This window comes from Gopherus evgoodei, chromosome 1 (assembly GCF_007399415.2).
Source record: "Gopherus evgoodei ecotype Sinaloan lineage chromosome 1, rGopEvg1_v1.p, whole genome shotgun sequence".
In the NCBI taxonomy this organism is placed as follows: Eukaryota; Metazoa; Chordata; order Testudines; family Testudinidae; genus Gopherus; species Gopherus evgoodei.
In genome coordinates, this window is record NC_044322.1 from 314,446,593 (window position 1) to 314,518,681 (window position 72,089).

A 72,089-nucleotide genomic window follows, 5' to 3' on the forward strand; every position below is an offset into this window, starting at 1 on the left:
TTCCTACACAGAAAACTTAACATTATTTATGTTTAGATTTTAATGTGAGTTGGGTGTCCAATTCCCTTAGGCACCTTTGAATATCTTAGCCTTAAAGTATTTCTGTGCTTAGGAATTAAAGGAACACTTCTTGCAAGCAGCTAGGTGCACAGTCCGAGCAGCCCTTTGATAAGAAGCTGGTAATTAAACAGTACAGGTAAACAAAATGATTATATGAAGCAGTTAGTGGTTCACTAGACATTCAATGGTTTTAGCTTTAAGGTCCCAGCTCATTTCACCCTAGAAACCTGCCCTCTTTTCTGTTATGTTAATGAACAAAAGTGTCAAAAAAGGAAGGAGTTTGACATGGCTTTACAGGCTAGTTTTGCAGAGGGACTGAGCAAGAGAGCAGATTATTTTGCTACTTCTTTAGAATCACTAGTAACTTTTCCATTTTGCAAAGTATTTTTTGCACGATGTCTGAGTTAATGCAATAATTTTAATGAAAAGGAAACTTAAACCTTTCAGCACATTTGTTGGCAGCTTCCCAGCAGTTCTTATCAAACACTGTTATAATAATTCCTTGATTATGTTGAACATTGTATCCTCCAGTGACTTGGTAGTCTTAGCCTTAGATATTGTCCTGCTATAAATAAGAGAGTGAATCTATTTCATTGTTTGGGCTATAAAAAGGAAAGAATACCACCCGCCAGTGATGAACTGTGTGGGACTTATGTCTGCCCCTGTGAACACAGTCAGCCTCTGGGTCCTATGATGAACAAACCTTGTCTTGCACTTTCTTTTAGAGAGAGTAAGTCTGCAGTCCCTTCCCTTGCGAAGATAGTCTTGAAAATGAAAACTTGTGTAAATCATCCACTAGGATTAAATGGAATGAGCAGATAGGCTCTATTTCTGCAGCAAGAGCATGAGGAGAGTGACCAAAAGGTCCCCTCACACACACTTTTGATGTAAATGGGCAGTTGAGTTTGGAGTGGTACCCAAAGTATCATCTTGTTAATCCTTCCCAAATCCCTGTCCAAAGTTGTATGAACATGGAAGATGAGATCTGATAATGCTTGAGAGACTTGGAGTGGGTAACAAAACAAATTGGTGGATAGAAAGCTGGCTAGATTGTCGAGCTCAATGGGTAGTGATCAACGGCTCAGTGTTTAGTTGACAGCCAGTATCAAGCGAAGTGCCCCAGGAGACAGTCCTGGGACTGATTTTGTTCAACATCTTTATTAATGATCTGGATGATGAGATTAATTGCACCCTCATCAAGTTCACAGATGAGACTAAACTAGGGGGGAGAGGGAGATACCCTGGAGGGTAGGGTTAGGGTCCAGAGTGACCTAGACAAATTAGAGGATTGGGCCAAAAGAAATTTGATGAGGTTCAACAAAGACAAATGCAGAGTCCTGAACTTAGGATGGAAGAATCCCACGCACTGCTACAGGCTGAGGACCACCTGGCTAACCAGCAGTTCTGCAGAAAAGGACCTGGGGATTACAGTGGACGAGAAGCTGGATATGAGTCAACAGTATGCCCTTGTTGCCAAGAAGGCCAATGTCATATTGGGAGGTATTAGTAGGACCGTTGCCAGCAGATCGAGGGAAGTGATTATTCCCCTCTATTCGGCACTGGTGAGGCAACACCTGGAGTATTGCATCCAGTTTTGGTCCCCCCACTACAGAGAGATGTGGACACATTGGAGGGAGTCCAGCAGAGGACCACAAAAATTATCAGGGGGCTGGGGCACTTGACTTATGAGGAGATGCTGAGGGAACTGGGTGTGTTTTATCTGCAAAAGAGAAGAGTGGTGGAGGGGAGACTGATAGGAGCCTTCAACTACCTGAGGCGGGGGTTCCAGAGAGGATGGATCTTGGCTGTTCTCAGTGGTGGCATGTCATAAACAGATAGCTAAGGGTTAATGTCTCTTTCACCTGGAGCACCTGACCAGAGGACCAATCAGGAAACCGGATTTTTTCAACTTTGGGTGGAGGGAATTGTGTGTCTGGGGTTTTTGTTTTCTGTCTGCCTGTTTTTCTCTGAGCTTTGGAGGAGTAGTTTCTACTTTCTAGTCTTCTGTTTCTAAGTGTAAGGACAAAGAGATCAGATAGTAAGTTATATGGTTTCTTTTCTTTGGTATTTGCATGAATATAAGTGCTGGAGTGCTTTGATTTGTATTCTTTTTGAATAAGGCTGTTTATTCAATATTCTTTTAAGCAATTGACCCTGTATTGTATCATCTTAATACAGAGAGACCATTTGTATTTTTTCTTTCTTTTTTATATAAAGCTTTCTTTTAAGACCTGTTGGAGTTTTTCTTTACTTCAGGGAAATTGAGTCTGTACTCACCAGGGAATTGGTGGGAGGAAGAAATCAGGGGAGATCGGTGTGTGTTGAATTGGCTAGCCTGATTTTGCATTCCCTCTGGGGGAATAGGAAAGTCCTTTTTGTTCCAGGACCGGGAACGGAGAGGGGGAGTCACTCTGTTTGGATTCACAGAGCTTGTGTCTGTGTATCTCTCCAGGAGCACCTGGAGGGGGGGGAAGGAAAAAGGATTATTTCCCTTTGTTGTGAGACTCAAGGGATTTGGGTCTTGGGGTCCCCAGGGAAGGTTTTTCAGTGGGACCAGAGTGCCCCAAAACACTCTAATTTTTTGGGTGGTGGCAGCAGATACCAGGTCCAAGCTGGTGACTAAGCTTGGAGGTTTTCATGCTAACCCCCATATTTTGGACGCTAAGGTCCAAATCTGGGACTAAGGTTATGTCATGGTGTAGCAGCGGTTGGGAGATAGACAGAATCCAGAAGCCAGTAGGAATATTATATTTTTCTTTTCTCTGCTAAGGGCTTTTTAGCACAGAGAGAAACAGTTGGTTTTAAAAGGGAACCAGAGAGAATTTTTTTTTCTGCTCTCTCTGGCAGTTTGTGGCTTGCATGTTAAGCAAGAAGTGGTTAAGGGCTATCACGAGTCTTTTGTCACACAATAGCACTCCCATTGAGAGTCATACCAGCACTATATAAATGCAAATAAAGTGGTTTTTCAGGTTTACTTAACATTGAAGATTAGCTAAAGGCACTGTTGCTAGGCAGACTTCAGGAGGCAACAGAGCCTGCAGTTCAGAAGAGAAACACCAGAGGGCACCCCAACACAAGAAAACAGGAACCATGTCTACCAAGACAAAAATGGAGGCTGAAGAACACATCAGAGAAGCTAAACACAGGCGACAGCTGGAAATAAAACAAAAAGAGATGGAGATGAAAGAAAGAGAAGAACAGATCAGACAGGCAGCCTACCAAAGAGAACAGGCAGCCAAAGAGGCACCACACAAAAGAAAACTAGAAGAAGAAGAGGTGGCCTACCGAAGGAAACAAGCAGAAGAAGAGTTGGCCCACAGAAGGAAGCAAGAAGAAGAAGAGGTGGCCCACCGCCGAGAAATGGAAAAACAACAAAAAGAAATGGAAAAACAACAAAAAGAGAATGAAGAGAAGGAAAAACAGAGAAAACATGAACTGGACTTGGCAAAGGCTGGGCTGCATGTGCCAGCCAACCCTAACAACCCGGCGCCAATTATTGCTCCACAGCACAGGAAATTTCCCACCTACAAGGCAGGTGATGACACCGAGGCCTTCTTGGAAAATTTTGAAAGAGCCTGTCTTGGGTACAGCATCCCCGAAGACCAGTACATGGTAGAATTAAGGCCACAACTCAGTGGACCTTTAGCAGAGGTGGCAGCTGAAATGCCTAAGCAGCAAATGAATGACTATAAACTTTTTCAAACCAAGGCCAGATACAGGATGGGGATAACCCCAGATCATGCCCGTCGGCGCTTCAGAACCCAAAAGTGGAAACCAGAGGTGTCATTTCCCAAACACGCCTACTACATTGCAAAAACTATGAGGCCTGGATAACAGGAAACAACATTCAAACCTTGGAAGAACTGAACCTCCTCATACAAATGGAGCAGTTCTTGGATGGTGTTCCTGAAGACATCACACGGTACATACAAGATGGAAAACCCAAAGATATCGCTGAGGCGGGGGAGATTGGAGCCAAATGGATGGAACTGGCAGAAAGCAAGAAAGCTACTATCAAGGGGAACGATTACCCCAGGGGGCACACAGACCATAAACTCTACAACCGAGGACAGCCAAAGACCCCACATACCACCCAAGTAAAGCCACAGACACCCTACCCTTCCACCGCACCACTCTCCAGTAACTCACCTCGGCCCAGTGACCCATCAGATGGAAGATGCTTTAAGTGTAATGAACTGGGACATATCAAGGCCAACTGTCCAAAGAACACCATGCGAGTGCAATTCATTACACCACCATCACCCCAAAGATCCCCAGGCCCGGATGCCTCTCAAATACCCTTGGAGCGAAGGGAAAATTTGAGAGTGGGTGGAAAGAAGGTTACTGCGTGGAGAGACACGGGGGCACAAGTGTCAGCTATCCACCAATCCTTCGTAGACCCCAAATTCATCAACCCAAAGGCCAAAGTTACAATTTACCCCTTCATGTCACAAGCTGTAGACTTGCCTACAGCTGAACTGCCTGTCCAGTACAAAGGCTGGTCAGGAATGTGGACTTTTGCAGTCTATGACAATTATCCTATCCCCATGCTACTGGGGGAAGACTTGGCCAACCAGGTGAGGCGGGCCAAGAGAGTGGGAATGGTTACACGTAGCCAAACCAGGCAAGCTTCCAGACCCATTCCTGTTCCTGAGCCGTCCACAGAGGCCCCGTCTGTGTTACCTGAGACCCAGACAGAGGTAGTGGACCCGGATTCCATGCCTACCACTGAAACAGCCACAGCATCTCCAGTCCCAGGACCGGAACTGGAACAGCAACCAGCACCAGCAAGTGCAACCACATCTTCAAACTCAACGCCAGAGGGCGCCAGCGAGCCAGCAGAAGCACAAGACAACCATACCCAAAAGGCTCAACCAGAGCCTGAAATACCCTCAGGTGCACCAGCGGGGAGCGGTTCACCAGCAACGGAAACAACCCCATCACCTACATCGCTTCCAGAGGGACCAAGCCCAAGTCCACAGTCTGAGGAAGAACTGGTGACCCCAGCCTCAAGGGAACAGTTCCAGGCTGAGCAGGAAGCAGATGACAGCCTTCAGAAAGCATGGGCGGCGGCACGGAGCGCCCCACCGCCTCTCAGCTCTTCTAATCGATCCCGGTTTGTTATAGACCAAGGACTTTTATACAAGGAAATTATTTCTGGTGGACACCGGGAAGAATGGCAGCCGCAAAAACAGTTGGTGGTTCCAACTAAGTACCGGGGGAAGCTCTTAAGCTTAGCCCATGATCATCCCAGTGGCCATGCTGGGGTGAACAGAACCAAGGACCGGTTGGGGAAGTCCTTCCACTGGGAGGGGATGGGCAAGGATGTTGCCAAGTATGTCCGGTCTTGTGAGGTATGCCAAAGAGTGGGTAAGCCTCAAGACCAGGTCAAGACCCCTCTCCAGCCACTCCCCATAATTGAGGTCCCATTTCAGCGAGTAGCTGTGGATATTCTGGGCCCTTTCCCAAAAAAGACGCCCAGAGGAAAGCAGTACGTACTGACTTTAGTGGACTTTGCTACCCGATGGCCAGAAGCAGTAGCTCTAGGCAACACCAGGGCTAACACTGTGTGCCTGGCCCTAACAGACATCTTTGCCAGGGTAGGTTGGCCCTCTGACATCCTTACAGATTCAGGGTCTAATTTCCTGGCAGGGACCATGGAAAAACTGTGGGAAACTCATGGGGTGAATCACTTGGTTGCCACCCCGTACCACCATCAAACCAATGGCCTGGTGGAAAGGTTCAATGGAACTTTGGGGGCCATGATACGAAAATTCATCAACGAATTCTCCAATAATTGGGACCTAGTGTTGCAGCAGTTGCTGTTTGCCTACAGAGCTGTACCACATCCCAGTTTAGGGTTTTCACCATTGGAACTTGTGTATGGTCACGAGGTTAAGGGGCCATTACAGTTGGTGAAGCAGCAATGGGAGGGGTTTACGCCTTCTCCAGGAACTAACATTCTGGACTTTGTAAGCAACCTACAAAGCACCCTCCAACACTCTTTAGCCCTTGCTAGAGAGAACCTAAAGGATGCTCAGAAAGAGCAAAAGGCCTGGTATGACAGACATGCCAGAGAACGTTCTTTCAGGGTAGGAGACCAGGTTATGGTCTTGAAGGCGCAACAGGCCCATAAGATGGAAGCATCATGGGAAGGGCCATTCACGGTCCAAGAGCGCCTGGGAACTGTAAACTACCTCATAGCATTTCCCAATTCCTCACTAAAGCCTAAAGTGTACCATGTTAATTCTCTCAAGCCTTTCTATTGCAGAGATTTACAGGTTTGTCAGTTTACAGTCCAGGGAGATGATGCTGAGTGGCCTGACGGTGTCTACTACGACGGGAAAAAAGACGGTGACGTGGAAGAGGTGAACCTCTCAACCACCCTGGAACGTCTGCAGCGGCAACAAATTAAGGAGCTGTGCACTAGCTTCGCCCCATTGTTCTCAGCCACCCCAGGACGGACTGAACGGGCATACCACTCCATTGATACAGGTAATGCTCACCCAATCAGAACCCCACCCTACCGGGTGTCTCCTCATGCCCAAGCTGCTATAGAACGGGAGATCCAGAACATGCTACAGATGGGTATAATCCGCTCATCTACCAGTGCATGGGCATCTCCAGTGGTTCTGGTACCCAAACCAGATGGGGAAATACGCTTTTGCGTGGACTACCGTAAGCTAAATGCGGTAACTCGTCCGGACAACTATCCAATGCCACGCACCGATGAGCTATTGGAGAAGTTGGGACGTGCCCAGTTCATCTCTACAATAGACTTAACCAAGGGGTACTGGCAAGTACCGCTAGATGAACCTGCCAAGGAGAGGTCAGCATTCGTCACCCATGCGGGGGTGTATGAATTCAATGTCCTTCCTTTCGGCCTTCGAAATGCACCCGCCACCTTCCAGAGGCTGGTAGATGGTCTACTAGCTGGACTGGGAGAATTTGCAGTTGCCTACCTCGATGATGTGGCCATTTTTTCAGACTCCTGGCCCGAACACCTACTACACCTGGAAAAGGTCTTTCAGCGCATCAGGCAGGCAGGACTAACTGTTAAGGCCAAAAAGTGTCAAATAGGCCAAAACAGAGTGACTTACCTGGGGCACCAGGTGGGTCGAGGAACCATAAACCCCCTACAGGCCAAGGTGGATGCTATCCAAAAGTGGCCTGTCCCAAGGTCAAAGAAACAGGTCCAATCCTTCTTAGGCTTGGCCGGATACTACAGGCGATTTGTACCACACTACAGCCAAATCGCTGCCCCATTGACCAACCTAACCAAAAAGACCCAGCCAAATGCCGTTAAGTGGACTGATGAGTGTCAAAAAGCCTTTACCCAGCTTAAGGCAACGCTCATGTCTGACCCTGTGCTCAGGGCCCCGGACTTTGATAAGCCATTCCTAGTAACCACGGATGCATCTGAGCGTGGTATAGGAGCAGTGCTCATGCAGGAAGCAACAGATCACAACTTCCATCCTGTCGTGTTTCTCAGCAAGAAACTGTCTCAGAGGGAAAGTCACTGGTCAGTCAGTGAAAAGGAATGCTATGCCATTGTGTACGCCCTGGAAAAGCTACGCCCATATGTTTGGGGACGGCGGTTCAAACTACAAACTGACCATGCTGCACTAAAGTGGCTTCATACTGCCAAGGGGAACAACAAGAAACTTCTTCCTTGGAGTTTAGCTCTCCAAGATTTTGATTTTGAAATTCAACACATCACAGGAGCTTCTAACAAAGTTGCTGATGCACTCTCCCATGAGAGTTTCCCAGAATCCAGTAGTTAAAAAGTGTTCTTAAAATGTAAAAGTCTGTTAGTTATATACTTAGTAGTATATGTAAAGGTGCATGTGTTGTATTAATCTGTTTATTTTCAAGTTCTAGAAGTAAATCGCCGCCAGTGAGCTTCCCCACTGTCTGCAATTTGGGGGGCGTGTCATAAACAGATAGCTAAGGGTTAATGTCTCTTTCACCTGGAGCACCTGACCAGAGGACCAATCAGGAAACCGGATTTTTTCAACTTTGGGTGGAGGGAATTGTGTGTCTGGGGTTTTTGTTTTCTGTCTGCCTGTTTTTCTCTGAGCTTTGGAGGAGTAGTTTCTACTTTCTAGTCTTCTGTTTCTAAGTGTAAGGACAAAGAGATCAGATAGTAAGTTATATAGTTTCTTTTCTTTGGTATTTGCATGAATATAAGTGCTGGAGTGCTTTGATTTGTATTCTTTTTGAATAAGGCTGTTTATTCAATATTCTTTTAAGCAATTGACCCTGTATTGTATCATCTTAATACAGAGAGACCATTTGTATTTTTCTTTCTTTTTTATATAAAGCTTTCTTTTAAGACCTGTTGGAGTTTTTCTTTACTTCAGGGAAATTGAGTCTGTACTCACCAGGGAATTGGTGGGAGGAAGAAATCAGGGGAGATCGGTGTGTGTTGAATTGGCTAGCCTGATTTTGCATTCCCTCTGGGGGAATAGGAAAGTCCTTTTTGTTCCAGGACCGGGAACGGAGAGGGGGAGTCACTCTGTTTGGATTCACAGAGCTTGTGTCTGTGTATCTCTCCAGGAGCACCTGGAGGGGGGGAGGGAAAAAGGATTATTTCCCTTTGTTGTGAGACTCAAGGGATTTGGGTCTTGGGGTCCCCAGGGAAGGTTTTTCAGTGGGACCAGAGTGCCCCAAAACACTCTAATTTTTTGGGTGGTGGCAGCAGGTACCAGGTCCAAGCTGGTGACTAAGCTTGGAAGTTTTCATGCTAACCCCCATATTTTGGACGCTAAGGTCCAAATCTGGGACTAAGGTTATGTCATGGCAGATGACAGCCATGGTCTCAAGTTGCAGTGAGGGAGGTCTAAGTTGGATATTAGGAAACACTATTTCACTAGGAGGGTGGTGAAGCACTGGAATGGGTTACCTAGGGATGTGGTGGAATCTCCATCCTTAGAGGTTTTTAAGGCCCAGCTTGACAAAGCCTTGGCTGGGATGATTTAGTTGGTGTTGGTCCTGCTTTGAGCATGGGATTGGACTAGATGACCTCCTGAGGTCTCTTCCAACCCTAATCTTCTATTATTCTATGAAATTCTCATGGCTCTCCCCAAAATGCAAAAATGCGTGGCTCTTGTTACAAAGGTCATTTGTCTAGGAGGATGGGACGGAGCCAGGTCCTACTCACTCAGGCTTCAGTGCAGTGGATGCATCCACTACTGCAGAGACTTCATCACCAAAGGAGACTCATTCCCCACTCATATAACCACCCATCATATAACCAGAGGCCACTGGATGACTTGCCTGCTGTCATTCCAGGACACCAGTCTGGTCCATCACTGCTTCTGGGAGGAACAGGTGTCCTGCTAAGTTACATCATGTCAGAACATGTGGTAGTTAGCATGATGTTAAACATGACTTAGTTCTCAGTATAGAAATTGATTGCTTAATGTAACATCGTGTCAATTGGTCCTATTTGACGTGAAGATCCACCATAGGGTTAACCGCAACTAACCTTTGACATGATGTTAAAGACAACAGTCCTTGTAAATTCTGAGCTACAGATCTTCAGCTGTAAATTAGTTTAATCCTATTGACTTCAGTGGAAATATGCCAGTTAACACCAGCTGAGGAGCTGGCCTGAGTGTTTAAGTCATGTTAGTTAAACACTATATGTAATATACTCAATGTAATTTTCCAGTGTAGACAAACTCTAACTGAGAGCAGAATATAGCCTTGTATGTTTATACAAAATATAATTTTATCTACCCAATTACTGCAGCAAGCTGCATGTGAGTATTCTTGAGAGTTCAACAGCCTTGAAAACTGGTCTCATATGAATGTTCAAGGAATTTCTTTGATTAATTGTTGGGGATAATTGAACCACTTAAAAAAAGACTATGCTGAACCAGCTTGCTCCCCCATTTCCGAATGTTCAGAAGTATTTAGTTTAGTCTTTTATGGGTATTTTTAGATTTCCAGACTTGTTTTGCATAGGCACAAGTTAGTAGCCTTTAAGAAGTCAACATATGCCTGTGTGTGTGTCTCCTCTGGTGTCTTCCCCTCCTTGTAGGCCCCTTAGAGTTTTCCATTTTACAGTGAAGATTCTTTTTTCTAGCACATCCTTGTAGAGGTCACTGGATGTGATTCTTATTTACAATAAGGCCCCTTGACACAGTTTCAACAAGTAGTAAGTTAATGTGCACTAGGGAACTGATCTTGCTGCCATTGAAGTGAAAAAACTATTGTTTTCAAGGGTGTAAATCAGATCTTTTCATTTTTATGGTGTTTCAGTCTGAAATTCAAACAAACTCAGAGGCTGCAAGCTCTCAAACTAAAACAGATATAAATATTTTCAGAGATCAGCAGAGGCCTAGAATGAGGAGTTCCACATAGTAAACAGATACCAGCAAGGTTTGCAGCTTTAGTCATTGCACTAAGCACAAGCCTGATGATTTTCTCATTTTGTTTGGTAGAAATGGACATTGGGATAATCTGCCAATCAAAACTAAAAGGCCTCTGACTTCCTTAAAGCTCAGGTTGTGAGAGGGACACATTTACAGAATGCACCAAAGAATGAGAAGGCTATGGGCTCAAAACACCTTTAATCTTCATCCCTCAGGAGCTGTTTACCCTACCATAAGCATCTATTGAAACTTTGAAACAAATCTTTGATTTTTTTTATTTTTTTGAAAGTAAGTTCTTGCAGAATTTTTATTTCTGAACAGAAAAGGGATGAGTAAAGTAGTTTAAAATGCATATTAAATCATTAAATATCGTATGTAAGGCTTTTTAGAATAAAAGTGGGAAGAGGGAATTAAAGGGTAATCCCTGACATACGCTGCAATGGAAACAAAACATACAGCCTTTTTCAAGCTTCAATTTCTCTAACAAGGCACCATAATTAAGTCCTTCAAGACTTCCAGGACTGCAGTCTATTGGGTGTTGCCATCTGCCACTTGCTGAACTATTTCAATAGAAGTACTATGAGAAAGCCCTTTCTCTCAGTATTTCATTAATTTGCAACATGATGGTACTAGGAGATATTCCTCTGGGCAGGCCTTTTTAATTTACAAAGATTTAAAATCAGTTGCATACATAACAATTTTCTATGATGCCTTTAATTTGGGACCACATCATTGTGGGTTTTCATGCTTGTAAAATCCCTCACTAAGTCTGGGCCAGAGTCAGATTTATTTCCCCCAAAAAACCCAATTATTGAAACATGAACTGTGATTTTAAACATCTCACAGGAACTTTAGACCCAACGACAAAGTCCCACCCTGGCCTTTATTCTCACCATACAAAGTTCCCTGCTGTTCCTTAGCTTTGCCTTTCCTCTGGGCACTGTTCTTTTATAGCACTGTTCTCCTGCTTTAGTGAGCTCGGCCCCAGATCTCCTTCCTGACTGCCCCAAGGCCCTAATGCTTCTTGTCCCTGTGGACACTGGCATTCCTTCCCTTTGGACTCTGGATTGCTTCCCCTCCTGCCTGTATGTACACTGGGCTCTCTTCCCTACTCCTGCAGTGTGGAGGTGGGGTGGGTGTGACATAGACCTCTGGGAAGATTTATTTTATCTACTCCTAATCCCATTATGGATTATTCATGTAGTTTGTTCAACAGAGTGGAGACAGGGATGGATTGAAGCTATCTCTGCTACCAGATGCCCCTAGTCCAGCTCCCATTCATCTTTTCACCCAGGCCAGCAACTGTTTTTCCCCCCTGTGGTTCTGCATACTCAAGGCAGAGAACACAGAGATCATGAAGGAGGACACTAGTTTTGGAAGTGAAAGTGAAGCCCAGAGGCAATATTTTAGGCTACCACAGCAGTCTCTGGTGACTATAGTAGGCCAGAATTTGAGTTTATAACAGCTTTCTTCACACATCAAGAAATAGAATTGGGCTCTAGGAGTGCAAAGTGGAAAGAAGCTCTGCGGAGACATCAAACTCATTCCTCATAGGATCCCGCACCATATTAAGACTGGATGCAGCAAACTAATATTGTATTATATTTCTCCTTCCATTCAGAATTTCATAACATGCTTAGCGCAACTACAGCATTTGCTTATATGGGAAAGCAATATTAGGACAGTCCTTATGTATTTTTATGCGCTACCTTGCACATATAGTTTTGCTACCTTGTCCCTTTTTCCTTCTCATTCCCTGAACATACTTTTGTCATTTAATTCCTTTCTCTCCTGCTCCCTTTGGCGTGCTGCCTAACTGTCTCATTCTTTCCTCCCATAGATATTCCTCTATAAACAGTGGCTTCTCCTAGTGGCTTGGAGGTTCAGTCCCACAGGTGGCTCCAGACACTAAGAATAGCTCCATTTCCTTCCTTTGTCTATGTATCAGTCACACATAACATCAGAACGGCAATACTGGGTCAGACCAATGGTTCCTCTAGCCCAGTATCCAACAGTGGCCAATTCCAGGTGCTTCAGAGGAAATGATGAGAAGAGGGTAATTACGGAGTGATCCATCCCTTGTCATTAACTCCCAGCATCTAACCGACAGAGGCTTAGGGACATCCAGAGCATAGGATTGCTGATACCCTTATTATCTATCTGCATCTGAAAAGCATTTCCATTAATTTCTGGAAACCCACCTGATGCTGACAACTACAGTACAGCCCTGCTAACAATCTTCTAATTGTTTCTAAACATTGTGCTCAGTAAGAGCCATTTACTGTACCTGATTCACAGACATTCTCATCTATGAAAATGCCATCAATATACAGCCCCTGAGAAACTTAAAAGAGGTGAAGCTGTGTATTGGTTAAAGTAATATTACTTATGCTTCTGCGTAAATTTTATCTGTGACCATTGCCTTGCATGCATCCAGTAGACTTTGAGAGTTTTATCTTGTTGTTTTTGTAATCTTCAGTGGCATTGGGATGCTTAATGAAGACTTCAGGAACATATTTTTTAAATTCTAACGAATGTCATAGAAGCAAGATATGACATCCAACAGCTTCTTGATATTTATCACTTTGTACAATTCAGACAAACAAGTGTAGCTGGACAAAAAAGAAATTGTAAGCTGAAGTTAGAAGAATGATTTTAAAGGTAATGTTATAACACATCAAATCAATTGCAATGGTGAGGCAGAAAAGAAGACAAGATGCATCTCAGAATTTGGAATAGAGCTAGACAAGTAGTGCACAAACATTATCTGTGAATATTAATTTAAGTTTAAAAGTCAGATAAATTTTGAATCAAAGTCACATGTTTTCATATCTTTGTCATATGCGCTTCCAAAGCAAACAAGTTCACTTCACATTCTCTTCATCTGAATGTGACTCAGATTCAAGGTCTGAATAATAAACACTACTGGGAGGTTACTAGCCTGTTTACCTCAAATTTATTAGCATATACAGTACGTCAATTATTTACCATGTTTCTCTTGTGGTCAGATATCTGCTGATGTTCCTAACTTAAAATATCCCAAACTAATATAAACTAGCATCTTGTGGTTATCTGTCACCAGTTCAGTCCTTACAGCATTCTATCTTGTGATGTCTTATGATCTCGAGTTATTCCTGGTTAGCTGCTAAAACTATGATTTTTTGGTGTGTTATGCCTTGATTAGTTTAGCTAAGCTATTCTTTTACAGGCCTGTCGTTCAATTTCATTGCATTACTCCCTTGTCTTATATCTATGCCCTACCTAGCAAATATCTATACCTATAGGCTGCAGGAGGAATGTTCACTGAAAGAGTGACATTGAAGTTTGTACGGTACTTGTAGCCATTGTGGTCCCATGACATTAGAAAGACAAGGAGGATGAGGTAGTATCTTTTATTGAACCAACTTCTGCTGGTGCAAGAGGCAAGCTTTCAAGCTTCTGAAGAGCTCTGTGTAAGCTTGTCTCATTCACCAACAGAAAGCAATGCAAAAATATATATATTACGTCTCCACTTTGTCTCTCTGCATTTTAAGTGGCTATTACAGAATTTGAAATTTGAATTTGTAATTGTGAATATTCACAGTAGAAATCTGAATCTAAGAGTTATTGTCATCTAATTAAAGAACCATATGACCTATATGGCCAATCAAACAGTAGCCAATTGTCCATATTGAATAACTAAAGCATGCATCTGACGAAGTGGGCATTCACCCACAAAAGCTCATGCTCCAATACATTTGTTAGTCTATAAGGTGCCACAGGACTCTTTGTCGCTTTTTACAGATCCAGACTAACACGGCTACCCCTCTGATACCCAAAGCAGTATTGTTCAGTAAACAATTCAGGAAATGATTAATCTACAAGCTGAAATATTTTTCTAGCTATGAGTCCAATCCCACAGTCCCTACACAAACTAACCACTACTAAATGAGCTGCAGAGAACTATTTTGGGAGTGTTCAAAGAAGGTGAGAAAAATGTGTGAGGAGCTCTTCACAGTCTGCTGTGGGAAATGCCTTTTTCGGTTTCACAAGCAGGTGGCATGTAGGAGATCAACACCTTTTCGCTAGTCAAGAAACAGCCAAGTCAAAGAAACCTGCCAAGGCTCAGTAGAGCATCTCAGTGGCATTAAGGCGCAGCCATGCCCAAAGAGACATGCAAGTCACCTGACCCCTACAGAAGGGGAGCCAAGTCGAAGTTGTGCAGTGGACCCTAGGACACATGATCATATTATGAAGATATGCGTAATTTACTATATGTAGTATCACATTCTATGCTTTGAGAGCAAGGATGATTGAGTGGTTAGGGTGTCAACCTAGAACTCAGGAGATCTAAGTTCAGTTCCCTGTTCTGCCACAGACTTTCCTGTATGACCTGGGGGATGTCACTTAATGCTAGATTTTTAAAGGATTTCAGGTTTTGTTCAGTTGATCATGCATAACCCATAGGCGGTCTGTTATACAGTAGAATTTTCAGTCCAGAGTTAGTTGTCTCCATGCCACAGTGGCTCCCTGTACAGTGCCTGGGGATACTTAAGCACTTAAGATATGGATTTTCAGATGCTTACCAGCTGACTGGAGAGCCAACTAACTAGCCAAGAGTGAAATGCCAAGGACAGTGGTGAGGAGAGAGGAGAGGTCTAAATGGCTGACCTGAGGTGCCAGACTTACAGGTCAGAGATAGGTGCCTCCCTCCATTCAGGAAGCTCTTCTGGAGCTAGGCACCTAAGCAGCTAGTCTGGCTTAGGTATCCTATGTAGCTGAAACTGTCTGTCTCTGGCTCTCTGTTTCCTGCTCAGACTCAATACCTCTCTCACATCACCCCAGCTGTCTTTTGTGTAAATGCAGCGCTGCCCACCTGCCCTCCCACATAATGGTGGCCTGCATCTGGCCCTTTCTTGTGAGGTCTGGCAGATATTCTTGGAGCACATGTACAGGATCAGCCCCTGCAGGAGAGGTAGGCATTCCCCAGGCTAATTTGAAAATTCTGCTTTGAGGACTCTGAGCAGCTTGTTGACTGGGGGCTGTTTCAGGGCTTAGGTGGGTTTGAAATCATAACTGGTGGAAATGTATGCACCTAAGGGACTTAGGCACCATGAGCAGAGGGACAGGCTTAGGCAGCATCTGATTTGCTGCTTTGAAAATGTCAATGGCACCTACATAGTGGACTTAGGCACCTGTCTGTCTGTGTAGGTGCCTAAATTCCTTTAAAATTCTGGCCCTTTATCTCTCTGTGCCTCAGTGGCCCATCTGTAAGATGAGATAAAAGCACTTCCATATTTCATGTGGTTATTATGAGGATAAATAAATTAAAGATTGTGACCATATAAATATATAAGATAAAAGGCAGAGGTTTGATTGTGGAAGGAAGGTAGCATCAGTCAATATATTGATATGTCTGTCTGTTTCTGAAAATAAAGTGAAAGACTCTCTCACTCCTCAGTATACCTTGTATTTTCTCCTAAAGGAGGATAAAAGTAAATTTTCTAATACAGTTTTGTTTTATTTTCCTAGAAGTTCAACTTGTTAGAAGCACTCAGTTACTTTTTAGTAATGTTATGTGTTAAAGTAATTGCATTATTGGTAATGCATTACTGATATAAATGACACATTTATAATATATAACAAGTAAACTTGTCAGTCTTTTTTAGAATTTCCTATTCTCTCATATGTGACAAGATTCAATAATAACTTTGCATTTAAACTACACAAGTAATTTATTTATACCAATTCTGATTATTCCCTACTTCATCTTCAAAGTTCTCCAATAATGCACACAACACTACTGTGAAGCAGGTAAAGAAGTGGTGTTAATCCCATCTGTAAAATGGGAAAATAGAGACAGAGAGACTAAGGGCCAGATTATGAAAGGTATTTAGGCACCTAATTCCCACTGAAATCAATGGGAGTTAGATATCTAAATACCTTTCAAAATCTGACCCTGGGTGACTTGCCCAAAGTTGCAGAGTAACCACTCTGCCTAATGAATTATGAAGCCCTCAGCCAGATCTTTTCAGTGACAGTACCTGTTGCACTTCTTGAAATGTATCATTGATCATTTACTCTGCTTTACATTTTGGTAAGATTTTGCTATTAAGTAGAGTGACATGAACTCATTGTGCTTGATTTCCTATGCACTAGGCAAGCTGGGAAAAAAGTGAGAATAGATTTCCATCTGGGGAGCCCAACCCTGTGGGTAGGAGGTGATGTGGAGGTAGGAAGAGAAAAGAATCCCAATACAAGGCAGACAGAACAGAATCCACCACTGGAGCCCAATCACCTATCCAGAGTCTTTGGGAGAAAGAAGAGAATCCTAGGAACAGGAAAAGAAGAGACTTTCATCAAAATAAGTCCGCTCCCAGGCAAATGGGAGAACAAGGGGTGATGAGACCCATGTACATATAGGAGTCCAATCCCAGGCAAAAAGAAATAGTACATCCAATCCCTTAGACTTTGGCTTCTTCCCACCCTCAAAATCCCAGCAGTCATTTTAGGCATCTGGTTATTCTCTAAAAAAGCACCATATTTTTTGGAGTTTAATATGCCTACCCTACACACACCCACATCATATATCATGTGAAAGCTTATTTTATGTATGTTTAAGTACGGCATGGTGTGGAGCAGTCAAGTGGTGCTGTGAACTGGTAGATCAGGAGAAACATGGTACCCAAAATGGCATTCAAAAATGAGAGAGTGTCATTTTTGAATGGTTCCAGAAACACTGCGACATGACTATGACTACAGTTTTTACTGTTTAAGTTCATTTTCACACTTAATGTGGTGTTTATTGATCAGAGCTAGAAAATGACAATGTCTTAAAAGATTTGTATTGGTTTTGCATAGTGTTTTTTCAGAAATGATTAAGCTTTTAGCATGTGGCAAAAATAGTGATAAATTAACATGGCAATATGCTAGCACGAAATATTTTCACACTGCATATTCTTAATTGTCAAAGTGTCTCACAGTGATATAATAGTCTTTTATATTTTCAATGGAAATTTGTTGACCAGCTCAGTCTCACACTGAAGGTTGTACAAGGAGCTGCAGATTGTGTGCACATACTGCACAGTGGGTTGATATAAATGTATGTGAATTTCTAATGTAATGCTTTTCTATTTGTAAACTTTTATACATTGAGTATAGCATCTAGACTGCCTGATAGAAGGTTTTAATTAATAATTGCCTATGCATGTAGTACTTGTTTGAAATATTCTGGAAGATAGCTTTTTAATTCAGTGACGCTGATGTCCAGGTCAGTATCAGTGTTAGAGATAACAATACACAGCTTCTTATTATGTATCAGAGGGGTAGCCATGGTAGTCTGGATCTGTAAAAGCAGCAAAGAGTCCTGTGGCACCTTATAGACTAACAGACGTATTGGAGCATGAGCTTTTGTGGTGAACATGCATCCTACGAAGTGGGTATTCACCCATGAAAGCTCATGCTCCAATACGTCTGTCAGTCTATAAGGTGCCACAGGACTCTTTGTTGCTTCTTTTTATGAATATGCAAAAGCCATGGGACAGAGAAGTAGTCTAACAATATGTAGATAGATGTTACATCTCTTACAAACCATGTCATCAACAATATGACAAGTCCATTTTGACACTTAATCATATTGTGAGGTGCTTATAAACATATCAGCTAGATTGCCTGTATCATCATCTGTACAAGAGTCTCTACTGAAAATAGCAGATGTTGGTGAAGAACAAATAGAGAAATTTATGACTGGTGAATTTGATTCTGATGGGTCATTTAGCTTCTTCATCCCAGTCAAGAAATCTGGCATCTAAACATTTGCTGACATGGCCAAGAAGTTCAAATTTAAGTCTGGCAAGGAAGGGACAATCACAGCTGATATATTTAGTTGGGGAATGGTCCTGCTTTAAGCAGGAGGTTGGACTAGATGTCCTCCTGAGGTCCCTTGCAATCCTGATATTCTATGATTCTATTATATCAGTCCAGAAACTGTCTTGTACAGAGCCCTGTTCTTAGCAAGATGCAGAGATGGTGTTTCAGTGGCAATTGTTGTTAGTCACCCACATAGGGCCTGTGCCTATGTCTGTCTTCCATGCTGATGGAACAATTAAAGGAATTAGGCCATAATCTGAAAAGAATAAAGCTGAAAGAATCCGTGAGCTACAAGGAAACATGCAACAAGGAACATGCAACAAGGAAACTACAGTATGCATCAGAGATGCCATGGCTGTCATACAAATGATGACTGGAGACAAATGCCACACATTCAATAAATTGGCTGCTGAGTACTTGAGGCGGGTCCTTTGACAAAGCTAATTCTATAATCAAAGTCATTTGGGCAAATATGACAACAGAATCTACGTTTGGATGCAAAGCATACCAGGTGATCAGTAGATGCCCTGTGCCTCCAAGGAAAAAATAAAGGTGGCATCCAACAAGCAATCACTTGCAAAATTCCTCTGTGAATATATGGTTCAAAATGTACCTGAGTATAGGAGCACATCCAGTGCAAACACTCTTTGCTACAGGCTTTTCCAATGGTGAAATAGCAAAGTCCATCATCAGTAGAGGTGATGAAGAAGCCCTAAACTTGTACAGTACTCAAGAGCAGCAGACATAAGGTTGTTTCTGCATGCTGTAAGTGTCAGTGTGGCTTTTAGGACTCAATGTCAAAGTAACCATAGTAATTAGGTCACCTGAAACAGATGTTTTGGTCCTTGCTGTTCACTACTTAAAATGGAACACACAGATAACATGTGGATTGAAGCAGGCACCATTACCAGTGCAACTGACAAGTGTCGCTTCATACCTGTGCATGCAATTGGTGATACATATACTCCTGACTTCTGCACCTTACTTCCTGCTGTACAGGCATTAACAGGATGTGACTCTGTGTCATCCCTATTTGGTATTGGGAAAAATCTGTGTTTAGTGTTGTCCAAACAAAGGGAGCTTACCTCTTCAGAGATCTTGTCAAATTGTGACAGAATGATGGACAAGAAAATTGCATGCATCAAGAAAATTGTTAGCAGTGCTGTATGACTAGAGTAAGAAAAAAAAGGAGATGCACAGAGACCTGAGTTGCTTAATCTAACCATCAAAAAGGACAAGTTACTGGTCAAACTCCTACTGTGTGAGGACTGTTTTGAAGAATATGTCAAAAAAGCATCATGGCAAACAAAGATTAGGATGTCTTCTCACGTAGGTAAACCAGATATTGGATCACCATCGTAACACAAATGGAAAAATGTGGACAATGAACTACCTCCTGTATTCTTCAATAGCCCAATAGCATCTGAGTGTCTACAAAACCTTATTTGTGCCTGTACCACTGCACAACCAGCTGTATCAGTAGTCAGAACAATCTTCCCTGGACAGAACTGTGTATATGTCAAGGCAATGAAATCTGTGGTAACCCCACACACTCTCAACAGAGATCATAATGATGAACAAGATGATGATAATGAGGCTGACTAGAAATATTACTAGTGCTATTATATTTCAATGATACCGTACAAATGTATTGTTAGATTTTGTTTTACCCATTAGATTGTTGTTGTGAAGCTTTGAGGTCACAAAGCAATCCAGTTTTATGTCTTGAAATACTACATAGTCATTAAACCAACATAAACTAATGCAAATGTTTCAAAACGGTCATTCTGATGTGTTGATGTTGTCATTGTTTATCTCTGTTTCTATGGTAATAGCACCACTTGAAAACTCCATATCATATCTCATCTTAAAGTAGACATAATATGCTTTCAAATTATGTATGATGTACATGTGTGTAGAGAGGATAAATTAAGATGACCATATAATTGGTGTATGATGCTCATCAACTTGTGACCAAAACCTCCAAAGGCCCTGACTTCCTGAAACATAATACCCCCTCTACCAAGGTCCCAGGTCATCCCTATATGTCTTAATATAACACCTTTTGGTTGTGTGTTATTCCGCACCAAATGTTACAGCTATTTGTGTAAATATACTACATTGCAGACATCAAACACATTGGCCTTTATGTGTTTTGAAGTATTTTCCTCTTCTATGGTGCTTGGAAAATCAAGCGTATAAATATTTTTCATGTGTTTCCAAGAGGTTTCCTGGTCCTGACAGGGATAATGGAATGGCCTTACAGGTCAACCTCATTCTCACCCACAGTTTAGAATCCCTGAAAGCCCAAGATAATAAGAAAAAGAGAAATAGAACTCTTTAATCCTCCAGTATCATAAAGAAACCACAGTCTCATGTTCAGACATAACTAGGTCATTTTCTTCCAAAAGAAAGATAGGTTGACATTACTGTACCTCCCAAAATAAGACCACAGCTTTATTCACTGCCCTTTGCCTTGTTATTTCCAAGCACAAGGCCAAAAGGTGACGAAAACTGCATAGCAATGTTCTGTTCAGGGGAGTTAAGGAACCTACTAAAAAGGCCTGATAACCATTTTGTCTATTTCAAATGCAAATAGTCTATTTTGAGGTAATGTTAAAGTTGTAACATAACTTCCCCAATTTAAGAAAATTAAAACTAGGTCTGCAAATTCTGTCCTTAATGTACCAATACCACATACCAAGACAGCAGGGCAAATTCTGCCTTAACTCATACCCATGCAATCTCCCTGAAGTCAGGACCAAGGACAGCCCACAACACCACTTAGATTGGTTCCTCCATAGGGATGGCTTGCTTATGCTAAGAAGCCGAAGGCCCTTTGAAAATTTTGTAGAATCCATTCTGAGATCTAGCAGGTCTTTAATCTGATGTGGGAAAAGCAGGAGTATTAGCCATTGGCAGAGACTACTTCCCTGCATCTTCTATGCCAGGGGTCAGCAATCTTTCAGAAGTGGTGTGCCGAGTCTTCATTTATTCATTCTAATTTAAGGTTTTACATGCCAGTAATACATTTTAACATTTTTAGAAGGTCTCTTTTTATAAGTCTAGAATATATAACTAAACTATTGTTGTATGTAAAGTAAATAAGGTTTTAAAAATGTTTAAGAAGCTTCATTTAAAATTAAATTAAAAAGCAGAGGCCCCTCTACCGGTAGCCAGGACCCGGGAAGTGTGAGTGCTGCTGAAAATCAGCTCCGTGTCAAGGTTGCCTACCCCTGTTCTATACAGATCTATATAAGTGTGTATCTAACTTAAATCTGTCAAGGCAAAGGCATTCCAGGAAAAATAGCTCTCTCTTTGGTAAGCTCCATTGTGTATGCTATACATTTTTGTATACTACAGTGAACATTGTGAAGATGCAAGATTATTTACATACCTATATGAAACAGAAAATTTTGTTATAAGTATATACAAATAGAGGGAGGGAAAATATTGTAACAATAGCTAAAAATACACTTCTGTTTCTCCAATGTCACATACTGAGCCATTCAAATTATTAGTAATTAAGAAACACTGGGTCCAAACCTCAGTTAGTGTTTGGCTATAGCTTATCCGTGCGGGACAAAGAAGTGAAGTAATCAAAGTTTACTCATAAGCACATTTTAGTCATGGGCATTTTTAGTAAAAGTCATGGACAGGTCACAGGCCGTAAACAAAAATTCACAGGTTAACTAGTGCCATTGTCAACAGCTGAAGTTCTGGTCCATTGAATAATAAATATTGCTAATAAATCCCCATGCACTCATCTGAAAATATATCCATTAAAGTTTTATGGTATAATGCAAAGGGGCCACTAAAAGCTTACTGAAACTAAAGATTCATATCATGAGAAGTGAAATAGATAGCGAGCAATGATATGAACAGTGTGACTTGAAGCTTATTGTCACAGAAGAGGCAGCACGATATGAGCTACTTCTATGTCTACAAAATTCAGTTACTGTTTGGATATGATCAATTATTGCCAAACAGCCTGCCAAGTCTATTTGCTCTGCTGGCACAAATATAGCAGTTTCTTCAGAAAGGATAGCATGTGTTTCTGGGGCAAAGAGAGAATTAAAAAAGCAAACAAAACATTGAGAAATGCTATTGAAACATGATAAGTTCACTTTGATCCAGAGAAGCCCGTAATTTTGCAGTGTAAAGCCTCTAAGTGTGGCAAGGGAAATACTGTCACAAAGAATCCCAGATGGAACTGAAAAGCTGATCAGCTGTGCTTCACAGACACTTAACAGCACCTGCTGAAAAAATGACTTGCAGCTGGTCAGTGGAAAAATGTCACCAATATTGCCATCGCTATTGCTGCAATTTACATAGACAACAAACTTCATCTGAGTCTTTTCAACTAAACCAAAGGATATATGCCAACTGCCTGTAGAAAAAAGGCAATGATGTGTACTGATGCTTGTAGAGTCTGAATAGAGAAGCAGGCCAGGGCTGCAAACCTACTTGCTTATGCAAATATCTTTAATCATTTACTGTTAATTGACATAAAGTAACAGCTATCTGATAGGGAAATAATATAGAAGAATCATTTAGAAATCTTTCAGTGACTGATTGTCAACTAACTATTGGATAGTGGAAGATTAATTATCTCTGCATAATGATGACCTTGTTAAGGGAAAAATAGACTAAGGAAATATAAGCCATTATAAAGCCCAAATAAGGATGGTCAAATAAAGGTTTCTGTTGCAGTACAGTTATATCATTGTGTTGTCTTGAGAACATAGAAGGGAAAGGATAACTTTCAGAAGATATATCCTGGAGCATCTTGGCCAAATGTGCACTGCATTTCATTTTAGTAACCTCACATGTTACCTCTAACAGCACTCCTTCATATTTTAAACAGGCATCTTGCTAATGGATCCATAGGAAAATTGTACACTAACCAAATACAAAGTTATCTGATGACTCTTCTCCTCCTAAGTCAAATCTATGGCATGTGAACTTCCAAAACAGTTGATAGCGTCAAATATAACTTGGAACATGGAAGAAAATTATTACTCACATAATGAACTTCTGCACATAGTGTTGCAAAAGTGAGTTCAGATACCATGAAGTTGTTTGTAGATAAAAGGGATATTTTAGCAAGACCCTGTAAATTCCTCTCCATGAACTATCTCCCATTTTCTTTTTTATACCACCTCCATAACTCACTGTTCTTCCAGCCACTGAGAATAATGGATGGCAATGTGTTTGGAGCCCAAACTGAACTTCAGATACAGAATCACTTGTGAACTAGTTGTTTTATGTCTGCACAAGGCAGAGTACACCGGTCTAGTGCTCTCAACCTCCTCGAGTATAGGTGCAAGTGACAATAGAAGAATCCAAATTTGTATTCCTGCTGGCAAAACTTTTCATTGCCATTAAAATTCTACACTGGTCTTTGCACCAGTTAAAAAAAAAATACTGGCTTGTAAATCTAGAAAGTGCTGTATAAACCACAATATCCAGGTCATAACTTTAATTTTGTCCATTGTTATCATTGTTTCAATAGGTTAATTGCACCCATATGAGGCAATAAAGTAAAATAATGTTCTAACGGAGCCATTGTTATTGTGAATATAATGTTTCATAGAATCACAGTCCATTATACAATCTTACAAGCATAACATAATAAATATATCTCTACTGAACACACATATACATGTAGGCAGTAGTACCTCTCAGGAGAGTGTGCCTACCAACATATCAAGAGGGTACAAAAGTTGTCACTCTTTCAATTATATTCATGTAATGGCAATATCATACTCATTATCATTCGAGGAAAGGTAAGTTTTTCAGAAATTATGTTACATGGTAAATACATCAGCCAAAAATGTGAAGAGTAACAGCAATACACCTTAAAACATGTAGGTAGTAGACTTTTTCAACTGCTACCTTTTTCTATAGCTTGGGCTATAGCAGATCTTTATATTTTCTGAATTTTCATTTGAGTAATAACTGATTACAAGTATATAAAGATTCTCAGACAATGTATGTTACTGATATACAGGACCGGCGCTAGTGTTTTTAGCACCCTAGGCGCACCGCCATTTCGCCGCCCCGCACTCTGGTCCCGCAGCTCCGGTGGACCTGCCGCAGTTGTGCCTGCAGGAGGTCCACTGGAGCCGCGGGAGCAGCAGACCATCCGCAGGAATGCCTGTGGCAGCTCCGCTGGAGCCGTGGGACCAGGGGACCTTCCACAGGCATGACTATGGCAGGTCCACCGGATCTGCCTGCGGTGTCCCCCCAGCAAAATGCCACCCCCCAATAATCCTGGCACCCTAGGCGATTGCCTAGGCCTCCTAAATGGAAGCGCCAGCCCTGCTGATATAATGCAAAGTAACTTTATTAATACAGCATATGATTACAGGAACTTCAGCTGTCACTGGAGAAAAATGAGCTTGATTTCTAAGATATTACACCTCTACCTCGATATAACGCTGTCCTTGGGAGCCAAAAAATCTTACTGCATTATAGGTGAAACTGTATTATATTGAACTTGCTTTGATCCACCGGAGTGCACAGCCCTCACCCCCCCCGCCCCGGAGCACTGCTTTACCGTGTTATATCCAAATTCGTGTTATATCGGGTGGCATTATATTGAGGTAGCGGTGTATTTTTAAAATTAGTTATTATTAGGTATTGTTAATCATAGTAGCAGTACTACAAAATATTTACAGTACTACCCAAAATGTGCTGGGCACTGCTTTACCACAAAAGAAGGCATGAACTTGGTCCCAAAGAGCTCACATTCTAAAAGCCAAACCAGATAAGAGGTATGGCAAGAATACACCTTAGCTTAACCAAGAGATTTTCAATTAGCTAAAGCTCAAGAAAGAGTCCTACAAATAGAAAGGCAAAGGCACAACACAAAATTAAACTAGCTAGAGACATAAAGGGTAACAAGAAAGCATTCTGTGAATACATTAGAAGCAAAAGGAAGACTAAGGATGGGGTACGCCTGTTACTCAGTGTGGGGGGGAGGAAGAGGGAGAACAATAACATAAAATGTGGAAAAGGCAGAAGTATTAAATAACTTTTTTTGCTCCAGTTTTCACCAAGAAGGTTGGTAGTGATTGGACGTCTAACATAGTGAATGCCAGTGAAAATGAGATAGGATCAGAGGCTGAAAAAGGGAAAGAACAAATTAAAAATTGCTTAGACAAGTTAGATGTCCTCAGGTCACCAGGGCCTGATGAAATACATCCTAGAGTACTCAAAGAGTTGACTAAGGAGATATTTGAGCTATTAGCGATTATCATTGAGAAGTCATGGAAGATGAGTGAGAGTCCAGATATAGTGCCAATCCATAAAAAAGGGAATGAGGACAATCCAGGGAATTACAAACCAGTCAGCTTAACTTCAGTACCTGGAAACATAATGGAGAAAATAATTAAGCAATCAGTCTGCAAACACCTAGAAAATAATAAGATGGTAAGTACCCATCAGCACGGATTTGTCAAGAACAAATCATGTCAAACCAGCCTAATAGCTCTATTTGACAGGGTAACAAGCCCAAACTGAACATCAGATACAGAATCACTTGTGAACAAGCCCAAACTGCTTCCCCCCATCGTGGATTGAGGGGAAGCAGTAGATGTGGTATATCTTCACTTTAGTAAGGCTTTTGATACTCTCTAGCATGACCTCATAAACAAACTACAGAAATACAATCTAGCTACTATAAGATGGAGAATAGTTTTAAGTGGTTCACAGTCAAGCTGGAAGGGCATATCAAGTGGGGTTCTGCAGGGATCAGTTGTGGATCCGGTTCTGTTCAATGTTTTCGTCAATGATTTAGATAATGGCATAGAGAGTACACTTATAAAGTTTGCAGACAATACTAACCTGGGAGATATTGCAAGTGCTTTGGAGGATGAGATTAAAATTCAAAATGATCTAGACAAACTGGATAAATGGTCTGAGGTAAATAGGATGAAATTTAATATGGATAAATGCAAACTATTGTACTTAGCCACTCTCCCACTGAGCACAAGTGGCATCTTTTCAATTTCTTGGCGGCTTTTTAATTTTTACTCATCCAGCAGCGCTCTGGGTCTTTGGCGGCACTTCAGCAGCGGGCCCTTCACTCACTCCGGGCCTGCCACTCTTCACTCACTGAAATGCCACCGAAGATCAGTGGAGAAAATTAAGGTCCTGCCACCAAGGTACTGCCAAAGACCCGGAGCGCTGCCCCATCAGTAAAAGTGCTGCTGGGTGAGTAAAAGTACCGCAGTGGGTGGCGCCTTTTTTTGTGATCGCTCCCTTTGTTCCTTCCACCTGGCTATGCCACTGGGTCATAGTGGATCACAAGCTAAATATGACTCAACTTCATAACACTGTGGCAAAAAAAGCAAGCATCATTCTATGATGTATTAGCAGGAGTGTTGTAAGGAAAACATGATAAGTAATTCTTCCACTCTACTCTGCACTGATTAGGCCTCAACTAGAATATTGTATCTAGTTCGCACCTCATTTCAGAAAAGAGGTGGACAGACTGGAGAAAGTCCAGAGAAGAGCAACAAAAATAATTGAAAGTCTAGAAAACATGACCTATGAGAGAAGATTGAAAAAATTGAGATTGTTTAGTCTGGAGAAGAGAAGACTGAAAGGGGACATGATAACAGTTTTTAAGTACATAAAAGTTTGTTAGAAGGAGGAGAGAGAAAAATTGTTCTTCTTAACCTCTGAGAATAGGACAAGAAGCAATGGATTTAAATTGAAGCAAGGGCGGTTTAGGTTGGACATTAGGAAAAACTTCCTAACTCTCAGGGTGGTTAAGCACTGGAATAAATTGTCTAGGGAGGTTGTATATCATTGGAGATTTTTAAGAGCACATTAGACAAACGCCTTTCAGGGATGGTCTAAATCAGTGATGGGCAACTTGTGCCCTGCGGGACACACACATCCCATCAGGATAATCTGCTGGAAGGACGCCAGGCAGTTTGTTTATATTGACTATCTGCAGGCATGGCTGCCCACAGCTCCCAGTGGCCGTGGTTTGCCATTCTCAGCCAACGGGAGCTGCTGGAAACAGCAGCCAGCACATCCCTGAGGCCTGCATCACTTCCCACAGCTCTCATTGTCTGGGAATGGCAAACTGCGGCCACTGGAAGCTGCCGGCGGCCATGCCTGCGGACTGTTAATGTAAACAAATTGCCTGGTGGCGGATTACCCTGACAGGTTGCCTGCGACCCGCAGACTGCAGATTGCTCACCACTGGTCTAGATGATATTTAGTTCTACCATGAATGTAGGGGAATGGGCTAAATGACCTTTCAAGGTCCCTTCGAGTCCTACAATTTTATTAAATAAACAGAGACATGAAGGGAATAGGAAAGAGACATAACAAGTGAGTAAGGTGGCCAGATGATGACTGGGCATATCCTGAAAATACGGAGTTCTAATGACATAGTTCAATATATATATTTGTCCTTTTGGGAGAAAAGAGAAACAGTTAGTTGAGATGGGCTGGAGCTTCTGTTGTTAAAATCCAATTCTGCTTCCTTGAAGACAAAACAAGACAAACACACCAGATGGGAGAGAAAAGAACAGCAAAGATACAAAATGAAGCTTTTGCCTCTGGTGCTGACTCTCATTTTCAGCCTCGCTGCTGGAGAAACAGAGGCACAGCAACATGGTCTTCCCAGCCAATCCAATACCTGGCAAACTTGAACCACCCCTCAGGATATTTAAGGCATTGTTTTTAGCTGCCTCTCTAGTTACAAGCTTTCAGCAGTGCTACCAAAGGTGGAATTGGCCTGGCCAGCTAAGCCAGACTGTTATTAAACAGAAGACAAAAGGAGAACTATAGGAAAGAAAAAAATAAAGATGGAAAAGGACACTTGAGAAGATGGGGAGCAGCAGGAACCCAAGTCTCACATTTCAGGTGATGTTCTGGAATTAGCGAAAGCTGGTGGAAGGGGTTATGTTATCTGGGTCCTCTCTGGCCCAGTCAGGTCAAGATGCTTGACATGATCTGGATGATGAAGGCCCAATGGTGTCCTGGCAGATGCTGGGGCCCCAGGAGATGGAGGGTGTGACAGATGTGATGCTAAAGCTCAGACTTCTTAGTCACCCTGTCTGTACCATTTTGATCCTGTTCCCAAATCCCTTTATAAATACACCAAAAGGGGGTGATGGGTAGAATAGCTCATCTCACCATTATTTTGTACCAGTTAAACCTGATTTCTGATACACCAGCTTTGGACCATTAACTTCTGATTTCATTCTCCTCTTGTTTACTGGTCATGATCCTAACACAGTCCTTGAGTGGTGCCAGGACACACTTTTGTTTGGCCTAATTTAGGCTTTCTATCTCCCCTGTGTACATTTTTTCTAACTAATTTTATATAATAGTTTAATCTTCATTTTTTGTTACCTTGGAAATCTTAGAGTACAGGACTTAATAGGCAGCAGATTTAAAACAAACAAAAGGAAATATTTCTTCACAGAACGCATAGTCAACCTGTGGAACTCCTTGCTAAAGGATGTTGTAAAGGCCAAGACTATAACAGGGTTTTAAAAAAGAACTAGATAAATTCATGGAGGATTGGTTGTCATAAACAGATACTTAAGGGTTAATGTCTCTTTTACCTGTAAAGGGTTAACAAACAGGGAACCAAACACATGACCAGGGGACCAATCAGGAGACAAGATACTTTCAAATCTCGGTGGAGGGAAGCCTTTGTTTGTGTTTTTTGGGTTTTGCTTTGTTCTCTGGGGCTCTGAGAGTGACCACATGTACCTACAGGCTCTCTAATCTTCTATTCCAATTTTGTAAGTACAAAAGGTAGAAAGGCGGTATAGTTTTTTTATTTGTTTTCCTTTATTTGCAATTGTGTAGTTTGCTGGAAGTATTTTAAATTGTATTTTTCTGGGGGGGAGGCTTCTTTCTAGTTTCTATAAGCTGACAGATCCTGTAACTTTTTACCATCTAAATTGCAGAGATAAACTTTTATTTTTTTTCTTTCTTTTTATTAAAAGCTTTGCTTTAAGACCTGTCTGATTTTTTTCTCCTAGTTAAGGCTCAAAGGAACTGAGTCTGTGTACACCAGGAAATTGGTGGGGAGAAGGGAAAGAGAGCAGGAGGAAGAAAAGAGAAGGGGGAATCCCTTTGTTTAGATTCACGGAGCTTGAATCTGTATATCTTTCCAGGAGCCCAGGGAGGGAACACCTGGAAGAAAGGAGGGGGAAGGGAAATGGTTTATTCCCCTTTGTTGTGAAACTCAAGGAATTTGGGTCTTGGGGTCCCCAGGGAAGGTTTTTTTGGGGGACTAGAGTGCCCCAAAACACTATATATTTTTGGGTAGTGGCAGCTTAACAAATCTAAGCTGGTAATTAAGCTTAGGGGAATTCATATTTTGGACGCTAAGGTTTAGAATTGGGAATTATACTATGACATAGGTCCATCAATGTCTATTAGCCAGCATGGCCAGAGGTGGTGTCCCTCACCTCTGTTTGCCAGAAGCTGGGAATGGGCAATAGGGGATGGATCACTTGATTACCTGTTATGTTCATTCTTTTCTGAAGCATCTAGCATTGGCCACTGCTGGAAGACAGGATAGTTGGCTAGGTGGACCTTTTATCTGGCCCAGTATGGTCATTCTTATCTTTTTATGCCTCTTCCCATCAAGTTGGTACTATTGGCTGAGCAGAGGAATGGAGAAGGAGATGTTGTCATAAACAGATAGCTAAGGGTTAATGTTCTTTTACCTGTAAAGGGTTAACACAGGGAACCAAACACCTGACCAGAGGACCAATCAGGAAACAAGACTTTTTCAAATCTGGGTGGAGGGAAGTTTTGGGTGTGAGTCCTTTGTCTTGGTCTGTTCTCTTTCTCAGCTCTGAGAGTGACCACAGGAATCTCCAGGCTTTCTAATCTTCTGTTTCCAAGTTGTAAGTACAAAGATAGTAAGACAATAGGTTTATATTGGTTTTTTTTTGTATTTACATGTGTGTAGTTGCTGGAGTGTATTCTTTTTGGATAAGGCTGTTTATTCATTTTCTTTTAAGCAATTGACCCTGTATATTGTCACCTTATACAGAGATCCTTTTATGCCCTTTTTTCATTCTTTTTATATAAAGCTTTCTTTTTAAGACCTGTTGGAGTTTTTCTTTAGTGGGGACTCCAGGGAATTGAGTCTGCAGCTCACCAGGGAATTGGTGGGAGGAAGAAGTCAGGAGGAAAATCTCTTTGTGTTAGATTTACTAAGCCTGACTTTGCATACCCTCTGGGTGAGGGGGAAGAGAGATAAGATCTCTCGGTACTTGTGTTTCCAGGACTGGAAGCAGGGAATCTCCTAGGGTCGTCCAGGGAGGGGAGCCTGGGAGGAACAAGGAAACAAGGGGAGGGGGCTATTTCCCTTTGTTGTAAGACTCAAGGCATCTGAGTTTGGGGGTCCCCCAGGAAAGGTTTTGGGGAGACCACAGTGAGCTAGGCACTGTATAATTCCTAGCTGGTGGCAGCAATTACCAGGTCCAAGCTGGTAACTAAGCTTGGAGGTTTTCATGCTAACACCCATATTTTGGACGCTAAGGTCCAGATCTGGGAAGAAATGTTATGACAGATGTGAATAATGGGCAGATTAGTAGGGAATGAGAATTATTCATGGCCTTGAAAACTAGGACAAAAAGCTTGAACTTGATGCATCAGAAGATGAGGGGAGTGATGTGGTCATAATGACAGGTAAGAAAGATGTACAAACGGAAGGGGATGCAACATGTGTGTCAAGAACTCCAGAAAAGGAGGCTGAAGTAATGAAATTTTTAACAGTAAGGGTATTGTGAAAAACATACACATGAAAAATTATTTGGAGGAAGAAGCAGCAAGGTTTGGCTACAGCTTATCTGTGCGGGACAAAGGAGTGAAGTAATCAAAGTTTACTCATAAGTAAGGCTACATTTCAGCCACAGGTGTTTTTAGTAAAAGTCATGGACAGGTCACAGGCCATAAACAAAAATTCATGGGCCCCTGACCTGTCCATGACTTTTACTAAAAATTTCCACCATGACTAAAACTTGGACGGGGGGCCAGGGGTTGGGAGCAGTCTGGGGGCACCATGGGTGCTGGGGGGAGACGACTGGGAGGGGTGTTGGGGCAGGCCTCAGCACACAGCTCGGGACCCCGCTGGTGCTGGGAGGAGGGTTGGCGGAGCTGGCAGAGGCTTCCTACCCTCCAACCCCCTGCCCCTAGCCCTGAGCCCCTTCCCACACACTCAAACTGTTGCTGCCAGCCCCTGAGCCTGCACCAGCTGCTTCAGAAGTCATGGAGGTCACTGAAAGTCATGGAATCTGTGACTTTCATGACCTCGGTGACAGATGTGCAGTCTTACTCATTAGATGTGGGCCTGAGTGGTAGAAAAGATTTTGGTGATGTCAGGAGTGGCACAATGATGGGACTGGAAAGAACAAAAATTAATATCGTTAACCTGTGGCCTAATCCTGATTAAAGTTAGACTGCTAAATCCATAAGTGGTCTTGATGAGCATCTGCCATTCCATTGCTTTCAGTGGAATGTACAGATTTTCAGGACTTCTGAAAAATCAGGCCATTGGGTTTAGGACACCTGGGTTTGAACATTTTGACCACTGAGTCTGATAGTCAGCCACATTAGCTTACAGATAATTATCTGAAGTTTGATATGCAATCATACTACCTGGGAGTCAGTAGTTAGAATGGTCTTTGTTTACCACTGCCAATGTATTTTCAGGCAGCCCTATGTGTACAGTATCTTTATTTATGATGCCCACAACAGTGGTAATAACAGGTTCATCAACTATGCTGCCAGATGGGGAGTTAATGGTTCCAGTTGCAGCCTAGTTTGCACCACCAGGAGATGTATTTTAGGAATCCCTTGCACAGGCTAATGTAAATATGTAACCAGCACCACAAGAGGAGCATATAAACTTACCGTTTGTCATTAAAATGGTCTGTGTTACTGAGAGTATATTCATAGGCAATCCTTGGTGGCTCAAATTGTAGATAATCTGGGGGTTTTCTCCTTTGATATCAGTTTTTGAATCTGCTTGCTGTTAATTTTTATTTTGATTGAACAAATAAATGTATTACTTCCATCCTACCCTCATCAGTTCCAAAAACCACCAGATGTGATTGGTTACAGTGGATGAATGAGCGTTTTTTCTGGGAAGGCTTTAGGACAGAAAGAGACAGAAGGGCATTGCATCTCGTATGACAGCATTTTGCACAGCCATTTAATATATTCCTGATTTAAATTAAAAAAAAAATAGGTCAGATTAGGTGGCAGCCCAAGTCCAACACATTATGTAGGTTGCGTGACCATTCACATTTTTTCAAGGTAACTTTGTCAGAGTGTTCTCTGCACATTACCAGTGGTTCTACTTTGCAACAAAGCTCAGAAATTGTGAGCCTTATATAACATGAAGACCTCTTCTTTTCTGACCCTTGTTAAAGCTTCTGGTCTTGCTGTCGCTAGGTGAGAATAATTCATGTTATACCAGGCCAGCACAAGGATCTTCACACCACTTAGGGTCTGCATGTGTGTGGAGAACAGTAGGTGATGTGACTGCAGAGATTTTCCTGGGCACCTCGCCTTGCCACAGAAATTGAACCTATTCATACTCTGCAAAGGCTGATGCAAAGAGCAGCAGTGGGATTGGGTATGGGGACGGACTTCACTATCCACATTTACAAGGATCCACTGACCCATCATTGTGTGGAAATAGCATGGCAAATATAGACAGGAGAAGTGATCATAAGGGTTAGGTGGGTTTGCACTTGTTAAAAGGAAAGGATTCCAGTGGTCCATGGCCTTAAATAGCAGACTGATGTCATCTTCCCAACCGAGCCAAACTTCTCTCTCAAGATTATTCAGATTTGATACAGGTGATATAAGTCTGGCTGTGGCAGAAGAGGCTAATAATTGTGTGGGCAGGGAAAAGAAAATGCAAATTAGTTTTGCGACACTGGCCTCTCCTTCATTATTGTGCTCTTATTTTATTTGTTGGTCATTTCATCGTTTGATAAATCTTCAGGCCACATTTTCACTGAGACCTCAACCCAATCTCTATAATTATCCCTACAATATTATGCTGCCAATTTTTACACCTGCAAATCACTTTTGAATGGAAATAATAGAATCCAGGCAGCTAATTACCTGATATTTAGGAGAAACAAGACCAAATCCTATCATTGGCACTCAGAGTTGATTACACCTCAAAAACTACGAGTGTCAAATAATTGTAGGTGCAGTTTTAGAGGCTGTTTTGAAAACACGTCCCACAGAGTTTACTTAGTGGGTATTGTGTGAATTTGCTTTTTAAGAGTTGTAAGATGCAAAGGAGGAATCTGTATTGTTTTCCCCATATTTCCGCCCATTCAGTGTAGACACTATTGCAATAGACATTGCAGACATACAGACAGGTTCTTCATTTCACTTTGGCTCAATATCTCAACAAGGGTTTTAGGCCTAGATTCACAAAGGGTCTCAGGCTTCCTATGCAATGAATGGAAAGAGATAGGTGCCCAAGAATGGGATTCACAAAAGCCAGAAAAGTAGGCAGTTCCCTTAAGCTAATCAACAGGAGATGCTGAGGAGAGGAGTCTGCACTAAGCCCCATGGTGCTGAGGGAGTTCAGCACCTAAGGCATTTCTTGCAAGAGGCCTTGGTGGGGGGAGCTCCCTTATAACCTATAACCAGTGCTTAGGGTATGCACCCAGGATGTGGGAAACCAGCAGTTCAATTTCCCCCTCTGCCTGAGAGAGAAAAATGGGATTTGAACTGGGATTTACCATATCTCCAGTGAATGTCCTTGCCACTGGGCTATAGGATAGGCTGATGCAGGTGTGCTTCAGTTTCTCCTGGTGACACTGTCCCACTCTGAATAAAGAATTAAAGAGCACTGGCGTTTTGGTGAGTGCTCTAACCACTAGGCTATAGAGTCATTATCATGCTTGTGTGTGCGCTGTCTCTCTCTCTTACTTTCTCTCTGGCCCTATGGAACAGTAAAACAGCTTCAACAGGAGGGGTTGAGGTACTCCTGCAACAGAATATCCCATAGCTCAGTGGCTATCACATGCACCTGTGAGACAGCAGAGCTCTGTTCAGCTCCCTTCTCCTCATCAGGCAGACAGGGGTGTAAATTGGTGGTTTCCCAGATCTTGGGGGGATATCCTAACCACTGGGGTAAAGGTGATAAGGGAGGTGCTTCACATCCTTGCTCTTAGGTATGCTCTGAAGATGATCATACCTCACAGACTAGTACAGTGGAGGAGCAACAATCTTCCCCTGGGGTGTGGATTGCTCTGGGGCTTAGGCAAGAAATAGGCATCTGGGCACTGACAGTGGGGCAGGAATGGGTATGCTCAGAGGCAGGCACATAGACGCCTAGGGATCTTTCACTGCAAAAACTTAGGCACCTACGTCCCAGATTTAGGCAGTAGTGGTATTCATAAAACTCCTTTCAAACTCTCCAGATGCCTAAACTCATTCTGTACCTAAGTCCCTTTGTGAATCTCCCACCTACTGGGCCATTATCTGTCTTTGTTAAGTATTTGTCTTTTTAAAAAATGCATCAGAGCTTCATTGCTTAGTAATATACTTATATAACAATAAATAAGTATTCAGAGTATCACACAAAATTATGGGCAATTATATTATGATTATTTTTATAAGCTCAGATAGGAGCCAGCCTATTATTAAGGTTGTCCAACAAATCCCATGATAAGACCCTGTAAGTTGCATATAATTATGCCATACTTTAACCATGTGGGCTGATAGTTTACATGCCACGTATTTGCCTCAGACTAAATGTTTCTGGAAAATTTCATCCAAAATGGTTCAGCCATTTCCAAAAACAAGCTAGGGAAGCTTGTTGTTTTGCAATGTTAAAAAAACTCTGGCAACCTTTCTTTGAAAAGCTTTCAGCGTGATAGCCATGTTGGTCTGTATCAGTGAAAACAACGAGGAGTCCTTGTGGCACCTTAGAGACCAACAAATTTATTTGGATATAAGCTTTCGTGGGTTAGAACCCACTGCACAAAAGCTTATGCACAAATAAATTTGTTAGTCTCTAAGGCGCCACAAGGACTCCTCCTTTTTCTTTGAAAAGCTATAGAACCCCCATGCTCCATGAATTGAAAATTTGGCAGGAGAGTGGCTTTTGCATCAGGGGTGTGCTTTTTACCATCCTTGCAAGCATTGCCTCAAATTATGCCAAGTTATAAGCCTACGGAAAATCTCCATTCACATATTTTCAGGAGAGACTTAGGGTACGTCTACATCTACAATTTTGCAGCGCTGGTTGTTACAGCTGTATTAGTACAGCTGTATAGGGCCAGCGCTGCAGAGTGGCCACACTTACAGCAACCAGCGCTGCAAGTGGTGTTAGATGTGGCCACACTGCAGCGCTGTTGGGCGGCTTCAAGGGGGGTTCGGGGAACGCGAGAGCAAACCGGGGAAGGAGACCAGCTTCGCCGCGGTTTGCTCTCGCGTTCCCCGAACCCCCCTGCAAACCGCAGGGAAGGAGACCTGCTTGCTCGGGGGTTCGGGGAACGCGAGAGCAAACCGCAGGGAAGGAGACCTGCTTGCACGGGGGTTCGGGGAACGCGAGAGCAAACCGCAGGGAAGGAGACCTGCTTGCACGGGGGTTCCGGGAACGCGAGAGCAAACCGGGGAAGGAGACCAGCTTCGCCGCGGTTTGCTCTCGCGTTCCCCGAACCCCCCTGCAAACCGCAGGGAAGGAGACCTGCTTGCTCGGGGGTTCGGGGAACGCGAGAGCAAACCGGGGAAGGAGACCTGCTTGATTACCAGAGGCTTCCTCAGGTATGCTGGGATACCTGCTTATTCCACGGAGGTCAAGAAAAGCGCTGGTAAGTGTCTACACTTGATTACCAGCGCTGGATCACCAGCGCTGGATCCTCTACACCCGAGACAAAACGGGAGTACGGCCAGCGCTGCAAACAGGGAGTTGCAGCGCTGGTGATGCCCTGCAGATGTGTACACCTCCTAAGTTGCAGCGTTGTAACCCCCTCACCAGCGCTGCAACTTTGTGATGTAGACAAGCCCTTAAAGTTTAGCAGCTAAAATCTCCCAAAATTCCATCCTGAGTCCGCTGAAGCTTGTAAAGCGCCATCTCTTCACAGCTCCTACCAGTGAGAGAACTGCATATGTGTCATTCCCACAGAGTGACTGAGTCTGTGTCCTCCAGCCCAGGGCTACAGGGGCAAAACCAGGTTTTCCCTGAAATAGCTGCTTTGGGCCAAGGTACGGCTAGGCACTAGAACTGAGAGATCCTGTCCCTAAGATGCTTTCAATTTTTTTACATGCTGGTACACTGGCCGCATGAAGGAGGAAGTTATCTGATGCAAATGCAGAGAGCTCAAGAGTGGACATGGAGGCTATGGTGGGGAGGGCAGGGAGACGGAAATTAGGCCTGGTAGAAAAATGGGGCAGGGTGAGGAAATTGGAAGTCAGTATGTGTGGAGTGGGCATTAAGATAAGATGAGAAACCGGGTGGGAGACTGGAACTGACTAGACAAGGAGACTAAGATGGGGAAACAGGATGGCCAGGGAAATGTGGAAAAAATAGTATATGATCATAAAAATAAACACTGTATCATAATTCATATGCACAAGTGAGCCAAATTAAGGTTGCACAGGCAACTTTAATGCTGGCACTTCCCAGTTTGTTAGTTTTTTTTCAGCTTGCTTTTTAAAAAATCAGATGCCATCATGTTGAGACCCACAGGATGGGAACCTTTAGTCCAGAGACCTCTGCCACTTGAGCTAACTGAGTAACTGATAGTAACAGTAGGTTGCCATCCTCGGTGGACCAGCACTAGAGGGGGACAGGACACACTTTGCCAGTGGGTTTCACTGATGTTTGCTGACAGCAAAGGAATGGTCAGACTCTGGAATCTTGGGTTCCATTCCGGGCTCTGTGGGGTATGCACTCCAGTGGGCAAAGACTCTTCTGATGATTTCCTGCCCGCCCCCAATTTTGCTACTTCTTCCCTGTTGTCCCTTCAAACCCTGAACAACCTGTCTCTGTCTCCCAACTCCTGTCTATTCCCCATCCTGGCTCCTTGTCCCAGACCCAATCTCTTTGCCAATCTCTCTCCCAGTCTCTAGTCCTCAGGCTCCTCCTCCAGTCTCAGTCTCCATCTCCTTACCCAGCTAGTTCTAGTCTACCTCTCTGGGCTCACTATACAAATCTCATTCTCTCTCCTCAGACCCCATCTCCTTCCCATCCTAAATCCTTCTTCCCAGTTTTCTTGCCCAGCCATTCTCAGACTCTCCACCCACCCATAGCTCCTCATTGTGTCTGTCTCTCTCCTTCCCTCAACTAGCTCCCAGTCCTAGTCTCCCTCCCCAAACCCGCTCTCAGTCGCTCTTGTTCTTAGTCCCAGTCTCTTTGTTCAGAAAGCTCCTCATCTGATATGTCTCTCCTTTTCCGTCTATCCTTCTTCCTCCAACTGGTTATGAGTCCTAGTCTCCCCACCTCCAACTCCCAGTCATAGTTCCTCTCCTCCACTCCAGCCCTGGTCACATCAGTCTCTTTGTTCCAATCTATTTCTTTCCCTTTCCCTTTGTCCAGATTTTACCCCCTATTCATTCAGATCAGACGGCTTTTCCCTCCACAGTGCTTAGGTGCTAGCAGTGGTGGAGGCTGCGAGCACAGGAGAGACAGCTTCCCCATTCTCAGTTCCAGTGCCAGGACCCACCCTGGCCTGGAGCAGCTGAGAGCAGCCATTCTAGGAAAAGTCCGTCTGAGCATCCACAGCCCTTGGCTGAAGCATGTTCAATCATTCTGAGAGGAAGTCATGTGAAGCCCAATCACATGTAGGAGCTGTGAGGCACATAGAACCATAGAAATGTAGGAGGAATCTCGAGAAGGCATCATGTCCAGTGCCCTGTGTTGCCGCAGGGCCCATCTTAGTCTTTAGGTGGGGGTGGCACAAGCATAGTCTGGCCATATATTCAGTCTGTGAGGGGATGAAGCATGGTCAGTCAGTCTGTGGAGATAGTGCATGTCCTCTCTGGTCAGTAAGCATATTATCTTCAGATATTTTACAAGCTAAAATAGAAGAACTCTCTACTGAACATGTGCAAACTGATTTTTTTCAAATGTTTATAAATTGATCAAATTTGAGCAAATGTCATGTGGATAGCAAAAGGCTCATCCCTGACACAAAGGCAAAAACACTGCCAAATTTTAAATCCTGCTCCAGAGCATCAGAGCACTATAGCTTTTCAAAGAAAATGTCTCAAGAATATTTTAATATTGTCAAAACAATATACTTTGCCCTTGTCCTATTCTTGGAAACAGCTCAACCGTTTTGCCTGAGATTTTCAAAAACAGAAGCAGAGAAGGATATGTGAAATTTTTGCCTCAATGGTTAAAGTTATAAGCAACTGAAAACATAGTTTTATAATAGGAAGTGTCAAAGCAACTTTAACAATAGGTAGAGTTACCAGCCCCAACAATAATTATATTGTTATGGCAGGCGTCAACAGGTGGCACTGTTATATATAGTTTTCAAAGTACTTTTTCTTAGCATGTGAGCAAATAATGACTTTTGGGAAGGCATGTTGTATTGTAATTAGTTTCGGGTTATATAAGATTTTAGTGTGGAGGCACTTTCAATAGATAGGAGGCTGTGAGAGGAACAGAGAAGTTTGCTCTCTGTCTTGGGCTCTGATTAGTGTCAATTCTTGAGGCAGAGTTGGTTCCTGGGAACCAGGCACTGGTGACAGGCTGACATTCCTGGAAGCCAGTTTTACCCTGCCATGTTAGATCATCTCATTTCAGGACTTGTATGTATGAATAAAGTATATTATGCTCAAAGTATACTCACACTCTAGATCACTGATATCTTCTTCAATGGGAAATCAACCTCAAGGCCCCAGACACCTGCTACCCCTGGTCAGAGGGATGACAATGGTGTCAAAATGGTACACTGATGTCAGAGGAAGGGGCAACATTATTAATGATGATGATGATGAAACCAAGGTGTTCCAATCATAGACCAGAGTCTTCAAAAATCACTTTAAAAAAAGAGCCTGTTCCAAGGAGTTTATAATCTAAGTGTAAGGCCTGGTCTATACTACGCATTTAAACCGATTTTAGCAGCATTAAACTGATTTAACCGTACACCCGTCCACACTACTAGGCCCTTTATAGTTATATAAAGGGCTCTTTAAATAGGTTTCTGTACTCCTCTCCAACAAGAGGAGTAGCACTAAAATCGGTATTACCATATCGGATTAAGGTTAGTGTGGCTGCAAATCAATGGTATTGGCCTCCGGGCACTATCCCACTGTGCACCACTGTGACTGCTCTGGACAGCAATCTGAACTCGGATGCGGTGGCCAGGTAAACAGGAAAAGCCCCGCAAACTTTTGAATTACATTTCCTGTTTGCCCAGCTTGGAGCTCTGATCAGCACGGGTGGCAATGCAGTCCCAAATCCAAAAAGAGCTCCAGCATGGACCATATGGGAGATACTGGATCTGATCACTGTATGGGGAGACAAATCTATTCTATCAGAGCTCCATTACAGAAGACAAAATGCCAAAGCGTTTGAAAAAAATCTCCAGGCTACACAGTACTGCATGACAAGCGTAACGGAAAGCCAAAGAATCAAATGGACGCTCATGGAGGGAGGGAGGGGGTACTGAGGACTCCAGTTATCCCATAGTCCACAGCAGTCTCCGAAAAGTATTTGCATTCTTGGCTGAGCTCCCAGTGCCTGTAGGTTCAAACACATTGTCTGGTGCGGTTCAGGGTATAGCTCGTCAATTTACTCCCTCCCCCCATCACGTGAAAGAAAAGTGAAAAAAATCATTTCTTGACTTTTTTCAATGTCACCCTATGTCTACTGAATGCTGGTGGTAGACGCGATGCTGCAGCAGTGAAGAGCAGTATCCGCTCTTCTCCCCTCCCAGGTGGCAGATGGTACAATATGACTGCTATCTGTTGTCACCATCAGCCAGTGAGTGCTCCTGGCTGGCCTCAGGTGAGGCTGGCCAGGGGTGCCTGGGTAAAAATAGGAATGATTCCTGGTCATTCCCAGTAGACGGTACAGAACAGCTGGTAACCATCCTCACCATAGCAACTGGGGGCTGAGCTCCATCAGCCCCCTCCCTTTCATGTGTAAAGAAAAGACTCTGTACTGCCTGGACTATCATAGTAGCGGGATGCTGGGCTCCTCTCCCCAGCACCGCTTAATGTCCTGCCTGGACTGTCATAGCAGTGGGAGGCTGCCTCCCCCTCATTTTATCTCACTAACAAGTCACTGTTTCTTATTCCTGCATTCTTTATAACTTCATGACACAAATGGGGGGGACACTGCCACGGTAGCCCAGGAGGGTTGGGGGAGGAGGGAAGCAACGGGTGGGGTTGTTGCAGGGGCACCCCCCATGAATGTCATGCAGCTCATAATTTCTGCGGGATCTGACACAGAGCAGCTGGGCTCTCTGATACACTGGCTCTGTAGTACACTTGCCACATATTCTAGGCAGGACTGACTCTATATTTAGAAACCATAAAGGAGGGATTGACTCAGGGAGTCATTCCCAGTTTTGCCTTTGCGCCTCCGGCAGACCTCATCCAGGGGCACCCATGATAGCAGCAGACAGTACAAAACAACAGATAACTGTCCTCTTTTTGCCAATTTACAATGGCAGCAGATGGTACAGAACATTTGATAACCATCTCTGCTATCATGCAAAAGCAAATGAATGCTGCTGTGTAGCGCTGCAGTAACGCCTCTGTCAGCGGCATCCAGTACATATAAGGTGACAGTAAAAAAAAAGCTGAACGGGCTCCATGGTTGCCGTGCTATGGCGTCTGCCAGGGCAATCCAGGGAAAAAGGACGAGAAATGATTGTCTGCCGTTGCTTTCCCAGAGGAAGGAATGACTGACGACATTTACCCAGAACCACCCGCGACAATGATTTTTGCCCCATCAGGCACTGGGATCTCAACCCAGAATTCCAAGGGGCGGGGGAGACTGCGGGAACTATGGGATAGCTACGGAATAGCTACCTACAGTGCAACGCTCCGGAAATCGACGCTATCCTTGGACCATGGACGCACACCGCCAAATTAATGTGCTTAGTGTGGCCGCGTGCACTCGACTTTATACAATCTGTTTTACAAAACCGGTTTATGTAAAATCGGACTAATCCCGTAGTGTAGACGTACCCTAATACAAGAGCAAATGAATACAACAGAGGGAACCATACAGTAACGATGAGACAAAGCTGTTCAGCAGAAAAAGCAGTGGCCACAACACACCAGCTGCCTAGCCACTGTGAAGTTTTTTGTAGACATAAATATTTATATTTAGCTGGAAACACAGAATTTCCATTCTGTGGGTAATTCTGACATTTTGAAATTTGTTGAACAGAAAGCTGAAATGTTGAATTTTTTCATGAAATGCAAAGTCTAAAAAATGTTGATTTTGGAACATTGAAATGTTTTGGGTCAATAATATCAAATTATTTTGTTTTGATAAAGTCAAAACATTATTAGAGAATATATACATAAGTCGATATATAAATACATGTACATTTAATATATCAATATTAAATAATAACATTAATATTTAATATTACATGAAAACCTCAATAAAACTGCATTTTTCAATGGAAAACTATTCTATCTAAATGTTCTCTACCAGATGTAATATGTATAAAGTAATAAGAGTGTCCACATGGGTAGTTATACTGGTAGAACTATACCTGTATAAATGTATAGGATAACTGATAAAACTTTCCTGAGAAGACAATGCCTTAGACATAGAGACTAACTGTGACTTCTTATTATAGAATCATAGGACTGGAAGGGACCTTGAGAGGTCATTTAGTCCAGTTATTGTTATTATTTCTAAGAAAATTAGATGCTCTTATGTTAGAAATTTATAAAGCAGATAAATATATATTGCATCAAAAAAGGTCCTTGCAATTTGCCTTAGCAGCTCCCCATGTCACATGCAAAACAGTTTTAGATACCAGTTCAATAACACTACATTACATGGAGCTTGAATTGAGACAAAAAAATAATTACAGTTTTATTATAAGTGCAGTTAAACTCTAGTGGGTAAATTTTCAAAGCAGTGTAGGGGGGGATTTAGCTATACAACGCCCATAACTGCACTGAAAATTTATCCCTTGGTATATAATCTTGTAGCATTCAATAAATAACAACCTGGCGGTTTATAGGGTAGTGTATGCTATTTGTTGTCAGCTCTGTATCCAGCTTTTTTTCAGGGAATGGGAATTAATTTATAAAGAAAACATTTCTTGCGCCCTGTAGAGTGCTTAGATGTTGAAAGAGTCTTTTTCTGTGGATTTCATTGCTTTTGTTTCTTTTTGTTTTTTAACATTTATTAAATGTACTTTTGTTGGCAGAATAAGACGACTATGAAATACTGCAATGAGTGTGAGACACAGAAGGCAAGATCCTCACCATCCTACAAGCCTGAGCAGAGGACTCTGTCTGTTGTATCCCCTGCAGTCATCACATCAGCAGAGCTATGATGGGGTGGAGTGGTGATGATCCTCACAACAGAGTCCTCTGTTGGGTTGGTACTAAAAGAGGCACTAGGAGCAGAGCAGTAGGAGCAGAGTCTGTTCTGTTGTTAAGTGTTGAGTAGACAGGTTCCTCCCTAGCCATGGGCTGCAGCTCCTCCCTCTGTGATTGTCTGCCCATACCCTATAGGCACATCTACGGCAGCTGGAGCTAAAATCTGTAGCAAGGTCCCTGAATTTTGTTCCCTGGAAGAAGCCCTTCTTTAGAAAAATTTAAATTAAATTTGAGGGTTTGAATTTAGTTATATATGAAAATAAAATCCTATATGAAAAAATATTAATAAAATCATCCACACGGCAGCCTCCACAGTATTTATTTTGATAACAGATTCCATTCATTTTATGCTATTTCCCCACATTTTCAGTTTTCAATACACCACATATTGTCATTTTTAATTTTCCAGATTAACAACCCATTGAGAAGCCTAAGGCTCTCTGCAGATTCAGGAAGACTGTACTTCATCAGTTTGCCTCAGTTCACATAATCAAGGTTTTCTTCACAAAATAATTTTGTTTTAAAATGATAGCTGAGATTTTGTTGTCATCTCATCACTCCAGGAACTAGGCCCTAAGCATGTTTTTATTGTGCCAGAGCCATATATGGGCCCTGATTGCTTGCTCCCTGTCCCCACCTACAATCCCTCCTTAGGAGGTCTAAAGATCTATTACTGTACCAAGTATCATTAGTTACTTAGACAGCAAGTTCTTTGGGGCAGGAAGCATCTCTTTGTTCTGTGTTTGTACAGCACCTAGCATGATGAGGCCACTATATATAACTATATATAACCAGATGCTACTACAATAAAAAGTAAACAAACAATCCACTTTTGACAAGAGATAGTGTATTTTTCCTGACTTCTGCCACCTGGCCAACCTTTTCCTGGCCTGCCTGCTGCACAGAGTTTGTGAGTAGGGCCAGAAGAAGAGGGAGGACTGTTTTGTGTAGCTGCCATCCCCCTATGCTCACCCATTCCTTATTTCCATGGGATTACATTGTTTTCTTCTCCGCTCCACACTAGGCACTGAAGGAGAACATAGTGGACTGCATCTTCAGTTATCTAACTAGTCGTATGACCTAACAACTGCCAATTTCTTTGAGACTTGTGGCATTTTCTTTCCCATGTCTCTGCTGTGACCTTTTGGCCACCTTTATGTACTGGAATATGTGAGTCTCATTTACATGCATGTTTTTCAGAAGCTCTATATAATTGTCATGTTCTCCCTAGCTTCAGAAACCCTAATATACACTTCCTTCAACACGAAAGGAAGAAGCATTTAAACCAAATACGATCTACTTAAATCTATCATACTTCAGGTAACTATATTTCTCATTTTATCCAAGTACATAATACTGTCTTTATTTCTCTAACTCATGCAAATAAATATTTAATTTGATGCCATTATATGATATTAGTTGTAATACATTTTCTTCAGTTATATTTAAGAAATACATTTTCCTTGTTTTAGTCAATTTGGAAATTTTTTACTTCTTTTTCTCAAAATAAAGGCTCACCTAAGAGTTGAAACTTTAGTCTATGTTATTATTTCTGACCATTTCATAATAAATGAAAAACATATTAACGAACTCATCTTTCAGGACAGCTTCTGAGTTTTCCTTAAATCCTATTCTAATTCAGTCAAGTTAAAAAAATATCAGCGTTTATGAAACAGCATACTGTACCACAACACTTCATAATGCCAAATATTAATTTGACAATTACACTACTAAAGATATCCTAAGTAATTACACAGGAATGCTAAAAGCATTATTTTTCCAGACAACATAATTATTTTCAGGATTATTACATAGCACAGTGGATTTGTCTTTGTCAAATACATTTTTATTTGGCAGCCTTAAGCAGTCTCAGTAGATCCTCTTGCTACCATGCAGAAAGGAAAAAAAAAGATAACTGAGTGAATTATTGTTTGACCCCAAGATTGAAAATTCTGCAGGCAAAGCTATTCAAAGCTCAGATAAAAATTAAAATGTAATTTATTTTCTTCTTCCAGATCAGAAATTAATGTCTCCCTTCTTTGTTTAAACCCTATTATTCCCATAATGGCAAGTTCTAGGTCACTGCATCGAAGCAGCTGATTTTTAGACACTGATCCTAGTGGCCTTAATTGGTTGTCTAGAGAAAAATGTCTGCTTTGTGAATACAGACAACCATACATGTCTGCTAATAAAACCTTGGTTTCCACCAGGACAGTTATTAAACACATTTCTCACAAATATGGCCCTGATCACTTCAATCATTTCTCATTTTAATTTCACTTGGGGTCTAATCCACTTCTCATTAACATCAATGGAAATGCTGCCATGGACTTCAGTGGGAGCTGGATCAGGCCTTTGTTGGCTTTACTTCTAAAACTAATTTACCTACCTTACTTGTTACAATAATGTGGGCCAGACCTTCTGTGCAATTTGACCATTTTCAAATTCTGGCCATAAAGCTTCTCCCCAGAAGGATCTTCCCAGCTCAAGAGGATTCGCCAGTGGCATAAAGCCAGCATTGAAACTCCTAAGTTTTCACCTTTCCAGTGTATGGAACATAGCTAGAAGAAAGAGTGGATGGCAAGGATGTGCTTACACTGTGCTGATCCCTAGCTGATCCCTAGCTGTGATTTTGGCCCCTTGGATTCTTTAGGAGCTATCATAAGCTAAAGTAGCCTGATGTCTTCTCTAATTTACTTTGGGGACTGGCCTGGCTCACAGCAATCCTAGCATTGGATGATTGCAAAATGAGCTTTACGCCACCCACGCTCACTTCCCTGTCCCCAGTTTGCAATGTATACTCCTCCACTAGAGACAAAGTTCTGGCCCAATGTCTCCATGGAAATATTTACAAGCTGACAAGAGTCAAACTAAGGGTTTGATGCTAGTTTGTCATTTTACTTTTTACCATTTACACTGAAGCTAGTACAACTATGTACATTATACTGGGAATCTCTCATGAATCACCTTGCTCTTTGTACAGTAATGCCATAGTATGCAGTCTCCTGTGCAACAGTGGATGATGAACTGCATAAATTTGTATTATAGAACATACCAGATCAAACAATAAATAGGATATACCAGCTGATCATTAAACTGCAAGGAACAAACAAAAGCAACTCTTTTAGGGTGTTGATGGTGTTCTTTCATATGACTCTAACGTAAATTTAAATGTGCGAATTGTTATCTAAAAAGGTGTAGGTGTTATAATGAAGCAATTCTTTGCAAAGCATTATTACATTGACTTATTTTGTAGCCCAAATGCATCTGACTGAATAAAATAATAACAGAAAAAATTCACTGTTTTCCAGGCTGCCATCTTAGGGATCATCAAGCACAGGACAGAAACAGGTTGTTTAAAAATGGCAATTGAACTGGCTTAGACGGATTTCAGGAACATTAGATGTATTATATGTATGTATTTCATGCACAGTACATGCTTAAGCATACAGACACAACAAACTTCTTTTTCAAGGCTTGATTTTAATGAGATCTACAATTCAGATAACTCTCTAGATTGCCTGTGCAATACACTTCAGTTCCTCCTTTGTCTACAAATCTAACAATGGGAGGGGTTCAAAGATCCATACTGTATGTTCAGTGTCCCACCATTACTTCTTCCTAGTATATCCATAATGTGCCTCAGGTGCCATGTGACCAGGATTCATCATTGATTAATTGGATTGGTCATTGGTCTGCAGGTTGGATCATTAGCTTCCCCGAGCCGGGTACTGGGGGGGGGAGTGCAAAGTGAATGCTGATCCATGTCCCCCCACCATTACTTAGTCAAAAGTTTGCCAGAAGCAAATACTCTGTCATAACCTGACATTTACCGATTTAAGAGGGAATGAGCTAGCCTACTCCAAAATGTCCTGATCAAATTCAAGACTACAATATAACTGAAAAATTGCAAAAGACCCCAAGTTAAAACTAATATAATATAAGCTCCTGGACCAGTTTGAATGTGTTGGTTTAGGAAATCTGTAGTGCCATGTACCATCTAATCATAAATATATGTTTCAGTATTGTTCATAGATAACATTATTTGGGGAACACTTATTTAGCAGAAATAGTCACATTATATTGTGTCTACCTTCCTGTCATAACAGACATTCCCTACAGTATAATGTCCTACATGATGCCCTTAGACTTCAGTTTTTCTGATGATAAAAATACGCCCCTGAGACACTGAAAAATGAATGCAAAGCCAAGTGTGAAGGAATTTATTACATTTTTAAAGCTGAAATTGCCTCAGTGAAAATGGCAAGGATAAACTTCTGATCATTAGAAACAATTTCTTCCATATTTCAACAATGAAGAGACATAGCTGGCCAGACCCTTGGGTACTGCCAAGAAGCAATCAGCACAAACCACATAGGAAGAGGTGTAAATGTAGTGCAATGCTTACCTTTGCACTTCCTCTATTCGGAGGCTGCTCTGTGCCTGAGAGATGTGCTAACTTATGTTGGCTGCTAACAGCCCCAAGGATCCAAACCCAAACCCAGGGATGGGGTGGTATCCCTGCCTCCTTTCCTCCAGCCATGCTCCCCTTTCACCAACAGCAGAGGTGTGGGGATGGCATAAGAAGGTTTCCACTTGCCCAGCAGTAGCTGAAGTTCCCTGTTACTTGGTGCGACCTTCTATGAGCCAGATATACTTTGAAACTAGATTTCATCAGCAGTGCAGTGCAAAGCAGACACATCAAGCCACAGAATCTGGCCCAGTAACTTCCTCCAACCTCCCACTTTCCCTTCTGTTGGCTCCTTTAATTTATTTTCCATTCTTATGAATAGTAAGGTGACTCATGCATATTCTCTGCTAAAAACCTTAATCTTAGGCAAGCGCATTGAGGCCTATAAAGTAGATTGTTTGCATAGGTATGTTTTAATGCTTTTCTTCCCGTTGTTGTAAGGCCAGATCAATCCCCTCAGTGGGTTATTCACTCTTACATAGATCAAGGGCATGGAAACTGAGTATGGACTCTTAGTGTTTCTCTGGACTTCTTCCATGGGTGGGAGGGGGAAGTGGTGTTGCCTCCTCAGCCCTGTGGAGATAGAGCTGAATGTGATCTGAACAGTAAAGATACCACAATTCACACCTCTCCCTTCACTAACCTCCTAAAGGTCTCATCTTTTTGTTGAACAGCAGGGGATGTTCAACTCTACAGGAGGAAGCCTTTGGAACAGAAAAGCAATTGCACAGTAGTACATTCTGGGATCTCTCCAAAATGAGGAATGGGAGCAATCAAGAGGAACTAGGGCAAATAATATAATAAATGGAGATATGCCTATCTCATAGAACTGGAAGGGACCCTGAAAAGTCATTGAGTCTAGCCCCCTGCCTTCACTAGCAGGACCAAGTATTGATTTTGCCCCAGATCCCTAAGTGGCCCCCTCAAGGATTAATCTCACAATGCTGGATTTAGCAGCCCAATGATCAAACCACTGAGCTATCCCTGTTCTGCATCTTAGGTCATGTTAGAGAAATAAAATAAAATAAGAGAAGAAACAGCAAGAGGCAAGTACCTCTAGAAATAGCTAATGGATAGCGACTGTGGATGTGTGATTGTCTGAGCAGAACTGAAAATTAAAACCTAGCTAAGTAGTCCCCACTAGAGCAAATTTGCAGGGTTTGTCCTCCTACCATAAAATCCAAAGAAAAGCAACTTGTCATAGCATTTCTTTACTGAAGTTTTTCATTCCCCACAGGATAATCAGATTCAAACAAAGTAAAGTTTAGTGCATGCTGAACTGGGTAACTGTGGAATAACTTCATTAATCACTAAGGAAACATTGTTTGATGAGGTGATTTTCCAAAGCATTCATTTAAAAGCATGTACTGAACCTGTAGATCGAAAGGTTGCCAAAAAGCAAGTGAGCCTCCCTGGAAGGTGACCTCCAAATATTTTTTTAAAAATTGGTCTCGTATCCTTTTTGGATTCTTTGGAATGTACAACAAAGGCTTGAATTTAAAAAAAATAACACCATCACATTTTTATTTGATTTATTACCATAGCTGTATCAGAATGTGAACTCTGGTCTTGCCTGCTTTTGCTGGAGCACCTGTTGGGAGTCTGAATTGATGTATATTAGTTCCCACAATCACAGCTTAAGGTTTCTGATTGAAATTTTCCAGATTTTGTCTGAATCATTTGGCACTTCCATATATTTTCATAACCATATTGGTCCATCAGTTGGCAGTGGGCAGGAATCTTTGCCATTAGTTTTCAATAGAAGGAGACATGAACTATGGAAATGAATTTTGCAATCATTTGTTTAATCGGCTTAATGATTGCTATCATCTAGCTTTATCAGCTCATAGCTTGGGCTTTTATTTCACTAGTTCCCCCTTTGAATTTTTTGGTGCATAGTAATGCATTTAAATGTGCTTTGTAGTTCAGGGCATCAATATTTTAATTTCTTAAAGACTAAAATTAAGCTCAATTTTTATTCTGAAAGTCCTCAGAGCATGTAACCTCTTGATGAAATTATAGTCAAAGTAAGAGCAATAGCAGTCTCTCCTGTAGGGAGCTGCCTCAAGAATGACATTTTGCTTATGCTCAGAGGAGACCAATATTATGAGTAGTTTTCTGAATTTAACAGCAAGGTTATATGAATAGTCTTCACTAAAGGAAATATTTTGACTTTTTATGTTTAAAATTCTTTTTTATTTTCTGTCCCTCTGTTCACTAGACGTAAACATCCAGCAACACAAAACACTCATAGCATCACCCACTGTAAACCAACACTGGCACCAGCAAATAAATACCAAACATAGATAATTATAATCATGCTCTCTGACACACACATTTCACCCACATTTTCAAAAAAGCTCTACACCCACAATCCAGACCAGATTTTTAAGAGAGCTCCACTCCCATTTAGGCACTTAAATGATGTGACCTAATTTCAGCTTCCATTAAGAACCATTGGGTACTGAACAATTTTGACAATATAGTCCCTTACCTCCAGTGAACTGTTTCCTACCATTTTATGCTAGTAACAACTGACAAGCAATTGTGTGCTAATGCAATATCAGAAAGATTGCTATAAAAAACACACATACACAGCTATTCTGTTTTACGAATGAACATATGTTTATCGTGCCACTGTTTGTTTGAGTCTGCCCCTTTCAAAGTGACCAAAATGATCTATTTTTAATAGTTTTGGACCCGTTTTTTTTTTCTTTATTTGCTTCTATGTAGGTTCTTGTGCCATGCCTTTCACTATTGTATCTAATGTATAAAAGTGTCCTGAGGTCTTTTCCTTTTACAGTTTCCTCTTTCTGCTTGTTTTCACCTTAGAAATTTCAGGAATGTCAAGTCTGGTCTTCCCTGATTTTGCAGAAATGACTGAGAGATGTTTACTATGAGTTCTCATGCCTTAGCTTAAAATACAGTATTGTTGAAACTTTAACAAAGACATTAGTTCAACCAAGGGTGTATTAGGTACTGGAGTTAAATAGATGTTAATCAAAACCAGAGCATTTGAATTAATTGACTAAATATATTTTCCTTCCTCAGAACTCTTTTCTCTTGTCATGTCATAAGTATGCTAGTTCTCCAGTGGAGATGAAGTCTTCCAATGTACAGAACACCTGGATTTCTAATATGAAAACAGGCAAGAAAATACACTCTACTTCAGCTAAAAAGTTTTAAAAGCCTTCTCCTGAGTTACACCTGGTTTACACAAGTCTACATGGAATCAGAATCAGATACACACAGGGCTTCTCCATGAGTGTGCCTCATCTGTGCAAGGGGACCAGGTCTGGTTTTAAGGAGGGATTCAACTAAAGGTAGGGCAGTTAATTAACCCAAAGAAGAGAGAAATTTTCCAGACATAAGCAAGTAGATGGAAGGAAGCACAAAGATAAAAGTCTGTGTTCACTTTTAAACTAATTTAATATATTAAAATGTGGAGATACCATCTCTAATAAGGGCCACAATGGATGTCAGTAAAAGAAGCAAAAGAAATACATTTTCAGGCGGATTCTGAAGTTGCATGGTACTAAGACTCATGGAAATTAAATCATGTTGAGAATGGGCTTAGAAAAATCTTTAAAAGGGAGCCCTGCAGGAAGCAAAGATCTCTATCAACAATTAAAGCTTTACAGATTGCTATACAGAAATATTGCATCATGTCACCAATGCATGGCAGTCCAAAGCTGATCTAGCCAACTACAAGAGGATCACCTAAAGGATGCTTGTGTAACCCATGCCTGCTAGATATGGTACTCTGTCCTCCTCTATTGACACCTAGACCACCTTCTGATTAATGAGTCTTCTACAGCCTTAGCTAAGTGCCAATATGGCTTTTAGCTCATGTAGTAGAGCAGGGGTGGGCAAACTTTTTGGCCTGGGGGCCGCATCAGGTTTTGGAAATTGTATGGAGGGCTAGTTAGGGGAGGGGGTCATGGCCCAGCCCCACCTCCTATCTGCCCACCCTGGGACTCCTGCTCCATCCAACCCACCATGTTCCCTGACGGCCCCTCTGGGACCCATGCCCCATCCACACACCCCAGCTCCCTGCCCTTGACAGCTCTCAAGCCCCCACTGCCCCATCCATCCCCTCCTCTCATTCCTGACTGCCCCCCCCGGGACTCCTGCCCCATCCAAGCATCCTTTCTCCCTGTCCCCTGACTGCCTCCAGAACCCCTGCCCCTGACTGCCCCCTGCCACTCCATCCAACCTCCCCTCCTTCCTGATGGCCCTCCCAGGACCCCTTCCCCCATTCAATCCCCCATTTCCCCCAACCCCTATCCATGCCCGAGCCCCCAACCACCACCCTGAACTCTCCTGCCCTCTATTCAACCTCCCCTGCTCCCTGCCCCTTACTGCACTGCCTGAAGAACCGGTGGCTGGTGGCGCTACAGCCACACTGCTCTGCTGGAGCCAGCCACAGTACCATGCAGTATAGAGCACTGGGTCAGGCCGGGCTCTGCAGCTGCACTGCCCCAGGAGCTCACAGCCCTGCCACCCAGAGCATTGCGCCGGCAGCGAAGCCAGTGAGCTGAGGCTGCGGGGGATGGGGAACAGCAGGGAAGAGGCTAGGGGCTAGCCTCACGGGGCCAGGAGCTCGAGGGCTGGGTAGGATGGTCCCAAGGGCCAGATGTAGCCTGCAGGCCATAGTTTGCCCACCTCTGTAGGAGAGGCTCATACATGAGGTCCCATGTTTGATCCTGCCTGCTGATGACTGGAGTCTGTTGACATTGCACAGGCACAGTTTAATGCCCCTCACATCACCCTACCTCTCTGCAGCTGCCCGAGAAGGCATGGCTGGAGGAAAGAAGGCAAGCCAAGGGCTTCCCTGTGCCTCAGTGATACCCAGTAGTCAACATATTTTAGAGCAGTCTGATGTCTGTTTTAGTGTATTTTAGTGGACTGACATGCCACACAACTTGACCCAGCTTTGCCCCCTGCTCCTTCTTGAGTTTCCCAGTCAGCTCCTTGGCTGCAGATAAGAATTGAGTCCATGGGTTCTATAGAGCTTCATAGTGACAGATGAGATCTTTGGGACTGATTAATTTTTTAAATAGAAAAAAATATATTTAATTCTGTTTGGCCAGTCCCCTATAAAGGAAAACCCTCCTAAAGTTCTGTGGGGCAAATTGCATATAGTTCTATTGTTTCCAATGGGATTCTACAGGAAAGTTTTGTGAAGTAAAGGAGTTTATTGCCAAAGCCACGAGTAAAGATAAATACATGCTTAGCTTTTCTGCAAGTTACAATTCAGAAATTATTTCCCAGACTGACAAAAATATCATTTACAAAGCAGAAAAAGGAGAAATAAGATAATTTCCAATCCACAAAATAATAAGGTTATAAAAATGCATAAAAGCATTTATGTTTGGGATGACATTTCAATATATAAAATTAACCAATTTTGGAAAATCTATAGACATGGATTTATATGAAACAGGAAAAAATTACACTGTCTTGAACATCAAATTTAACTTCCCATTAGCTCAAGTTGATGATTAAATTATGCTGATCTGAGGGTTATTATGCCCTTGAGCCAAAGTTTAAAAGTCCACTTATGGTCTTGGGATAGAGGCTTTTAAGAAAAGATATTCTGTCATATTGCAAGTGCTGTAATAGATACACTTGGTTGACTGATCACATACAAACGTATTTAAATGAAATCTGTATCGTATCAATCAACCACTGCAACACATTTAAGTTATTTTGGCTCTTTATATGGTTGAAATACATCTAAATTATAAATATTGTAAAGATAAGCATTTAAAACAATATTAGCATAACAGCATTTGAGATGGCTGAAGCATTTTCTGTTATCTCACAGTAACCTGTAACAGATCGGTCCATGTCATCTGAATTTCCGTACTCTACCTTTGGAATTTCACCATGTTATGCTTTCTGAAACACTCTTAAAATACTATAAGCTCTAGAACACAAGGCTGTCTTTAGAAAGATGTGATATAACAGCAATGGTATGCCATTGTCTCCCAGCTCTCACACAACCCTTTCGTCCCCATGTATTTACAGGATGCAGTCCCTGGAAGGCCTTGAAGTAAATCACCATACATATTATAATGGTTAACACACAATATTAGTTATAAATTAATTAGCCTTTTAGCACACTGACCTACGTCCCTGCAGTCCCTTCATTTAGGCCCCTACATCCCATCCATGCAGACACATAGTACTCCCAATGGCTTATTTCCCCAAAAGCCCGGTACCTGAAAGAACTGAATGTGACTTGCCCTTTAAAGGGTATTCTGTAGCAAGGCTGTCCCCCGCAGTAAACAGTAATATAGAAAATGTCTAGAATTGGCCCATTAATTTATAACAGCAGTAAACAGTCATGTAGTATAGGCCTAGAATAGGTCCATTAATTCACAGTTATGAGTAAAACAAACCTAACCCAGTTTCCAGGGCTCTGGGCAACAATGCCTAAGACCACACAGAGATAGATGCCTCTAATTGAGAAAAAACATGAAGTTCACAGAAGAATGCAAGATGTCCCAGTGAGGGAATTCCTTTCTGACACTAAGGGTATGTCTTCGCTACAAAATCAGGTCGATTTTATAGAAGTTGATCTTTAGAAATTGATTTTATACAGTCACCTGGGTATATCCCCACTAAGCTCATTAAGTCAGTGGAGGGCATCCTCAGTCCAGTACCTAGCATCAACTCACCTAGCTATCCCATAGTTCCCGCAATCTCTGCTGCCCATTGGAATTCTGGGTTAAGCTCCCAATGCATGATGGGGCAAAAACATTGTCGCGGGTTGTCAGTCTCCCCTCCCTTCTTCCCTCTGTGAAAGCAACTGCAGACAATCATTTTGCACTCTTTCTTCCTGGGTTACCCATGCAGACGCCAAAGCACAGCAAGCATGGAGCCCACTCAGCTCACCGCGGCTTTTGTGAGCATTGTAAACACCTCACACATTATACTGCAGTATGTGCAGAACCTGGCTAAGAGACAGCACAAAGATGATTGTGAGGAGGACATGGACACAGACATTCCTGAAAGCATGGGATATGGCAATTGGGACATCATGGTGGCAGTGGGTCTGGCTGATACAGTGGAATGCCGATTCTAGGCCTGGCAAATAAGCACAGACTGGTGGGACCGCATAGTGTTGCAGATATGGGATGATTCCCAGTGGCTGCGGAACTTTCACATGCATAAGGCCACTTTCCTGGAACTCTGTGAGTTGCTTTCCCCCACCCTGAAGTGCAGGAATACCAAGACGAAAACTGCCCTGACAGTTGAGAAGTGAGTGCCGATAGCCCTGTGAAGCTTGCAATGCCTGACCGCTACTGGTCAGTCGGGAATCAATTTGGAGTGGGCAAATCTACTCTGGGGACTGCTGTGATACAAGCAGTCAATGCAATCACTGACGTTCTGCTATCAAAGGTAGTGACTCTGGGAAATACGCAGGTCATAGTGGATGGCTTTGCTGCAATGGGGTTCCCTAATTGTGGTGGGGCGATAGAACACATATGTCTATTTTGGCACCGGTCCACCTTGCCAACCAAGGGGTACTTCTCAATGGTGCTCCAAGCTCTGGTGGATTACAAGGGAGGTTTCACCGACATCAACAAGGAATGGCCGGAAAAGGTGCATCGCACCTTTAGGAAAGCTCACATCTTTAGGAACTCCGGGCTGTTTGAACAGCTGCAAGAAGGGACTTACTTCCCAGACCAGAAAATTACTGTGGGAGATGTTGAAATGCCAATAGTTATCCTTGGAGACCCAGTCTACCCCTTGCTCCCATGGCTCATGAAGCCATGCACAGGCAGCCTGGACAGTAGTAAGGAGCAGTTCAACTACAGGCTGAGCAAGTGCAGAATGGTGATAGAATGTGCCTTTGGACTTTAAAAGCTCACTGGTGCTGTTTGCTGACCAGGTTAGACCTCAGCACAGGTATTCCCATTGTTATTGCTGCTTGCTGTGTGCTCCATATCTGTGAGGGTAAGGGGGACACGTTTATGGTGGGGTGGGAGATTGAGGCAAATCACCTGGCTGCGCATCAGAAAGGCTTTGAAAATCAGTTTCATGACTGGCCACGCTATCTTGTGAGAGTTGTGTGTGTTTCTCCTTGATGCAAACCAGCCCTTTTGTTGATTTTAGTTCCCTGTAAGCCAACCACCCTCCCCTCTTCAATCACAGCTGCAAAGGAAATAAAGTCACTATTGTTTTGAAACCATGAATTCTTTCTTTATTAATTAAAAAAAGTGAGATAACTGACAAGGTAGCCCGGATGGCATGGGGTGGGGGAGGACAAGGCCACATTGCATACTGTAGCCGCACTACAAATAAAAACTGTTTGAATGACAGCCGTTTGTTGTTTGGGTCATCCTCTGGAGTGGAGTGGCTGGGTGTCCGGAGCCTCCCCGCCTGTGTTCTTGGGCATCTGGGTGAGGAGGATATGGAACTTGGGGAGGAGGGCAGGCAGTTATACAGTGGATGCAGCGGTGGTCTGTGCTCTTGTTGGCTTTCCTGCAGCTCCATCAGATACCTGAGCATGTCTATTTGCTCCCTCATTAGCCTCAGCATCGCATCCTGCCTGTTCTCATCGTGCTTATTTAATGCTTTCCTGGCCTCTGCCACTGAATGCCTCCATACATTAAGCTGTGCTCTATCAGCTGCATGAGCTTGGAAAACATGTCATCACAAGTGCGTTTTTTTTGCCTTCTAATCTGTGATAACCTCAGGGACGGAGATGATGGAGGAGCATAGAGACATTTGCACCTGTGAGGGGATACAAAGGGAGAGTAAAATTTAAGTTGATATATTTCTGAGAACAAAAGGGAGACTCTTTCACAGTGAATCAAGCAATTCACAGCAGACAGCACATGTGCTTTAGGTACAAGGTTGCATTTTGCCTTTTATATTGAGCGCCTGCTGGTATAGTGACACATCACACACGGCTGGGCAACAGAATTCAGTTTCCAGGCAGCCATGGTAAGCCAAAGGCTACATGGGGTTGGCTTCTAACACCATCATAACATGTGGGAATGTTTTTAAACTGCAGCGCCCTCCTTTCCCATAGCAAACAATGCTGGTTTGCCATTTAAAAGGAGGGGCTGCGGTTTTCGGATGGATGTACAGCACACACCTCCCCTACCCCGTCACTTGGCTATTCTCTGGGATGATCCCTTCATCCCTCCCCCCACCTCATGGCTATTCTCTGGGATGATCCCTTTTAGCCAAGCGCAAACAGCCCAGCATGACTGGGGCCCTTTTACTGTTCCCTTACAAAAATTCTCCTATTTCAACCAGGTGACCATGAATGATATCACTCTTCTGAGGCTAACACAGAAAGATATAGACCGAATGTTGCATGAATTCAACCAAAATCCAGGCCTATTCACTACCATGCTTTGCGCTGCAATGATTCTAGACTACTTCCTACTGGCTTGGTGTGGTAAAGTGTCCTAGCGTGGAGGACAAAATAAGGCAGCCCTCCCCAGAAACCTTCTGCAAAGGCTTTCAGAGTACCTCCAGGAGAGCTTCATGGAGATGTCCCTGGAGGATTCCCACTCCATCCCCAGACATGTTAACAGACTTTTCCAGGAGCTTTACTGGCCATGAATGCATCCCAAGTCTTCAGGGAAAATCAAACATTAAACACCATTGCTTTTAAACCCTTGACTGTAGTTACAAACGTGCACTCATCAGAGGTGCCTTCTCTGCCTTCAAGGTTGGGGATTCTGCCTTGGGAGGGTATTGGCTCCAGGGTGATGAAAAGGTCCTGGCTGCTGGGAAGAACGGATTCACCGCTTGCCTGCTGCGCATTCTCCTCCTCCTCCTCTTCCTCATTCACAAAATCCTCCTCCCTATTGCATGAGACTCCCCCCTTGCAGGTGTCCACGGACAGTGGTGAGGTAGTGGTAGGGTCCCCCCCTAGAATGCCATCCAGCTGATCATAGAGGTAGCACATATGAGGCTCTGACCCAGAACAACCGTTTGTTTCCTTTGTCTTTTGGTAGGCTTGCCCTAGTTCCTTAACTTTCACGCGACACTGCTGTGCGTGCCTGTTGTAGCCTCTGTCCATCATGCCCTGTGCGATTTTGGCATATATATTAGCATTTCTTCTTTTTGATCAGAGTTCTGCCTGCACAGATTCTTCTCCTCATACAGCAATCAGATCCAGTGTCTCCTGTTCGGTCCATGCTGGAGCTCCTTTGTGATTCTGGGGGGACTGCATGGTCACCTGTGCTGCTGAGCTCTCCACACTGACCAAACAGGAAATGAAATTCAATATTTCCCAGGGCTTTTCCTGTGTACCTGGCTAGTGCATTGGAGTTGAAAGTGCTGTCCAGAGTGGTCACATTGGAGCACTCTGTGATAGCTTCCAGAGGCCAGTAACATGGAATTGCATCTGCACTACCCCAAATTCGACTCAGCAAAGTCCATTTTAACACTATTCTCCTTGCCTTGGAGGAGTATAGAAGTCGATTTTAAGAGAGCTTTTGGCCAATGGAACTGGGTTGGTTGTGTAGACACATTCATTATAAAATCGACCTAACAAGGCTAAATTTGACCTAACCCTGTAGTGTAGACTAGGGCTAAATATAGCATTCATTACTACCCTGTATAACATGACAATGAACAGAATCCAGGGTCAGACATTGGGGCCTGGTCAAACTGCAAGCAGCACAGGTTAAAGCAGTGTAAATCTCACCTTCATGCTCCCCTAGTCCCATGACCAATATGGTCATGGCCATTGTGTGCAGGGTCAGCCGCCCTGTACCAAGTTAAAACAGTCTTCTCTCTATTTGAACTTACACCAATTGCATACAGTTCCAAAGGGTCAAAACAACCACACCCCCATACCCGTAGCAGGTAAGGGGTGCACTGCACTTGTATGTAGTGGCCCTCTCTTGGATGGATATGCCAGCTCTGTGGCCAGGATCTGCCAACTGTATGACACTAAGCAGTTGCACTGTACTAGAGGACCTAGCCAACCCCCTATCAGGTCAAGTGAATTCTGTTGCCAAATCTTTCCATGGGCAACCAATGCATTGGCAAGGCAGGAAGATCCTCCTGGTCAGTGAAGGCAGGTGGTGTCAAATCCTTCAATAAATGCCTGTCATTTATCTTTAAATGAGTACAAATCAGCAGAACAGGCCAATTAGATGGACAGCCTTAGTGAGCCAAATTCAGCGCATGTTCCCAAGTATCACCAAGAGGAGGCCTATGTACCTGGGCACATCAGAAGCCTACATTCCCATAAGATAGCATAAACCTTCAGCTTTATTATAAAAGCTATTGTTGCTCAGTGTGATTTAAATAGTTATGGGGACTTTCAAGCTACTAGTCATTCCACACAGTACTTCCATCCTGGTTTGGGACATAGTTATTTCATTGCTCATCTGCTTGTTGTCAGTCTAAAATAAGGTCTTGCCAGTGTGTGAATGTGGGTGGGTAGGAGGGAGGTGAGAAGAGAGGATAAGGATAGCTGCTGTGTTATGGGCATGGATCACTCATGGACTCTGAGCCTCATTCAATCTTTTTATTGGGAAAGCAAGAAAGACATTAACAAATTCCTGTCTGAACTATATATTTACGCTAAAATGATCCTTATTGGAAATGAGAACACGTTAACCATGAAATAGGGGCTGTAAATGAAAATAGTGTTCTTCTCAGATCATGTAGGTTTTTATTTTACAAACATCTATATTTACAGGAGGAAGGTGGGAGGCTATTCTTTTTAACCACAGATCTTGCTGCCCTGCACAGCTATATCTCTCTTCCAGCTTCCAAAGGTGCTTGGTTTCTTAGACTAATGACTGCTGAAATGAGCACATTTCCTTTTTAAGATATATACTGTCTAGTTTGCAATGCTAGAATGTAGCCACACAGCCCTGAGTCCTCTGCTGGGGACCAAAAACCCAGCTGAGTTAAACTAAGAATTAGACAGATTTTCCCCAGTGTCTGATAGAAGTAAAGCTTAGCATCTTTCATGAAATGTTGATGACATTTCTTACAGAATTAATTCAAACAATAATCCTTCCACTGATTGCTAGCCATCAATAGTAGTATAAAGAGGAGGAGATTTTGCAATTAGTATAAAAGATCAGTTGTATATCAACATCTTGCCAGGTAGATGGAGTGAAGTAAAATGGCATGGAAAATTGGCAGAAAACCATCCACATTAACTGTGAAATTTAAAGCTTTATAGAATAGTCCTTAGAAGAGAAGTTATTTTTCTTCTTATGAAAATATTAATGACTATTTAAGTAATAGAATAATTGTGAATATAGCTAATTAGCATACAAAGTAACCCCTCAGATTAAAAACATCTTAAGCAGCCAGCAGAGAGACATATAAACAGAGGCAATAAAACTTACTGATATACTGACGGATGGACATGCATTTTCCACTATTAAGAAAAATATATAATGATAAACGAACTTGATATATGTAGCACCCACAAAGTCTACATACATCCTTCAAAATGGAGTGGCTATTTTGAAGATGTTCATATCCTGATACTCTACTCATCCAAATTCAGCTGATTGCTGTCTAATTCATTCCTAACGGGAAAGGTAACAATCTTTACTTAAATTCATGAGACTAATCATTTGGAAAGGTAAAAATTCTGAAAATTAATTAGCTTATTATGCTTTCATTTCATATTTTATACTTTAATAATTAGTGAACCTATGTTATTATTTGTTCTTATTTAAGATAACTACAAATAGAGCAAATAATGCATCCAGGCCAGGGCCCCATTGTGCGGGGTTGTGTAAAGATATGGCCAATGACAGTTACCTGAAGAGTGCAGTCTATAAAACAAGACAGAACAGGTGGCTGGCACAGCAAGTGGACAGAAAGAAGGTGGACAAGGAGGGCAGAGGCAGAAGAATGAGGTAAGGGAAGTAATAAAGGCCCTGAGGCATAGGTGGATCATTTCTAAAGCACTACAAATAATGGGCATGCTTGTGTCTTGGAGGGAAGCTCCCACATCCCTCATACTACCGACCCAACTCTTGGGTCCAGTTGCGCAGGGCTGAGCAGGTGCTGCATGCCTGTTACTATGCTCCTATCCCCAAATGAGTGAGCAGTGCCTGGGCTCTATCCCCACACTCTGCCAACCAGCACAGCTAAGCTGGTGCAAGGGAGGATAGAAGTGCATTAATGGTATGAGCCAGTAGCAAATTACCACTTCTCTGGTTCAAGGAAGGAAGCATGGAAAGAATGGAATCTGCCTAGGACACATTTCCTTTCCTGCACTGCTCCTGGCCTGGGGTGGTGCAGCTATGCCAGGCCTCTCACTCAAGGGAGAGAACAACAATACTGAGTAGCTCAAAGCAAGGAATCTGCTTCCCTATCTAGCCTCATGTAACAACAGATATTTCATTCTTCTCCTCTCTACAGCATTAAATGGTACAGAAGAAAATCGTGTACCTACTAGTTTAGCAATTGACCTCAGATTCATTTCATCCAAGCTCTATGCACTTTACAGCTTTGCAGCCTCAGTTTTGTCCCAGCCCTCTGTCCGTGGTCACTCATATCCAGATCCTCTCTGCCCTTCCAGGTTGTACAGACGTAGAGAACACTGCTGGAAAGAGAACAAGAACAAAGGGAGAAAATGAGATTTATGCTAAATGTTCAGAGGAACTGATATTTGCCTGCAGCTGATAGGAGGGTAAGATAGATGTTTTGATGTTATAAAGAAGTGAGTGACGATTTAATATTTTAATTACATGAGGGTAGCAACAAGAAGAGCATAGGTATGCAAGAGCAGGGACGACATGGGTAGAGAGGAAATAAAACAACAGCTGGTGTGAAAATATGAATGAAAAGGTGACTTTTTAGATGCTTTATTGTTAAGTAGGGAATTATATCAAGATGAGATGGGAATTTGCAGCTAACAGGAAACAGGCAGGGATCTAGCATTATCTATAATAATGTTTAAAAGAATTTATGTCTTTTACCAGGGAGTCCAACACTACAGACTAAAGTAATCTATTCATCAACACAACTATTTATAGAAGCCCATTCTAGGTGCTAATGCTACTTAATGTGCCTTACTAATGTGCTGTATTTTATCATAAGTAATAATACTTCTGGCCAGATTCCATTCCATCACACTTACACATGCTGAGTAGAACCTTACACATCACATAGTCCCACTGAGTTAAGTGAAACTACTTGCCAACTAAGGTGCTACTTCAGATGACTAAGGCCCTGATCCAAACACTTTAGTCCTTTCTTTAACTTCAGTAGGCTTTGGATCAAGTGCTAAGGGTTGCAGAGTGCAGTTCTTAACGACTTATGCTTCACGACACTTTTAGAGGTATGTATGGAGCATTTTTATAGATAGGGAAACTGAAGCATAGAGAGGCTAAATGACTTACCAAAGGTCACAGATACAGGCTGTGAGAGGGCCAAGAAGAGATTTCAGAAATGAAATCCTAGCCCCATTGCTGTCAATGGCAAAATTTCCTATTGATTTCAAGGGGATCAGGATTTCACACCAGATTTCCTGGTTCCCAGAGTTATGCCTCACCACACAATTATCACGACTTCTTTTATAAATAATTTATAATAGTATTGTTGGGAAAATTATGCAGAAAATGCATCCATTCACGCTCCATCAGCATGAAACTAAAATATTTTTTTCTGTGGTAGTTAGTATCCCTCAGTCTTGTAGGGCCATCTACAATAAAATGAAGACAGGTTGAGTTACAGGACATCAGAATTGTTTGTTTTGTAGATTTGAACCCCAAAGCTATTTGAATTGCTTTTACTTCCTTATACCACTAAAGCACCCTTATTTTAATGGACTTTTTATAAAAGTGATACATTTTTAATATATTTTAAAGTTTCATATGCGTTAAAGAATGGTGTTTCAATAGACAAACTTTCAGACCTGAAGATGAGCTATGTGTGGCTTGAAAGCTTGTCTTTCACCGACAGAAGTTGGTCCAATAAAAGACATTACCTCACCCACTTTGTCTCTCTAATATCCTGGGATCAACAGGTCTACAACAACAGTGCATATTACAGCATTGTCTTTTTCACTTGTATTGACCTCATTTTGCTGCTCAGCAGATTGTAAAGTCATCCCCACGGTTTCACATTTGCATCACTTTGCTTAGCTTCCCTTCATAAAAATCCCTTCTTCACACTGAGGTTTCCCCGATCTGCCTCAGATGGAGTGAAGCTCTAATAGCTTTCCCACCTACTGAGTTGCTTTGCAAGGAACTTTGGAAAGAAAAGATGCAAAGTCATTCTGTCTTTGTAAAGGTATTTGTTCTAGTGCCTTCTGCTGTGTCTTAAATGTGTACTTCTATAAAATGTAAATTAGAGTGTACGCTTCTTGTGGCAGAGACTGTCTCCTTTGTTCTGTATAGCTGATAACAAGTAAATAACCATAATTCTTTGTAGGCTTTTTTTTTTTTTTTAATTTTCTCCTTACAAAATGAATGCAGTTCAGATCAGTACTTGAGACATGGTATAACATACTGATTAGATTAGCAGCATAAACCAAGGTGTTACAAGTATTCCTCAATCTGCTCAAATGGGGGAATGTGTACTGTTTTACATCTCTATAGGGAGTCTACCAAATGCTTTTAACTAAGACTGCAGTGAGCTGTGTAGCAGCAATCTGAACTTTGGAAAACAATTAAGCTCCTGTAAACTCACCCGAATAAATTCATAACCTAAAGGGAGATGGAGAAAGTGAGAAGCAATTTTGAATCTTTTCTCCAATTACACCTTCTAAATGCTCACCAATGCTATTTGTGATTAGCAAAATGGTGCACCTTACCCATGCTGTCTAATATTCTTCTTAACTTTTTCCCCTTTAGAGCTGGGAGAATAGAGGGGGAAATTATTTGTGAATGTGTTTGCAAATTTTGAATTGCAATTTCATCTCACCATGTTTATACCCTTTGGTCGAAGATGATGACGGAAAAGTCCTATTACATAATCTAGTTTAACAGCTGGGATGCTCAAAAATGCCACAAAAGAACAATATGAGCTGTTCTTATTAACACAGGTTTTGCTCCAAATGCACACTGGGGAACTTGAGGGAAGATTCAACCCCAATGAGTCTTTCTTCTGTGATAAACTTGGCTTCGTATGTATCCATATATGGAAATGAAAGTTTCTGCATTATCAGAATAACCAGAATGAAAATGACTTGAACCACTGAACTAACTTTTCTGTGCTTTCCAAAATCGTAGAATGATTCTGGTGCAACTATAATAGCAAAATCCCTAACTTTGTATTGATTGTATTTAGATTATCATCTATTATTAGATTTACTCATTCATATGCTACTAATATGATATTGACAATTATGTCATTAAAAGAAACCAATTAGTTTATTGTATGTGAAATATTTAAGATATCTAATTGAAAATATTATTTGTAGTAATTATAAAACATGCAATTAGCCCTTATGAAGCTGATTAGCAATATGCCAGGTAAGATTAATGGGTTTCAGTGTCATGCAGAGAGAATCAGATGTGACATTACTATATTCAGTAAATTTTAGACCATTTTGGAAATAGCTTATACTAAGTTTATTGGGTTGTTGAACTTACCTGAGAAAAAGAATTACTTGAGTTTCGCAATGAATCAAACAGAATAAGTGTGTCTTTTAGCTGAATGCTTAATAAATGGTATGCTTACATTCTCCATCACTGAAAATTTTGGTAATACTGTGGTCAACAGGATCAAAATAAGAGCTGCCACTATATTACTATAAAAGAGGAATATTTTGTAAATAATCTTCTTGCTGAGGTCTCAGAATGGATGTAATGGAGAGTTTGGGAACCTGCCCATAATTCACATTTCTTGGCAATATACTGCCTAGGAAATTTTAACAAGATGCCTGACTGAACCTATGTACAACCAGCCAATATGGTCTGTGAAAGGCAGCGAGTTAGGTGACCAAGTCTTAAAAAAAATGGCTATTTATCATTATTAAAGAGTCTTTGTAAATTCAAGAGTCCATCTCATAGAGAGCAGTAACTACAACCCTATTGAGCAGCGGTGGGCAACCTGCGGCCCGCAGGCTGCACACAGCCCATCAGGGTAATCCACTGGCAGGCAGCGAGATAGTTTGTTTACATTGACCATCCACAGGCACGGCCGCCCGCAGCGCCCAGTGGCCGTGGTTCACCATTCCTGGCCAATGGGAGCTGCAGGAAGCGGCAGCCAGCACATCACCTGATGAGAATCTGGCCGATTCGATCAACATTTTTTGCTACCAAGTTTATTTTACAATAGGTGGAAATTTCAGTATCTCAGAACCTGTAGTGGAGCAATAAATGCTAAACTTTCAGTGGCAACTGCAAGACTTTGACATCAGGTAATGATTTTGTTTGCTTTGCAGGTATATAATTTGTATTACAACAGCAGCTGTAACAAAGAAATGATCACTATCAACAAGATTTTGGTAGTAAGCTACTTTTCTGGTGTCCACACAGTTTCTAAAAAAAGACGGTTACTTACCTTTGTAACTGTTGTTCTTCGAGATGTGTTGCTCATATCCATTCCAATCAGGTGTGCACGCGCCGCGTGCACGTTCGTCGGAGACTTTTTACCCTAGCAACACTCGGTGGGCCAGCAGGTCGCCCCCTGGAGTGGCGCCGGCATGGCGCCTGATATATACCCCTGCCGGCTACTCCGACAGTGGGGAAGGAGGGCGGGTGTGGAATGGATATGAGCAACACATCTCGAAGAACAACAGTTACAAAGGTGAGTAACCGTCTTTTCTTCTTCGAGTGCTTGCTCATATCCATTCCAGTCAGGTGATTCCCAAGCCTTACCTAGGCGGTGGGGTCGGAGTGAGACGTTGCGGACTGCAAAACCGCTGCGCCAAAAGCGGCATCGTCTCTAGCTTGCTGTACCAGCGCATAGTGTCATGCAAAGGTGTGCACAGAAGACCATGTGGCCGCACGGCAGATATCCTGTATGGGGACATGAGCCAAAAACGCGGCCGATGAAGCCTGAGCCCTGGTAGAATGGGCGGTCAGGGGTCCCGTTGGCACACTGGCCAAGTCGTAACATGTCCTGATGCAGGACGTGACCCAGGATGCGATACGTTGGGAGGAGATTGCCATGCCTCTCATGCGTTCTGCTACTGCCACAAACAATTGTGTTGAACGCCGGAAGGGTTTTGTTCTCTCAATGTAGAACACGAAAGCTCTTCGGACATCCAAGGAGTGGAGCTGTTGCTCTCTTCGGGATGAATGCGGCTTTGGGTAAAAGACTGGCAGGAAAACGTCTTGGTTAATATGGAAGGCGGAAACGACCTTAGGGAGGAACGCCGGGTGCGGTCGCAGCTGTACCTTGTTCTTATGGAACACCGTGTACGGAGGGTCCACGGTCAGAGCCCGAAGCTCGGAGACTCGCCGGGCCGATGTAATAGCGACTAGGAAGGCCACCTTCCAGGATAGGTACAGCAGCGAGCATGTGGCTAAGGGCTCGAAGGGGGGTGCCATGAGCCTGGTTAGAACCAGGTTCAGGTCCCAAGTAGGGGTAGGCCGTCTGACCTGGGGGTAGAGCCGCTCCAGGCCCTTGATAAATCTTGACACCATTGGGTGAGAAAAGACGGACTTGCCAGCCTCGCCTGGGTGGAAGGTGGATATAGCCGCGAGGTGGACGCATAGAGAGGAGATCGCCAAGCCGTGCTGCTTGAGAGACCACACGTAGTCCAAGATGGTGGGGACTAGTACGGCGAGTGGATCGTGGTTGTGCTGACTGCACCAGCAGCAGAAGCGTTTCCATTTCGCTAGGTAGGTTGAACGCGTGGAAGGCTTCCTGCTGCCCAACAACACTTGTTGTACTGCATCGGAACAGCGCAACTCGGATTGGCTTAACCAGCCAGGAGCCATGCAGACAGATGGAGGGATTGTAGATCCGGATGGCGCATCCTGCTGAAGTCCTGTGTGATCAGGTCCGGCCAAAGAGGTAGGGCAATCGGATTTGCGAGGGAGAGATCGAGCAGCATGGTGTACCAAGGTTGCCACGGCCACGCCGGAGCGATCAGGATGAGGCGGGCCTTGTCTCTCCGGGCCTTGATCAGGACTCGATGGACGAGAGGGAAGGGTGGGAAGGCGTAGCAAAGGCGACCCGTCCACGGTATGAGAAACGCGTCCGACAGGGAGCCCAGAGAGCAGAACACCTGACATTTCCTGTTCGATCTGGAGGCGAACAGGTCTATCTGGGGAAACCCCCACCTCTGGAAAATGACATAGAGGATGTCTGGACGGATGGACCATTCGTGGGACAGGAAGGATCTGCTCAGGTGATCCGCCAGGGTGTTCCGCACTCCCGGGAGAAAGGAGACCACTAGATGAAGAGAGTGGGCTATGCAAAAGTCCCACAGACGTATTGCTTCCTGACACAGCGGGGAGGACCGGGTCCCGCCCTGCTTGTTGATGTAATACATGGCCGTTGTGTTGTCCGTGAATACTGCAACACAATGACCGTGCAAATGGCGTTGGAATGTCTGGCATGCTAGGCGAACGGCCCATAGCTCCCGCACATTGATGTGAAGAGTCAACTCTCTCTGTGACCACAGGCCCTGTGTACGCAGGGTCCCCAGGTGCGCCCCCCCCAGCCCAGCGATGATGCGTGCGTTGTCAGGGACGCTGATGGCTGTGGGGCGTGAAACGGGAGGCCCGCACACACTTGGGAGGGCATTGTCCACCAGCCTAGGGAGCCTAGAACATTCAGTGGAATCGTTACAATTGTGCCTATGGCATCCCTGCGTGGTCAATAGACCAACGCTAGCCAGGTCTGCAACGGGCACATGCGGAGTCTTGCGTGTCTGGTGACAAAGGTGCATGCGGCCATGTGCCCCAGGAGAGCGAGGCACGTTCGAGCAGTTGTGGTCGGGAAGGCCCGCAGGCTTGTGACCATGGACACTATGGCTTGGAATCGGTGCCGGGGGAGGCTGGCCGTCGCGAGGTTGGAGTCCAGCACTGCCCCTATGAATTCTATGCTCCACGTAGGCACCAGAGTGGACTTGCCCAGATTGATGGTCAGGCCTAGGCTCGCAAACAGCTCCGTGATGAAGGTGATGTGTCCGGTCACCTGCTCTTCCGACGCGCCTCGGATGAGCCAGTTGTCGAGGTAAGGGAAGACATGGATACGACGACGTCGCAGGGCAGCAGCGACGACCGCCATACATTTGGTGAACACCCGGGGGGCCGAGGAGAGCCCAAAGGGGAGGACCGTGAACTGGTAGTAGTCCTGATTCACCACAAAGCGGAGATACCGTCTGTGCGGGGGGAAGATCGCAATGTGGAAGTACACATCCTTCATGTTGAGAGCGGCGTACCAATCTCCTGAATCCAGGGAAGGAATGATGGTTCCTAATGTTACCATGCGGAACTTGAACTTTTTGATGAATTTGTTCAGGCCTCGCAGGTCCAGGATGGGTCGTAGGCCCCCTTTTGATTTGGGGATTAAGAAGTACCGGGAATAAAACCCCTTGCCCCTTAGCTCCCTTGGCACTTCCTCTATAGCCCCAATGGACAGGAGCTTCTGAACCTCCTGGACGATAAGTTGCTCATGAGAGGGGTCCCTGAAGAGGGACGAGGAGGGAGGATGGGAGGGAGGTGGAGAAACAAACTGAAGATGGTAACCAAACTGCATCGTGCTCAGGACCCAACGATCCGAAGTCAGCTGGGACCATGACGGTAGGAAGTGGCGGAGGCGGTTGAGGAAATGAAGTGGATCCAGAGAGGGGATTGGTAAGCTGCTCTCGGGCGCACCTTCAAAAGTTCGCCTTGGGTCCCTGCGGTGGCTTTTCGGACCCGGAAGTGTTACCCCTTTGAGGACCTGACTGTCATCTGCGATTTGGCCGGCCTCGCCTCTGGTTGAAGTCTTGTCTGGGGCGAGGCAGTGGGTAAGTGCGCTGATGGTAGGGGCGGAATGGCCTACTCTGAGTCTGGGGCGTGTGCATGCCCAGAGAACGCATGATGACCCGGTTATCCTTTAGGCTCTGTAGCCTGGGATCCGTCTTTTCAGAGAAGAGGCCCTGCTGATCGAATGGCAGGTCCTGGATCGTGTATTGCAGCTCCGGCGGTAGTCCGGAAGACTGCAGCCATGATATACGGCGCATGGCTACGCCCGATGCCAGAGTCCTCGCTGCTGAATCTGCGGCATCTAAGGACGCCTGTAGCGAGGTTCTGGCGACCCTCCTGCCCTCTTCCAGGAGAGATGAAAATTCCTGGCGTGAGTCCTGAGGGAGCAGCTCTGCAAATTTGACGACAGCCTCCCAGGTGTTGTGGCTGTAACGGCTCAGGAGGGCCTGCTTGTTCACCACATGGAGCTGAAGGTCTCCAGCAGAATAAATTTTACGTCCCAGCAAGTCCATGCGTCTGGCTTCCCTGGATTTTGGAGCAGGAGCCTGTTGGCCGTGGCGTTCCCGGTCATTGACTGACTGTACCACCAAGGAGCAGGGAGCGGGGTGTACGTAGAGGTACTCATACTCCTTGGATGGTACCATATACTTTCTTTCCACGCCGCGGGCAGTGGGTGGAATGGAGGCCGGAGACTGCCAGATGGTGTCCGCCTTTGCCTGGATTGACTTAATGAAGGGGAGGGCTACCTTGGTCGGTGCCTCCGCCGAGAGGATGCTTACTACCGGGTCCTCTACTTCCGAGACTTCCTCTACAGGAAGGTTTATGTTTTGGGCCACTCACCTCAACAGGTCCTGATGTGCCCGGAGATCGATCGGCGGGGGCCCTGATGAAGACGTGCCCGCTACCGCCTCATCCGGGGACGAGGACGAAGATACCCCAGGGAGAAGCGGTTCTTGTACTGAAGCCTCCTCCAGAGGGGCCTCCGTTTCCCGGGAATCCTGCTGCCCCATGGTATCCGTGGGGTCTTCCTCTGTACCTGAGGGGGGGGGGGGCGACTGATTGTGGCCTCTGGTGCACAACGCTCAGGTGGGTTGGAGCGAGCTTGTCCCGAAGGTTCGCCCTGGGCTTGGTGGTATGCCCAGGGCGTCCAAAAGGACCATTGAGGTGGACCCTGGTCCGTGCGGGTGTGCACATCTGAACCCCCGTAAGAGGCACTGTCCATATGGGACGAAGCGGACGAGTGCCTCAAAGGCCAGGGAGGAGCCGCCGATGACTGTGGCAGGCCTCTGCGCATCCCGACGTCGCTGCGCGGTGCCGGTGAATGGTACTGGGAGTCATGGCGGTACCGTGATCTAGACCGGCACCTGCTACCAGCTCGGTGCCGGGAGGTTGACCAGTGCCGGCCGCTGCCGTGCCGGGATCGGCTGCAGTATGAACGTCGGTGCCGCGATCTAGACCGGAGCCGAGAGTAGTACGACGGCGACCTGGATCTCGAACGGTGCCGCAAGTACGACCGGTGCCGCAGGTAGCGGTCTCGGGACTGCGAGCGGCGTCTAGATCTCGAGCGGCGGCGCTGTGAGAGGTCCCTCGATTTAGATCGGGACCGCCGCTCGGTAGTGCCTGGCGAATGCGGCCGTACCATGGCGGGCTTGCCCAGCGATTGTATAACCCGCACCGGCGGTGCTGGGGGTTGGGGCAGCTCGGGCTCTGTCAACGCAATGATGTCGCGTGCCGCTGAGGTCTCCGGTGTGGAGGGCGCGACGAGCTCGACCCCTGTCCTCACCGGGGAGCTGAATGGCACCGGACTCAACTGCCTCTGAGGGGCCGGAGTCGACGGTGCGGCGACGCTCGGTGCCGCGGCAGATGACGGTGCCGGGCGGTCGGATTTTGAGCCACGCTCTGACTGTGGTGCAGTTGCAGGCACCGCAGGAGCCCTGTGCTTTTTGCTCCTTGGGGAGAGGGAGCGGTGCCGGCTAGGGTGCCAGGCCGGTGCCGAGCGGGAAGTTGGAGCCCTCGCCGGCGCCGGGCGGTCCGGAGCTGAGGCGACACTTGGTCCCGGTGCCGGAGTCGGTGCCGACGGTGGGGGAGTCAGCGCTGCCTCCATCAGGATCTGCTTCAGGCAACTGTCCCGCTCCTTCTTAGTTCGGGGCTTGAACGCCTTGCAGATCCGACACTTGTCCACAAGATGGGACTCACCTAGGCACCTCAGACATGAGTCGTGCTGGTCTCCTGTTGGCATCGACCGATGACAGGCCGCACAAGGCTTAAAGCCGGGTGAACCGGGCATGGGACCCGGCACCGCGGGGAGGAAAAAGGGGCGAACCCCCGATCCTCAGTATAACTATTTACAACTATACTTACTTAACTTTATAACTACAACTAACACTATAATAACTAAACTATATACACTAGACTACAGAAGAGTGAAACGCTAGGGAGGTGGAGAACGGCTAGGCGTGCTCCACAGTTCCAACAACCGACACGGGCGGTAAGAAGGAACTGAGGAGCGGGCGGGCGGGCCAGCAGGGGTATATATCAAGTATCTCAGTCTCAATTATATGCAACTCCTAAAAGTATGCAAAATAGGGTCGCTTCCTCCTACATTTAGATAATCAAGATTACATTGTATTTATTTCCCATGTAATTCATTGTCTTGGTGTGCAAATGTATCCAGCTATCCTAAGTCCCTGATTACTGCTGTAGTTCAAAACATCTCTTTGCACTATAAAGATAATAGGATTTTATTTTAAATAATTAAAATATAGGATTGGCTCAGGAATGATTTTTAATAATTTCACCTTTTCCTCTATATCGATTACTTTGTGTTGAAGTTCTGAGAGAGAAATAAGTTCAGTGTATCTTTTTATAAATTTATTAAAAGATTAAACAAGCAGTTATAAAACAAATATGAGTTTAAGCAAAATACGTCACTAGCTAATTTAATTTATAGTTTTCCTAACCTAATTTACAATGATACAATGCAATAGTTAAATCAAGCTTATAACTGAAATATAATCAATAAGTGAATGGTTCAATCTATCTGGTTACTACAATAAGTATTTAAATCAAGTTATAATGAAGTTAAAGAAAACAATTCTCATAAGCTCTTACAGGAAGGTTAAAGGGAGAAGCTGTTCCCTTTTATTTAAGCTATTAACTATGTTTCTAGTAAAGGCAGAGGCTAGTCCTTGCCTTGTTTTTAAGGAAATACATCTCTTAAAATGATTTGCTGGTATCTTCCTCCTTTGGCTGATCTCTTCCATTAAGCTTCACTGTTTGCAGAAATCAAATCAAGCTTTTGTTTATCTAGTGTGTTCCCCTGCCCCCTTTAACACAATGCCTGCATCTTTCTGGTAGTCTTGTGCAGATACAAAATGATTTGTAGAATCCCACACTTATAGCAGCTTTAAGCCAAAGATCTTTTTTCATTTAGATAAGAGACTTAGGGGTTTAGTGTCTACTTTGGGGAGCAGTTAGAGACACATACACACAAACTAACAGACAGTGGATCCATTCAAGTATCCTCAAAGTGCTCTACAGCAGGATTTTCCCACCTTCTTCTCAAAGTTTTCTCTAGCTCATGTGATTGGTCTTAGGAACTAAGTTAATATTTACTATTGTGTCAATGGATTTGAAGATTTTTGCATTCAGTGTGGGAAGTCTGGTCACTTCTCCCTCGGTTGTAAAATTTAGGCTTGGCTTAGTGGATGGGTCAGAGGCTTTCACCTCTCCTTATTTGCATGACCAATCCAGGAAAGAGATCAGGACACAACAGGTGTTGTCACTGATGCATGGGAGAGTTTCTCCCTCTTTCTTCCACATGGCTAGGGTCTTTTGTAGGGATCAGTGTCTCCTTAATTTGCCTCAGAGGAAACCCAATAGCTTCAAAGGCCAATTAGGTGTTACAGTCTGGAA